Source organism: Melopsittacus undulatus, chromosome 2 (genome assembly GCF_012275295.1).
Source record: "Melopsittacus undulatus isolate bMelUnd1 chromosome 2, bMelUnd1.mat.Z, whole genome shotgun sequence".
Classification (NCBI taxonomy): Eukaryota; Metazoa; Chordata; class Aves; order Psittaciformes; family Psittaculidae; genus Melopsittacus; species Melopsittacus undulatus.
In genome coordinates, this window is record NC_047528.1 from 43101395 (window position 1) to 43173036 (window position 71642).

The following is a 71642-nucleotide window of genomic DNA, read 5'->3' on the forward strand; positions in this document are numbered from 1 at the left end:
GTCTACCAGCTCCATAGACAGACAAATCTAAAGTGTTTGAAATAGCATGCGGGGCTTATGCATGGACAACTGAATGAACCCTTGAGTAAAATATTCAACACCAGACTGAAGAAATGCACATTTAGGAGTCTGTATGTATGTGTATATCTGTAAGGTAGTTGTCTATGTGAATGCTGATGATGGATATGATCTCTCTTGGATCTGTGTCATATTCAAGAGCCCTCGCCTTAGACAAACTAAAGTGTTTGAGAATAGCACTTGGAGACAACAAGTCACCAGATGAGGTTCATCCTTCAAGTTGCAGCAGGTACTGAACCCAAATCTTGAACAATTATTCTCACGATAAGGCTTTCTTAGAGAAAACACCAGGGTCAACTCCAATTGTGTTTTAACAGGCACACTTGACACCTGTAAGCCAATGAGCCTCCCTGTTGAGATGGTATGGCATAAATACACTGTTGTCTTTGGAGCTGGAGAGCTATCAGTTTATGATCCTAAACCTTAATTTAGTTCGGTATTGGGTCTCAAAAGTAAAATTCAGCTCACCTAACTTTAGTTCTACAGCTTAAATGCCCATGACTAGGCCAATCACTATAGATTTATTTTGTCATTGACAAAGGCAACTTCAAATGTGCAAGTAATCAATGTCTAAAATAGATCAGTAAGGGACTCATTTTCCTAAATACAGTGTCTAGTACCATTCCAGATATCACAAGATATCATGCCTAATATCAGGTGTAATTTGGTAAGTCAAGTATACAGGTTCTGTTTTGTACCTGCCAGTCCAACACACAATATAGATATCTTGGTTGCCCTACCACCTCTCCAGCGTTGCTTGGGACCTCTAAGAAAAGTAACCAGGCTTTTTGAGTCTCCTAATCCAATGACAGGATCACCTGTCACTATTTTGTCTGAGACTTCCACATCACTGCTTGTGAGAGGTGTTTGAAGACCTGGAATAGAGAAATTTTTAGCAGTACCACTTAGAGTGACTGAAGAAGGATCATTCTTATAAAAAATATAAAGCCATCTGTATTTCATCACAAATTATTTTACAGCTAAACATTTAAAATCTAGTTCTTTAGTCATTTTAAAATACAACTATCCTAGAAAGTGTTTTAAAAAGGGAAATAAAATCATCTGTATATTCATTAAGTATTAATACTGAAATGTAAACAATAAAAACACATAGTTTCACCTTAAGCCAACAATGTTTTACTTTTTTTTTATCTTTATGTTAAATATACAGCATTATTATGGACAAACAACTACTATAAATATTTTACCACATACTGGTTATGAAATAATATCTTTCTGGGTATATTATTTCCTTATACTTTTCAAAAAAGGTAGAAATAAAAAATTATACATTAGAGTGATACATAAAGAATTTTAACAATAAATAGTTCAAAGTTAAGGTTTATATGTGGTACCTTTCTTGTTTTATATGAATGTAAATTATATGGGCAAAATAAGATAAAAGATATGCTTTATTACTCCTTTCCTTCTTTTTAAGAACATTATTTATAAATACTGTGATAAGTCAGATCATGTTCTTGTTCTGAAACCTTCAGAAGCTCCTTTTTAAAGTGCTTGCTTCTGAAGATTTTTTTATTGGTTTTGTTGTTAAAACTCTTAATGTCCTTTCTATCCACACATATTAAAGATTTTTTACAAATAGTACTATTCAACCAATAGTCATTGCAATTCTTGTTTACAACAGCAGTCTGTTGGGGATTAATAAATGTTTACCTATAACTTCCACCCTCTCCAATCTGTCTGCTACTAAAGTCTGAAGATGTAGGGTTCCTAGCTTCTAACAGGGATACTAAACTAGAAATCTTCGCCAACAGAGGAAGCAAACATTGCCTTTAAATTTTCTCTACTGAAGCTGTTTTGATATGGTTCCTCTCCCAGACAAACCTGCTCAAGACCCTCTACTGCTTCTGGCTCCTGGAGCCATATGAATGCACATCTATGTGTATATGTGTGTGCACATCATATGTCATATGTGTACAGTATGGTATGTGTTGTACAATATACTCCTGCCTGCATTTTTTATGGTCAGATGACTATGTAAATTACATTAATATTTTACATGAAGGAAAGGATAAAGCCTCCCTTGCTTTAACTCTCTAAAGAAGAAGAGAAATAGGTATCTCCAAGGACTGATTCATCTGTCCTACATGAGATACTTGTTCAGAGGTGGACTGAATTACCATGAGATGTTTATCTCTTTATACTGAGTCCAAAGACAACTTGAACAAGCAGATCAGGTTCAATGTCTACTTTTTTAATGTCTTAAGTCCGTTGAAGGGAATCCCACCCTACTTAATTGTTCCAACTCAAAGGAAGATATCAGAATAACTGTATCTACACAAAAATTAATTTATAACATCTATGTAGCTAATGTAGTATGATTTTGGAGAGTAATACTGCCTTCACATCCCCTGGCTGTTCTTGCTTCCTCAGTACCTTTCTGTGAGAGCTGCCTATTGCAGCTAGCTATCTCAGCTACTTTTACTTTTCTAAATACATCCATGCCAGGATATCACCTGTAACTCTCAGATCCAATGGTACAGCACAATGACGACCAGGATTGTGACTGTCCTCACATTGGCAATGTGCACACTGAATAACATTTGGCCCCTGACCTTACCAAGGCCTTCAGCTGGGGTTCATGGACCCTTAAGTCAAGTTCTGGAGTGAGAAAGGAGAGAGAAAGAGAAGTCAGACTTGTTTAAAAAAAAACAGATAACACAAGGGACTCTCACTGGAATAATTTTTAAGAGCAAATGTAAGTAACAAACATTAAAAACCAGCTAAGGATATAATCTTAAAAATACATTTTGCTATTGACTGTGGGGGAAACCATACTTCCTCTTTTTATCCAGCTTTTCTCTCTTCTCCTCTTTCACATCCCACTCAAGGCAAAGAAATCAAGCTGTAGCTAAGGAAACAAAAAACTCTAGTGCAGCAAGCCAAACCTGCCAATCTGCTGTTGTTCCTTTCACATGAATGACTATAAAGTCATTCTCATGTTCACACATCTGCAGTCAAAACAAATTCCTGAAAGAACACACTCCCTATACTCCTGAGCTCTTTTGGGATGTACCTGAAAGCCCAGTAGATCTTGTCCACAAAGGATGAGGTGAGGATATATAGCTTCTCAAGGCTGGTTACCAAGCTGAGTCTTTCTGTCTATGCTAAAGCCAGTGGAAAGGATAAGCACCTCCAGAGGGCTATTCAGCTTAGCTATCAGTCAACTGTCTTTAGATGAAATAAATCTACATTCAGAAATGCCTCCCTCTGTATTCATGAACAATAGCAGAAGTCTAACTGTTAGCTTAGACTAGGCAATTTGTCTTTTCATGGTTAAAGGTAGGTGAGATGAACATACAGCTCATAGACCATTTTCTTTGGGCACAAGTTTCACTCTATACTGACTGACAAGAAGCTGCCAATCAGCATGACAGATGTGCATATGAAATCAGTCAACACATGAATACCATCGGATTCACATTTGGGTCATTAATTACAGCATGTACCTTGGGTCTCCCTCTTGTAGGTGCTTTAGTAGTCATGGTGATCACATTTATTCTGACAGTAAGAAGCACTTACTGAGTCATATGCAAAGCACTGTGCAGGGTAGAGCCCAACCTAAGGGACACAGGATAAAGAAGAGCAGTACAAGATATAGACAAAAGGTTATATCGGATGACAGCAAATATAATATTTCCTCTATAAAGAAGTGAGAGGTGAGATAGGAAGAAAAATCTGAGATCAATGGAGTAAACTATGCAGAAATACAAAGCTAGGTGAAGGAACTGAAGGCGAGACAATGTGATGGGGATATTTTCTTTATATCACATCTAGACAGTATCACAGAAACCTTTTCCTTGGGATCAGTGGGCATTCCAAGTCTATGTGCTGCTTTTAAGCTGAATATGGAGGAAAACCAGCACTTCTGCTGGTGGTGTTGATTATTGCCCATTAGAGATTGTGTAGAGACCACCAAGCCCATTTCACTTCAGATTACAGAACAAACTAAAATTGAGTTCCTCAAGGTGAAAAGCTAGGATTTTTATCCACTACATAAAGAAGTAATTTCTTTTTTTCTATTAAGCGAGTGTGAAAGGAAAGATTGTGCAATGACTAGGACTGCACTGTAAATATCAGGGTTACCAAAAGTCACAGAGAAACCTTTCAAATAATCTGAAGTGGTGATAGAAAGAGTAATACTGTGAATTCATCTTGATGCAACAATCATTAACCTTATACCTTCACTTTCATCTGCATAAAAGAGAAAAAAGAAGCAGCTCACTGTATTTTTGTGATGCTCTTTGTTTTTACTCCACCTGAATTGTTTGGCAGGTGTGCAAGTTTACTGTCTACAAGTGTGCACCTACATTTGGGTGTTCATCTATGTGTTCAAGAATGTATGTGAGGAAACATTTAATACTTTGATTTCCTCATGTTACAAAGTAGTGTACATATATTATTCAAATATTTTAAATATGCATCATTAAAGACCAGTTAGCATTGCTCAATTACATGAATCCAGATTCTGTCACTTGAGCAGCTGTTACAAACTATTATTTTGGGCACTCCTACCAAAATCTGTAAAACTCTCAGGGAATGAGTTAAACATGCAGAATCTGACCCAAACAAATATTTCCACAGATTACTGTGACATACTATTTGTGTTCTGAACTACTATTTGTGTTCTTAGTCTTATGCAGAGGGTGTTGTCACGTAAACCAGCAACTATTCACATTTGTTTTTCAGTGACAATGGTTTGAAATCCTATACTGGGCAGGCAATTTTAACTGGAAAACTGGGGAAGTCTATTTAATACTGAAATCAGTAATCAGGAAGCCCATAACCATGAATCATTAAGATTGTTAAGAAAAAATAAACAGAAAACAAGTAACTGAAAAAGCAAGGTTGAAATTAAACAGTAATGATGGTTTATAGTAAGATATTCTGAGACATGACAGAAGTCTCAGTACACCAAAAGGAAAATCTTGTTTGCTCAAATTATTTGTTTCTTCTGTCTAATGAATGTAATTCTAATATACAAGTGATAACACTGGCATTTCTTTGAAATGTTGATTCAGTTTAATTATGAAAATCACCAAGGTATTTTCTGGCTGCTGCATCACTCCCTGTACTAAGATTAATCACATCAACATCATTCATTTAATCTTCAAAGAGGAAGCAGTTGTCCACAAAAGCCTTCAAATAGCTTCATTAGAGCAATTTTTCAGACTCAAACACTTAGCTGGCAGCATATGATTGAGAGTAAGGAAGGTCATTATATTCGTCTGTTTCCTAATCCAATTTATTTTTTTTAATGTTTCTACAATTTTTTCGTGGGTAAGTGTAAGCTCCACATTCTTATCCTTTGTTTTGGACAACCAAACCATACACCGTTCAATAGTTGACAGACAGAATAATTGGTAGCTATCATGATTTAATCAGTTTGCAATGAGATGAATGTGAACCAGAATATGATCCTCTTCTGAGCCTTGAACTAATTTAACATAAAGATTGTTTTTGTCATGAATCACAGGCACAAAAGGCCTCAAGATGTGTTTACTTAAACATGCAAACAGGGTTAAAAAGGTGAGAGGCAGAGCAATGTGCCTAATGTTTTCAGTACCAGACTGAGACTTATTAACAATGTTTTAGAGAATAGAAATAAGTCCAACCTCTACCCATTATTAATATTTAATTACATGCTAAGAGCATCATCTTTAGTCTCCCATGGATGCTGAAAAGTCCTTCCCTTGACTCATATTACTTTAAAACTTCTTGTCATGGTTTAAGTGTCCTGAAACCAGGACGCTTCTCTCCACAACTCTGTGCATTTTCAAAGAATCATGTTACCCCATGTCCAATTAGCTGATACTGTGGCATAGTCTTTGAGCAGTTTAAACTTAAAAAAAAGTACATCATTGCAACCCAACATATCCTCACTGAGCATGGCAGCTCACTACCAAGGTTATGGAGACAACTTGGGCAGACACAGTTATGCTACCTGCATTCCACTGTCGTGTTTTAAGCCCAGTCAGCCATGCAGCCCCTCGCTCGCTCCTCCCCCTTCCTTCCTCCCCACCCCGCTCCCAGAGGGATAGGAAGGAGAGTAGAAAGAATGTAACTCCTACGGGTTGAGATAGGAACAGTCCAGTAACTAAGTTATAACACAAATCACTACTGCTACCACCAATAATAATAATTATAATGGAAATAACAAGGGAAGAGAATATAACCACCCACTACCTGCCGACCAATTCCCAGCCCAACCCAAGCAGTGATCTAACCCTTCCAGGTAACTGCCCCCAGTTTATATACTAGGGATGATGTGCTGTGGTATGGAATACCTCTTTGGTTAGTTTGAGCCAGGTGTCCTGTCTCTGCTTTGTCCTGACTTCCCCTCCTCCCTGGCAGAGCATGAGACTCAGAAGGTCCATGGTCAGAGTAAACATTACTGAGCGACACCTAAAAACATTGGTGTTATCAGCACTGTTCCCAGGCTGAAAGTCAAAACCACAGCACTGCACCAGCTACTAAGAAGGAGAAAAAATGACTGCTACTGCTGAACCCAGGACACCACTAAAGTAGCCACAGATTAAAATGTGCTTAGTTCCATTACTGAAAACCAAAACTGCCAGCTTTGGTTTTTAAGCTTTAAAAACCAAGACTTGATTAAAGTTTCTGCTAACATATTTGCCTCCAGCTGCCAGTGGATTGTGCAAAAAATCAGTCAATCAGAAAAGGGGAAGCCTTGAGATGTTGGACAGCAAATGTAACTTTTTCTTTTTTAATAAAATATTTAAATGAATTAAAATTGTCCTTCCATTTAATTATAGGTGAGGAGAAAAATTAGTTTTATATGCATAAAAAAACTTGGGCAAAAATTTATAAAAATGGATCCTAAGGCTCTGGTGAATTGCTACTATTGCAAACATGCCTATCATTCAGAGGTTCCCTCAAAAGGATGGAAAGATGGGTTTGAATTACAATGCTGTTTGTTTTATTAACTACTGGGTTTAGTTTAGAGAGAGGAGTATGGGATAGTTCCATAGCTACAAAGCTATATGCTTCAGTTGTTACAGGGTCTCAAGTAACTCTATTCTTTCCTTTCTTTTCCTGGCACATATAAACAGCACTCATGTGAACCATCCTTGGTTCACAGTGCTATCTGAAATCAATTGCCATAAGAAAGAACAGCAGAAAACACAGACTCCATGTGGTTCTCAGTCTAACCGCTCAAACAGTGTATAGGTGAGGCTTTTATAACCAAGGATCCTCTGCACAAAGAAGGATTTTCTTTGTGCAGACCTAAAAAAAAGGGAAAATCAATATTCGCAAAAGCAGTTGCATTAGCTAATACCTCACTTGCTCCTGTTTGTGGATAAAACTTCCCGAGCTCCAGTGCAGGATGAAAAACTTAGACTGGTGAAACTTTTACTCATGGAAGAGAAAATTAATGTGTCACAAGATGGGTTTACATACAGGCTTCAGTCCTGGAGCCCATCTATGAGATCCAGTGGACTATTTTTCTCCCTGTAAGCTCTTTGGCTATGGAAAAGTCATGCTGGGGGACTCCTCACTCCTGATAAGAGCTTAAACAATAGTCATGGAAATCATTTCATTTAGGGCAGAGGTCAGGATGTGATAATGGACCAACATAGCAGGAAAGCCACAGCAGCTGGAAGCTGCCATAGCTGAAGTGACACAGGAGCCACAAGAGTGTGTCTCCACTGGAATTTGTAAGGCATTTGTCACCTGGATATTTTAAGCTGTGTTGATATCTCATCCTCAGTTCAAGATGTTGGTCTCCACATATATATTGCTATTCCAACATATCAGAACTTTTCTTGCAGGAACCTGGAGGGCTTCTGTGAAGGATTTCTTTTAAGAGAAACAACAAGTTTGAGGTTGGAGTAACTGCACTTTTTAGAACCTTTGCATGAGTTGCTTTCAGATCTTGTCACTAGATCTTGGCAGTATGAGGCCACATCATTTCAAGCTGTGAACAACAGAGGAAATGACCAGGCTCATCCTGCAATTTGTCCCACTTTACTGGGATACTTAGGGATTGTTATGCAAAGTAAGCTTATTTCTGCTTTTATCTCCCTTCTGCAGGACATGGTGGGGGAAAAATAGCTATTCTACTGATCACTGTTAAACAGGAACCCTTTTCTTTAAAAAAAAGAGCAGCTGTATATCCCTGGGATCATTCCTCCCACAGACACATCTACAGCCGTAGTTCAGTATTAAAATCTGCATGTTTCTAATAACTTAGCCTTAAAGGGCTATGCTCCTTACGTGACATTTAAGCTCTATCCTTCACTCTCCCTTTTTATTCAGACAATGTTATCCTCAGGAGTACCAAAGCTTCTAAGTCTCAATCAGGCCTTAAAAGAAGGAAAATTCTTCAAACAGGTCTTGCTGTGACAAATGTGGGTATTACATGCTGCTGTTCTTTACTGTTCTCCTTAAATCTCAGTTTCCCTAATTACACACTACTTCTCTGAGAACTGTGAATTATATAATGAGTCTAACCAAGATGTATGCTGCAAGCACTGCTTCAGTTATTAGGCAAAGATATGAAAATAAAGCTAATCACAGGCAAAGCCTTTTCAATTAATCTGCCTCACACCATCCATTTACAAGGCATTCGTTTATGTTGGCTGCTTTTAATTTTAACCATAAATGAGCTTTTGTTATTAAAGTAGGAACAGATCCCTGAGTAAGTGACAATGTGTAGGGCGAATGAAGAATCAAGAAAAGATGTATTTATGTATATAAATATATATATAAATGTATAAAAATATATATATAAATATATAAAGAGAAGAATAATCTGTAACCCTTAAAGGTGACAAGGAACACAAATATATTTAGATTGCCACTAAAATCAAATCGGGATTCACCTCTCCAAGGGTCATGCTCTGCCTTTTTTCATATTAACAATACAAAAGTTTTCAATCAAAATTGGTACTAAGTGAAAAATCTTCTTCACAGAGCATGAAGAAGTGGAGATTCACCTTTCTGACCACCTTCTTTCCTGTCTTCTATATATCCTCATAAAATATTTACTCTGCCTCTGAATGACCACTCTGATTACCCTTAGATTCCTTTTCAGATTCCTTGATGATGTCATGGAAATGTTAAGCCCATTATGCTAAGCTAGGACCTCCATCTACTGTGACCTCTTGGCACTAGCTTCTAAGGACAGCATGATACTTTTACATAAAAGTTAGTATTCCTTCTGGTCGTCAATAGATGGACTTGCAATACCTCAGCACTTCCATCAACACCAATAAAATTTAAACAAGGACACATAAAAAGTCCAAATCCATTTCGTGTTTACAATAAAGTGATTAAAATGTCTATGAAAATGCACAATTTTTTTAATTGGAGAATAAGCGTTCATATGATTTCATGGGTTCACCCCACAGGTAATACACAGCATTCCTTTTCATTAAGCTATTAGGGAAGTGATTAGTGACTAGCACCCTGCTCTAATTATCTTTAATGTAGTGTTTCAAACTGATCATGCATAATGCAATTAGAAATCATAATTAAATTAATTTATATTGATTTAAGCCTTTATAAGTTGTTAATAACTATAGCCCATTACATTAATTCCTACAAGCCAACATTAATATTTTCAATATGCTGAGATATTTTGCTTTTTCCCCCCCTTCTCTGCGCAGAGCACGTCCTTAGGGAGGTCACAGGGGATGGCTGCCAGGGGATGCTGCCGGGCAAGCTTCCTCGGAGCCGGCACTTTCCATCTCGGCCGACTGGTCCCGGTGTGAGTGGGTGCTCGGGGAACTTTAATGAGGGAATAATGACCGCCACCCTCGCTGACAGCGGCCTTTTGTATTTCCATGGAGACAGAAAGATCCCGGCAAGGGGAAATCTCTGGGGACAGGAGCCAAAAAATCGAGGGGGAGATGGAAGGAAGGTGCTGGGGAGGTACTGAAGGAAACAAGTCCTCAGAAAGCAGCTGACGCCGGAGCTCCCCCCTGGCCTGGGAGGATGAGGACATCTCCCCCACCCCCGGCCTCAAGCCCGGTGGAACCCACGCTTCTCTGGGAGGGGAGCAACAGGGAGAGGACCGGGATGCACAGCCGCGGCTGGGCGGGGGAAAGCCGCAGTTCCCCAGGGTCAATGTCGGGGGCTAAAGCAGCTGCCCCCCCCCCCACCTCTCCCCCGACGGAAGGCTCCCAGACCTGTCCTGACACTGATTTTATTCCTTCCCATTCCCTCGCTCCCCGCTCACACCCCCAATCCCCCCCAAAAAAAACCAAACAGCAACAGCCCAACAGCCTCGTGGAAGTGATTTCCCCCATTCCAATTAAACCTGTGCAGCGTGGGCCCCTTTGAGAAAGAATTATGCCTGAAAACAGAAGCAATAAATGCCCCGGCACACGGACGTACTTCCATCCGACCCGGGTCTGACACCTTTCAATCAGAATCGGATGGTCCAGGGTCAAAATAAGTTTTCCTGTGAGAAAGATGCCCAGCTATAATAAAATCTTACAGCGGGGGTTTAACAAGTCATTTAAGAAAACAATTTATGCTTAAATAATCTTTCTTTTAAAAGAAAACCTGGGTTTGCAAATCAGGATTTGATTTGAGAGGCATGAATTCTATTATATGTACAATTTAATCACAGGGTATTTAAAATAGACATTTCCATCTAAAATCCAATCAGAAATCAACACAGCACCTCGAGGCATTAAGATGATCATCTCCATTTTGCATTTGTAAACTGGTAGAAATAAATGTGGCTTGTGGATACCAAGAGGTCAAGTACGGCTGCTCAAATATTTTTCTTACAAAATGACGGATTTATTAGACAAATAAGTAGCCCGGCTGATGCAAAACCCCCAGTGATTGAATTTTGACGTTGAGTCAACAACAACTCGAACTACATCAGTGCTCCAAGATTTAGTTATGATGGTAGAGATTACTGAACAAATAGGAGGCAGAAATGAATACAGATTTCCTAGGATCTGCCCCTGGCACCCTCTTCTTGACATTCCCCTCCATATGCTATCCCTATTCACAGTGTATTCTAATTAAAGTACTGGGCTATGTCTTCTAATTTTACAAGAACTTTTAAATAATTAGTCTGGTGTGTGTTAAAAGGGAAAGCCTCAGACATAAGGGGATTTCAGTCCCTTTAGGATCTCTCCCTGGCTTTGCAGTTATCACAGTCCCTTATACAGTGAGGAAGACAGCAGGAAGAGGTGAACCTTCACCAAACCACACAGGCATCATCGATTCATTTTCAGGCCGTTCCAAGAGGGTGGTTTGGGAATTTTGTTAAAGATTTTGGGGTGACAAAAGATATGGATTGATATTTTTGGTTGGTAGGGTAGGGTTTCTGGGTTGTTTTTTTTTTTTTTTGGGGGGGGGGGGAGGGGTTGGGTTTTTTGGGGTGGTGTGTTTTGTTTGTTTGGGGTCTTTTTTTCCCAGTGAAAGAGACGATGAGGGTCCAGCATCCTCTGGAAAATGTGCTCACAGACCACAATAGCGTGTGAAGCCAAGTTGGACTGCAGCCTGCATAGTCTCGACAGCGAGTTTTTTTCACGCTGCCCTTGCCCCTTCCCTCTTTCTCCCCTCCCTCTCTGCTTCCCCCCTGCCCACCGTCCAGGTGCCTGCACACAAGAGAGCTCCCCGGCCTGGGCTCTGTTGGCCGGCAGGAGCTGGGTATGTGCTGGAAAGCCGACGTGAGCTGTGGGAAAGTGATGTTATTCTTGCTTCATTTCTTCAGTGCTTTTGGAGCGTTACTTTTACTTGCTAATCACGAAGGGGCGCTTAAATAATTGAGAGTACGTTTAAGCATAAAGCAGTCAGTTTCTAATCTTTTCAGGGGAAAAGGGACTAATCTGCACCTGCTGTGAGAGCCCTTTTTTTTATTTATTCTGTATATTACTTCCACTCCAAGCTGGACCTGATGGCTCCAATTACAGCTCAGCCTTGCAGAATCCATACCCTCCTTTTCACAGCCCTATTCTCTGCTCCCCTCTTCTCCGCAGGTATAAACTTTTCCTTGGCAGACAAGTGAGAGCGGGGGGTTCTTACCAGACACTATGTAGCTGAGATTTCTTAGATTTCTTTTCTTTTTTCCTTTCAGAGGAGCTCTTCAGAATTCCCTGGGTCTCTAAATTTGCCTTCTTCCTATTGCCTCCACTATATCACATGCATATTTGTAGAAAAGAGAAGCAGACACTGGCTTCCACAGTGATCTGGATTATTTTTTAATAGGGGATAGCTCGAGAACAGGGTTTTTAATGTAGATTTTGCCTCCTGTTTAGCATTTGGGAAGAAAATGTTTAATGAGCCTTTCTCTTACTACCTATTTTTACTGCAGAGTTTTTGTGTTGGGGAGAGGATTCTCAGAGTATTGACAAAGTTAATTCTAGATTTATATTTCTGTAACCTACTTAGGATGCAAAAAAGAAGAAGAAAAAAATCCTGTCAAATTAAAGTGAGTCCTCCTGTCTTGCCTGCTCCCAGCAAATAACTTGCAGCACCTAATAAATCCAGATGGAGTTCCTCATATAGCCCGATGCAGAAATAATTATTGTCCTGGCTTGTTTCATGTCAGAGGCCTCTTCGGCTCATCTGTCATGAAACCAATTTCACTTTATTTACATCCATTTGCTAGTTTAATTACTGTGCTGATGAATAGCCTGAAGGAATTAAGTTACGAGTCTTTGGAAACCTAAAACGACAGATATATGGGTTACCTTTTAAATAGAGGAAGAAAATGATGGGTGGTGTGTGCACCAAAATTTAAAGGTAATAAGAGCCTTTCCTTGGCTGGTGGAAAAGCAGAATCAACTGACACTCAGCCCATGCATTTACCTCTGCCTTGTTGTAAAGTAATGCCTAGAAAGGCTTTCTTTTTTTTCTTTCCTTTTCTTTTCTTTATTTTTTTTTTCCAGGTTAAATGCAATCTGTATTAAAGCAAAGGTTCTGGAAGCTTTGGATCTAAGGACGGAAGCACTCATGATTTTTCTAGCCACTGAAAGGGAAAAAGGGGTCAGAAACTAGGTCTGTCTTAAAGACTGACTTCAACATAAGCTATGCAATGTGCCATAGAGCAAAATCAATCAGGTTACTATTATCTTGTGTCTGCAATCGTAGAAATTGTCTCCAGCACTTCTTCCCTCTGATTCGCCTCTTTGTGATGCAGGGTACCAACAGAGGAAATTCCAGCCAGCTGGAGGATCTTAACCTTTTTTATGTAAGTCTGTGAAAAGCAGAATTAATTCTTGTGTTCCATGTCCCGGGTTTAACCCAAGTATTTTCCCTTTCTCCGGGTGTTTTCCAATCGTTTCTAGTGCTTGCAGCTCGTCCTGGAGATCAGGGGTAGGGGCTCTGTTCTATCCACCCTTCCTCTCCCCAAGAGGGGACCCTACTCAGTGTCCTGGCATACCAAGGTGGTCCTGTCTCCAGTCCTCCACTGCTCAATAACTTTCCTGAGCTGTTCTAGCGCTCTATAAAGATCTAGAATTCCAAAGCTTGATGTGGCATGTGCCTGAGCGAGAGGTCAGCCTCTGTAATTCTCTCCACCCCCCCAAACTACCCCCATTCATCATGAAAGAAAAGCAAAAGCAAAACAACAGCAGTCCCGGAACTGCTGGGAGTGCTGATTGCCCGGGCTGTGCCCCGCCGTGTCACCTACGGGTGACAGCAGGGTCCAGGAGAATCCCTTGTGAGCATGTTCATTCTACCCCTGGAGAGAAAGTCCCCCCAAAACACCTCATGTCCCAAGCTAAGAGCATAAACCGAACCCGGGAGCCTGAGCATTAGCTCTGGCGCTAAGCCTTGGCGTTAGGTACATCAGGACGTCTTTATCTGTCTGAACCGCAGAGGCTGAGGCGGGCCTGCTGGTCCGAGGTTCGAGGGCTGCATAAAAAAATGCACCTACAAGAGGGCTTTTACACCGCTTTCCTACGCAGGCCGCCTCTTCCACAGCTCCCTGCGATTTTGTGGAGCTCAAGGGTTTCGTTACCGTGGGACAAACCCCCCGTGAAGAAATGACGTGCTGCAGTAGGTAACGGGGCACATGTAAATGCGGGAAGGGCGGTCTGGCTGCCTGCAGGGGAGGTGATCCTTGGCTCGCTAGAAAAACCCTTCCCTTAGAGGCACTCTCCTCAAGGAGGAGGCTGAAGGGGCGGACAGACGTCCCCTTTGTCACAGGAGTTGAGCAGCACTCGAAAACCAAATCCTTTGCCGGGGGAAACGTGAAATACACACACCTCTCTCCCTCAAATCTCGCTATCGGCTGACCCGAACTGGTTACATTACAAGAGGGTATAAGAGTGCGGATCAAAAGAGAATTACGGCTCCGTGTTCGAGGTATTCTGGGTCTTTTTGTCTGAGGAAAATGAAAGGAGGAAGTACACAGAAAAATAGTGTGGGGTATTAAAAGCTCACATCCCCTCCTTCCCCCCTTCCCCCCCGCCCTTCCGTTTCTCTTCCCTCTCTCTCCCCCTTTGATTAATAGATCCATGTGGCTAACGGCCTGACATATGGTGTGCGAAGCAGCTTGAGATGGTACCTCGGGCATACCCCGCGGCCATTAACATATTACAGGCTTCTGTGCAGCCAGCCAGGCCGACAGAGAGACAGAGAGACAGGCAGGGAGGCAGGCAGGCAGGCAGGCCACCTCCCCGCACCGCCCCGCCGGAGCTCTCCGCGGTGCTGAAGCGCCGCCGTGGTGGGGGCCCTCCTCCCCCCGCCGCCCGCGGCCGCTCCGCCTGCGCGCAGCGAGCCTCTCTCTACCGCAGTGAGAGTTCAAAAGCAGACGCTCACACAGCCGCGGGTTTGGAAGTCCTGCGCTTCTTTCAAGAGAAGAGGTGGCAACATCCCCCGTGAAATCGGAGGTTCTCTCCCTCCTTCTTGTTTTGTTCCTTTTTGTGCCTTTTTTGGCTTTCATCTAGGAAAACAAGATGTTGCTCTCTATAAAATCTTCACTACAGAGAACACAAAGATTGTCCTGTGTGGAAACCGGTCTCGTTTTAAACACGATGCCAGACTGTAGAGCGGAAAAGACGGATTTCCACAAGTAACCCAAAAGTTAGGAAACTCTCACCTGGCAGCGGGAGGGATGAGGAGGGAGTTAGATGGTTATTCCCAGCCGTGTAGTTTGGAACGGTGAATTACAGTACGAAATATAGTGGCTGAGAATGCAGAAAAACCTAGAGTTTATTTAATCCATTTCAAGAGTTCTGACAGAAACATAAATCACTCCCTGCACTTTGCCTTTTAGACTCCTGTAGATAACTGCCCTATCTCTTTTGAACTTTGTTCTGGTTGTTTTGTTGGGAAATAAATGCTAACACCAGATTAAACGTTTCAGGTAGCTTTATCTTCTGATTTCAGGAAAATAGTGTTAATAAGGAGCTTTGATGTTTTACTTTCAGACTGTATGCCTTAAGGCAGAAAAACGCATAAAGGTAGCTGGGAAAGTAAATTGCCAGAAGCGAAGAGCACCCTCCCTTTCAAAATCCTGTAAGTACTCCTCGCTACTACATCAAACCGAGCCTATGCAGAGCAGCACTGGCTGGCTTGAGATTTTCCGGCTTTGCAAACATCTCCCGTTTCAGTGCTCACATGGCGGTATGTTGGTGTGTGTGCACTCCGGTACCATCAGCTGGTAATGAATCTGAAGGTGACAGAGGAAAATACGAAAACCTTACTGCAATAGCTGGAGTTTTAGATTTTATTTTCTTTTTCCTTAGTAAGAATATAAAATCCCGTGGGGAAAGCGGAAGGTGTCCCTGCCCGTGGCAGAGGGGTTGGAACTAGATGATGTTTAAGGTCCTTTCCAACCCAAACCATTCTAAGGTTCTGTGAACTGCAGTGAGGAGTAAAGTCGATGCGAGGTGAGCAGAGCACTGCAGACCTCCACCACGCTGAAGCAGCCCAGAACAAAAGTTTCACGTCCTGTGCATTTGGGGTCTTTCTAGCTATACCGCCAGCAGCCTCCTCTGTTCTTTCGGGAGCTCAGCACATCAGCATCGCAGATTCCTCTCACACAATCAATACATTTTGCATAACACGAGTCTCTCTCGCAACCCTCTTTCTTCTCTTGCTCTCTGGTTTTGTTCGCCTTGTAGGTGGACGGGCTTTCTTACACAGGGCTTTGCTTTTAAGGCATGAGCATCGGAGATGCCCTGTTTCCAAAAGCAAGCCTTGCACCAGGGGTAGCTGGTACCTGCTTCCTTAGGTCAGAAATTGTGCTGGAGCCCCCACCACAGTAACCCTTCAAGCATGCGGTTTGGTTTCAGACAGACACAGCTTGCCTCTCCCCAGTCTCCCCTCCACCCCCCGCTTTCCATTCCTCTTACAGCAGTGCTTTAATAAAGTCACATAAGTGATTGAAATTAACATAAATCATTATTAGTTATTAGGATTTGCTCTAAATTACTCTGTGAATATAACACCAAACCCCATCTGCCACTCCTGCTCTAGCAGCAATAGATTGCAGATAAAATAAATGTCCTTACCCCATTAGAATGTTCCTGTCTCTGTAGCCAAAAGCCAAACAAAAGCAATAAATACAGAGCTTTTTTCTCTCCACTATTCAGCTGTGACTGTTTTCATCAGCTCTTCCTCTAGAAAAGCTCGATAGCTGCCTGAAAATATTGCATTTTATATCACCAAAGGGCGATTAATATTGCATTAACTGTATTTAACATTTTTTAAGCGCGAGTAATCTGAAATGAGTAAGTTTCTGTTACTAAATACAGCGGATGTCAGAGCTGGTGAAAACAGCTTAAAATATCTGTATAAACAGATTATTTGTTTCATACTTTGTATTTTTATAATGTTATGGTATAGTGTGCTCTGTTTGAAGTAGAAGAAGCCATGCTAATGGTCTGTTTAAAGTATTCTGACACTGTCTGGAGACATCCAAGTCTCTGCCTTCATTAAATGTTTATTGTCAACACTTCAGTGAAAAAAAGTCTTGTGTAAGTGAATTTCCACTGCTGGATGCTGTCAACACTTTGTTTTATTCTGATCCGCGTGTACAAAAGTTTGTATACATTATGCTGAAGCGAAGAGAGGCAGAGGTTTAGTGAGCTGTAATTAGTCACCGAACAAACTTCTGGTAGCAATTCGGTTCACATAATGACCATCATGGAGGGCGAAGTTATGTGTATAGGCGCCTTGTCACGTAGCCTATGAAAAGGTTCATTCATGTTGACATGGCGTCCTCTTGTCAAAGAATACCTTTTTTAATAATTTTTTTTGTAAAAAAAAAAAAAAAGAAAAGAAAAAAATGGGAGGGAAAGAAAAAAAGAAAAAAATAAGAAAAAAAAACCAAAAAGCCAACAAAACAACCCACAAGCAAACCCAGACCCACAGCTTGTACAACCACAGTTTTTATACATTTTAGCTCGGGCTTACACATTTAAGTAGCTTTCCTTTACCTGAGAGAGGGATGCCCGCACTCCTTCTCCCACTCCGCCCCCCGGAGCACCCGCAGCGCCGAGTATAGGAGGGCTCCTGCTGCCTAACCGGGCTTGGGGCTGGTTTTGCGTTCGCACTGGCACCTAGCTGGATGCTTCATCCTCTGCAAGCCGGGGGGTGGTCGGCTGGTGTCCACACCGAGGGAAGCTATTTTGAGGCTTTTAGGACTCGCAATTGAACATCAAATAATTGATCTTCAACGTACTAACACACACAACGTGTGTGCATTTCTATTATTTATTTAATTTTTATATAAAGCCTGCTAAATACTTCAGTCTTTAGAGTGATTAATGTCTAATGACATCAATTTTTTAAGTCATTTTCCCTCCTCGCTTCCCCATACACATATATATTGTTTTTCTGTAATAGGTGTTTAATAACTCTTCCCCCCAGAGTTAGAGATGCTCTAGCATACTTAGATAAGCAGGCTGAAGGAGTAAAGATGCAGTTCAGACGAAGGCTCCTACTTTCCCACAGGGGCTGTGACCCTTCTCAAGTCCCTAGACCAGTATGGGGAGAAGGTTTTGCCTGCCCAGCTGCCCCTTGGCCATCAGGTTCAGGCTGGGTTTGGCTGGTGACACGGCCGTAAACCCACACCACTGCGGCACTGAAGAGACGGCTCCGGGGCCCCGTCTGCTAGCGGAAACACCGCGCTGAGTCCGCTTTAGAGTTTGCACCTTAAATTCACGGTGGGAGGCCAGAGGCCCCGCTGTGAGCACCCTGCTGCCGCTCCGCTCCCCGTGGAGGCAACCCCAGCACCGGCTGTCGCTGTTATCGGCTGTGCCAGAGCAAAAGCAGAAAAGGTGCACTTCTGCCCACGGGGCGCTGCCTTTTCCTGCCTGCCGCTGCCTGCCCCTAGTCGGCCCGGCAGCGGGGCTGGGCCGCCCTGGTGCCGACAGCCGCTTTTTGCTATGACAGCTTCTTCAAAGATTTCTATGTGACATTTTATTTTAAATTAACTTTTGATCCCTGGATTTCATCCATCCATCCATCCATCCATCCATCCATGCCGCCACCCACCGCTCACCGCTCTATCTTGCCATAATGAGAAGAGACTTGTCTTCAGGTCTAGTAGGTCCCATTTCTGGGACCTATCTATTCAGCTGACCTATATATCCACCCACTGCTTTTCTCCTAAATTGAGCCTGCTTCAGGTGCCAAGGGGTTACAAAAGAGGAAAAAATAAGTACCTTTCCAAAAGCTGAAGAGAAAGGAGGGGAAGAGGGAAGGAAGAGGAAGGGGAGGGTGTCTGTCTGTGCAGCACGCCTCCCATCAAGCTGCCTTGACAACAATTACTAAAGTTTTTAATTAGCCTCTTGTTATACTTCATTTTATTAATTTTCCAAATCTCAGCCCATGAATTATTAACGGCAGCTCCGTAATTGTGTTTGCAGCAGTGCACGGGATGGGGATGGTGGCGGCTGCTGCAGCCCTGCCCCACCACACCGCAGCTCGACCCCGCTCCTGGGGCCGGTGAAGGGTCCGGGTCCCAGGCAGCGGTGGCCTCCAAGCTCTTATCAACCTCTTATCAACTCTTAAATAACATAATTACCCATAATCAAACTCCCGTCTGGCAGGTGAAAACGGGTTCCCAAGCGAATTGGAAATTTTAAATCAATTAGGCTTTCTCCCCTCCTTTCCCCCACCTTCCTTCCCCCCCTACCCCCCCGAATCAGCAGGTAAATATAACAGAGCTTTTTTTAAATAAAAAATAACGCCGGCTGAAAAGCGAGACATAAATAACTGGAGGGATTTAAAATCGTTTGGGAAATTCCAGAATAACACAGAGCGGCAGCGGCGGAATCAAGCTTTATGTGCTCGAGTCCGTCAGAGTTAAAATAATTATCTGTCGACAAATCTATTTCTCTTCGGAGCGAAGGGGGGACAAGGGGAGGCGGGGAGGGAGGCACATAAACCATAAAACCTGTGCTGTAGGACACTTCATTTTCCTTCTGGGAAGCCTTTTTACTTGTTGAACCAGGACCGAATTAGTCTTAATATCACAGGAGAGTAAAAATCAATACGGCAGTGGCAGTGGGTGTCTGTTATTCACTTATGATGGCCTAATCTAAGTTGAAAGCAATAGGAGAGTAAGTGTTAAGCAGAAATTCCGGGAGCCAGTCCGGTCTGACTGACTGAGAACTGGAAAATCACATCGGGAAGGCGGCGAGATGCCTCAGGTGTGTAGGGAAGGCCGTTCGAGGGATGGCGGTACTGAGGGGACCTCGGCAGGGTCCGGGCCCTGCGGATCGGGACCCAGCAGCAACGGCCCCGGCCCATTTCACACATACTGGGACTGTGGATATCTATATGGTTTTTTTCACAAATTGCAAGTCTATATGGAGGAGTCTGCACACTGCTGGGGAATGAAAGTGAATCTGTGTGCTACGCCTTCGTCCTTACCGCATTTTTTTATTTTCCTCGAATGCAAAAGTTTTAATAGACCTTAGGTCAGAGCTTATAAACACAAATAGAAACATCTTCTTTCTCTCTTTCCCTTTCTTTCTTTCTTTTCTTTCTTTCTTTCTTTCTTTCTTTCTTTCTTTCTTTCTTTCTTTCTTTCTTTCTTTCTTTCTTTCTTTCTTTCTTTCTTTCTTTTTCTTTCTTTCTTTCTTTCTTTCTTTCTTTTTCCTTCTTTCTTTCTTTCTTTCTTTCTTTCTTTCTTTCTTTCTTTCTTTCTTTCTTTCTCTTTCTTTCTTTCTTTCTTTCTTTCTTTCTTTCTTTCTTTCTTTTTCTTTCTTTCTTTCTTTCTTTCTTTCTTTTTCCTTCTTTCTTTCTTTCTTTCTTTCTTTCTTTCTTTCTTTCTTTCTCTTTCTTTCTTTCTTTCTTTCTTTCTTTCTTTCTTTCTTTCTTTCTTTCTTTCTTTCTTTCTTTCTTTCTTTCTTTCTTTCCCTTTCTTCCTTCCTTCCTTCCTTCCTTCCTTCCTTCCTTCCTTCCTTCCTTCCTTCCTTTCTTCCTTCCTTTTCCTTCCTTTTCCTTCCTTTCTTCCTCTTTTCCTCTCTTCCTCCCTTCCTCTCTTTCTCCCTTCTTTCTCTCTCCCTTTTTCTCTTTCTCTCTTTCTCTATTTCCTCCTTTTCTTTTCCTTCTTACCCGTTTCGTTTTCTTTCTTTTATTTCTTTCCTTCCTTCTTTTCTAGCCTGTCTTTTCCTCTCTTTCTCTCCCTTTCTCCATTTCTTTCTCCCTTTCTCAATTTCCTCCCTTTCTTTTCCTTCTCACCTGTTTCGTTTTCTTTCTTTCATTTCTTTCTTTCCTTCCTTTTCTTGCCTGTCTTTTCCTCTCTTTCTCTCCCTTTCTCCATTTCTTTCTCCTTTGCTTACTTCCTTTCGATGTTTTTAGCGAGGCATTTCTTTAAAAGGGCTCTTGAGCATTTAGTGGGTTTATGAACTATTCTGATTCATCCGACGGAAAGCAGAACATTCCGGTTTTGCACAGTTTCCTACCATGAAAATAGGAAACTCTGCAAAGCTTTTCTTTTCACCATCTGTTTTATTAACATATTAATTTTGTTTTCTTTGTACTCGATAAGGATTGTATTTATTACAAAACAAGCTCCTTAACTTTTCAATACATACATCGGTCATTACCGTATAATACAAACGTGGTGTCGCTTGTAACATTCCAATCGTTTGGGGCAGATGAAAGGAAACCCAGCATTTGTAACTGTTTTTATTTGTTCATTCCTGACTCTCCAAAAATGATATCCGGTAATACTTTTCTATAAAATAATATTTTTACAAATGCATTTATTAAAAATTCTGATGACATTTCAAGTTAATAACAACAGAAACAAGTCGATTTCCGGTGGACGAGGCCTATGGTTTCTTTTAAAAATACCTTTAGTGCTTCTTTTCTAACATCAACAGTTGTTTAAAATCACAGCTTTTTAACGTATTATTCTTTTCTGAACATCACGTGTCTTGATTCACAGAGTTACCGGCGAAATTAAAAAGATTTGGCTAAAATATGTCTACAGAAGAAATAATCCCAGCTATTAAGTAACTTTTTACATTTGGCATCTGATCTAGTCACAGGTCATCAGAAAATAGGAAGAGGTTCTTTGATCACTTGAAGCAGTAGGTGGCATCCTATACGTTCCTATTGAACGATTGCCTTTACACCATAAGGAGAGATCAGTTTAGGATTTTCATATTTATTAACCCAAAATAAAAATACAGTATCTCGTTACATAATCAAGTGCAATTAGGCCAGTCAGAACAACATATAAACCTGAAACCACCCCAGCTTTTATTCTTTATACATATTTTGTAGGTGCATAATCCTTTCCAGCAAACTGAAAAGAAATACTTCAGAAGTCCTCTTAAAATTTTACTTTGATTTATATTCTGCAGTTATAGAATAAACTTCAAGAAACACACGCAGCTAATATATAGTTAATTTTATTCAGAGCACCGATTTTCACATAAGAGCTATCTCAAAGTAAGGATTTCTGGATTTAGCAGAAAAATACATCTCTCACTATCTTTTTTTTTTGGTAGAATTAGTCTTCTCGTCTAACGGCCATCCCTTGAATTTACCAGCCGTGTCTCGGAATATTTATTTTTATCTTATTTTTTTAAATGCACCCAATAATAATTACTATTCTGTTTTCACGTTTGTTTTATTTGTAAGTATGCTGGGACGCATCTCCCTGTTGTATTTTGGCTTACAGAAATATTTCTGGTAGAAATAAAAGTAATAAAGACACAACCAAGGAGAAAGCTCAGCAAACATACATGGACAGGTAGATTATTCGGTGAGACAGTTCAAGATCCACACGTGGTTGCAGTTTGTAACCTTTTTTTCCCTTGTGCATTAAAGAAAATATTTACAATCGTCTTTCTTCCTTTTTCTTTTTTTTTTTTTCTTCCCTCTTTTAAATCTAAATACAAGAACGTGACAAGAACGTTTGTGTTTTCGGTGAAAACAGGCAGTTAAACTGTGAAATTACACCATCCACAAAAGATTCTACCAGAAGCTAGTCTATTTAGTGCTCAGTTTCAAAATGCATAGAATGTTTGCGCTGCAAACAATGATACACAAAATAATAATATTAATAATAATAATAATAATAATAAAATAAATAGATAAATAAATAAATAGTATCGAGACTTTATCACGGATCTTTCTATGCCTTTTTTTTCCCCTTTTCTTTCTCTTTCTTTTTTTTTCTTTTTTCTTTTTTTTTTTTTTTGAGGTCATGCATACTTTTAGTCTATTGTTTGTTTTGATTTAAAAGGAACTGTATTTTCTTCTCAGACATTCCTTGTCAGCTAACAGCCTTAACAGTGGCTCGGTGTCAGCTGGAGCCAGCAACCGCTTCTGCAAGAAGCTGGCGGTTTTACCTAACGAGCTCTGATAATTTCATTTTAATTTCTTTTCTTTTTTTTTTTTTTTCCTTTTTCTTCAATCCGCAAGACATCTAATGCACCTTGATGATTATTAGTAGTACCAGCATCGTTACAACGGAACAACATCATCGCTTCCAATCCGGGAGACTGTGATAGTGCAAATTGAACCCTCCCCAATCCCCAAAACCCATCCTCTACCTAACGTTTATTATTTAGAATAAACGACTTTTAAGCCCAAATGGGATTTCTTCTTTTTCTTTTTTTCTTTTTTTTTTTTTTTTTGTGTGTGTTTGTTCCCAGCATGCAGACCCTTCAGAAACAAATGTCATTTCAAACCCTGCACTGGTGATTTCTGTTGCCTGCCGCGGGCAACAACCCCTGGCCCCCGGAGGAAACCAAGGCGGGACCTTTTCCCCACCGCAGTCCCTTGCTAACCTAAATCCAGCAGAATTTGATGGGGATGCCGGGGGCCATGGAGAGGGAAGGAAGGGAGGGGAAGGAAGGGGAGAGTACATAGTTAACCACAAGCCTTAATGAATCTGAACATCATCTTTTCGGAGAGCATCCCTACTCGGGCAGGTTTGGCAGCTGCCTCCAGACACATCTCTGCGGAGACAGGGACCTGTCTTCCGACACGGATGGAACCGCAAACCATGCAGGCGAGGGAAGGGAAACAAAGGGGCCGCGGAGTAACTTTTTTTGGAAGGGTGGGAGGGTGGGGGTGGGGGAGGGGTGGGGTGTTTTTATTTCCCTTGAGCTAGCTAGGATTAGGGAGGCAAGAGCAGAGAGGGAAGGGACCCGCTCCCAAGCATAGGGAGCTCCGGCTGCCCCGGCTCCGTTCGCACAGCTCCCAGGCACAGACAAGACCCGTCGCCAAAGCCTCGTAAAAAAAAAAAAACGCGTTCGGGGGAAAAGCAGGGGGATAAAAAGAGGAAAAGAAAGAGAGGAAAAAAAAAAAAGAAGAAAGATACAAAAGAAAAAGGGGAAAAAACCCCAGAAACAAACCACACCAAAACCAAAGAAAAAGACCTCCGCCCTCGCCCCCCTCCCCCCCCCCCCCCAAACCACCGCCATCCTCATTCATTACCAAGCCAGAGGAAAAGAAAGAAAACCAGAAAGCAATGAAAAGAGACCCAAACCAAACGTAGCATCATCACCGACAGTTTCGCCTTCCGGGTTTGTTGGTCGGATTTTTTTCCTTCGGAAAGTTGTGACTTAGGTTGCTCGTTTTGTGGTTGTTGCTGTCACGGTATTTATTGGTGTGTGTCTGTGTGTGTTTACGCTTTAAGTTGCTCTTTCTCCCGCTTTCTGTTGGGGTTGGGGGGGGAGCACAGAGGGGGATGGGGCCGCTGAAATGACCCCCACTGGTTTCTAGAGCGTTTTTACCTCCTCCTCTCTCCTCCTTCTTCTCGTTGATGTCCCGATGTCTTTTTGTTTTAATAATTGATAGCGCACTCCCTTCCTCCCCCCTCCCTCCCCGCAGGCCCCCCTTTCCCTTCTCAGCGAGTAGTTCGCGTTTAATTTCTACATCGTCCCTTGGTCCCCAGGAGCTTCCCACGGCATCTCGGGCGAGGGCAGCGGTGGGTGTGCGGCCCCCGGACCCAGACCCGGCCCGGACCCCCCTGGGGCCGCTCCTCCCGCCCGCCCCTAGTAGGTGGCGGAAAATTTCATCCGTTTCTGCTTCTGTCTCTGGTTGCAAAACCAAACCCGCACCACGTTCTTTTTGAGGTCCAATTTCTCGGCAATGGCGGCGATCTTCTCGGAGGAGGGCCGGGGCTGAACGGCGAAGTAAGCCTCGAGGGAGCGCTTCTCCGGAGCGGCGATGGAAGTCCGCTTGCGCTTCTTCTCCCCTCCGTTGAAGAGCTCGGGCTTGTTCATTTTTTCCCGCTGGGCGCCCTCGGCCTCCTCCAGCCAGGCCTGCAGGATGGGTTTGAGGGCGATCATGTTGTTGTGGGAGAGGGTGAGGGACTCGAAACGGCAGATGGTGCTCTGGCTGAGGGAGCCCACCCCCGGGATCTTCAGGTTGGCTAGCGCCGAGCCCACGTCGGCCTGTGTCACCCCCAGCTTGATGCGCCGCTGCTTGAAGCGTTCGGCGAAGGCCTCCAGCTCCCGCGGGTCCGTGTCCGAGTCGCAGATGGAGGCCAAGCCGGCCGCCCCTACCACCGCCGCAGCCGAGGCCACCTGCCCAGCGGCCCCGTGGTGCGCAGCCACCAGCCCCGGGTGCGGCAGCCCCGACGGCATGTTCATGGCGGCCGGGTGCGAGAGGTGGCCCAGGCCGTGCATGTGCGAGTGCGGGTGAGCAGAAGTGGAGATGAGGCCGCCGCCTCCCCCGCCGCCGCCACCGCCGGCCCCACCGCCGCCGGCCCCTCCGCCGCCGCCGCCTGCCCCGTCGTGGCCGCCGCCGCCACCGCCTCCGCCGCCGCCTCCGCCGGGCATAAGTGCCAGGGAGGGGGAGGTGATGTGGTCGAGGAGGTCGCCGGGTTCCAGCGCCTGGTGGTGGTGGTGGTGATGGTGGTGGTGGTGTGCCAGAGGCACGGTGGAGGTGGAGGTGCAGGGCACGCTGTTCATCGTGTGGTAGGTGGCGTCCGGTTTGAAGGGGTGGCTCTTGCCCTGCGAGACGGCAATGTCGACGGCGGCCAGTGCCTCGGCCCGCGCCAGCAGGGTCTCATCGAGGCTGGCGAAGATATTGCTCTGCAGCTGCAAGGGACACAAAACAGAGAGGGGTGCGGGGAAAGTAGGGCAGGGGGGCGTTGGGAAGCGGTCAAAGAGAAAAGAAAGATGGAGACAGAAGCGAGAGTGTGGGTTTGCGGGGGCGCCGTGGGAAGGAGCAGGGAAAGTCGAGAGAGGGAATCCCGTGAGGAGATAAAAAGTTGGGGGGAAGGAGGAGGGAAGCCGGCAACAGCGTGCCCGTGTGAAGGGGTACGGGGCAGGGGGAAGAGCCAAGTGAATGATAGAAACGAGGTATAGCCGGAGGCAGCAAGGGGAAGGGAGGAGAAATAGGGGATAGGGTAGAATAATAGGAAAGAGAGTGCAGAGGGGAGCAAAAGAGGAAAAGAAGAAGCAAAGAGTAGAAAAGGCAGAAAGCCGGGGAGAGGTATCAAAAAAAAAAGAGGGGACGAGGGAGTAAAGGGAACAAATATATTAAAATAAAATTAAATTTAAAAAATAAATTAAAAAAACAAACGAAAGGAGAAAGGAGGAGAAGAAATGGATCTGTAACTCTCATCTGGGGAATTGTGTCAAACACAAGAGCACATAAAGCGCATTCCTTTTCAGAGGCCGAGTCATAAAAATTAATACAGAAAGTGGATGAAGTCGGAGGCTCGTGTGAACACCGCTTTCAAAAAAGATCACAGGCGCTCAGATGATTGCAGAGGAAGACATGAAAAAAACATTAAGCGCCGCTTGTCAAAATGTGCCTCGCAGCGGTTTTTTTATTAATGCACATACACATACATGCAGTGTACAGAAAAGAGAAAGAGTGTGTGTCTGTGTGTAAGAGAGAGAGGGAAAGAAAGAAAGAAAGCACATAAAGAAATAAAGAGAGCTGTAGCTGCCTGTCCCTTACCGGTGGAGTTGGTAGACATGCTCTTCTTATTGCTTCCGAGCTGGAGTGTAGAGAGGGGTATTTGTGCTCAGGTAGGGTAGGATGCATGGCAAAATGCGGCTGCTTGCTGTTCATGGACATCATCTTGAAGGCTTGGCATGTAAATCCACAAACACTCCTGAAGTCGGGGGAAAGTGTTCTCCGGGCGCTCTCCTCCTCCTCCCGCCGTGGGAAGCCGCGGACGGCTGCGGATGGCGGTCGGGGCAGCCGGTGGCGCGGTGCCGCAGCGGACCCTGCCCCCGCCGCCGCCGCGGTGGCCGGGGCTGGGCTGGGCGGGTGAGCGGGCGGCGAGGCTCCCTCCGGCCCCCGCCGTCTCACTCCTCTGCCTGCCGCTGCCCGGCGCCGGGCGCGCTGCGCTGCGCTCTGCCCGCACCTGAGCCCCGCATCCCGTGGCTACCGCCGGGCGGGCTCTCGCGAGAGCGTGGCGGCTCCGGCTTTGACAGGCATCAGCTGTCTCCCCCCCTTCCTCCTCCTCCCCCTCTCTTTCCTCCTCCTTCTCCTCCTCCTTTTCCTCCCTCCGCCGCCGCCGCCTCCCCCGGTCCCTGCCTCCCCGCGCCTTGTTGCATCTCCCGCAGCCCTCGCCCGTCTCGCCGGGGCGGCGGCGGCGGGGCCTCTCTTATAGCCAGCGACGCTGAGCACCGGCCGGCTGCGGCACCTGTGGCTGCCACACGTGCGCGCTGCGCGGCCGCCAGCGCTGCCCAGGGGCGCCCCGATGGGGCGGGGATGGGCGGTGGGGCGCGGAGGCGGTGGGTGCCCCCGGGGCGGGGCCGGCGAGGTGCAGGTCGGCGCCCCTTCCCTGTGCCCCGAGCGGCGGTGGGAACCGGCCCGGCGCTCGGCACCCACGCACAAAGGTGTGTGGTCCCTGCCGCAGCCGAGGGCCCGCACGGTAGGAAGTGCCGCACCCCGCCGCTGTACGGGGGAGATCTGCGCTTCGGCTCTCAGGGAAGAACCGCGGCGGCAAGCGTTTGTTTGAAGCACTCCGAGGCTACCGATTTCCGTATAGTTTCATTCCCCCATCACCGCCGAGTGTAGTTTTGTTACAAAGACACCGCCGGTGACAGACGTTTCGTCCACGAGGAGCGTGGGCTTCCCATAAGGGGAAGTGCTGCGGAGGTGGAATTGGGCATCTCCTCTTGGCTTCCCGGGCAGCCCGCGCTCCTTATGCCTGGGAAAACCCAAGTTTCATTGGCGTAGTCAATGTAGTCTCACAAACAGAACATGTTTTCTCTTTCACTCTTTCTTCCCGTCTTTCTTTCCTTCTCTCTTTCACTCTCTCTCTTTCCTTCTCTCGCCACTCTCCTTTCCCCGCACTCTTCCTTTCTCCCTCCCCTCTCTTTCTTTCTTTCTTTCTTTCTTTCTTTCTTTCTTTCTTTCTTTCTTTCTTTCTTTCTTTCTTTCTTTCTTTCTTTCTTTCTTTCTTTCTTTCTTTCTTTCTTTCTTTCTTTCTTTCTTTCTCTCTTTCTCTCTTTCTCTCTTTCTCTCTTTCTCTCTCTCTTTCTCTCTCTCTTTCTCTTTTTCTCTCTTTCTTTCTCTCTTTCTCTCTCTCTCTTTCTCTCTCTCTCTTTCTCTCTCTTTCTTTCTTCTTTCTCTCTCTCACCCAGTCCTTCCTTTCTTCCCTTCTTCATCTCTTCACTTTTAGTTCTCTTTTTCTGTCATTTCTGTCTTTTCCCGCTCTTTCTGTTCTTACTCAGGTACTTTTTATACAAGAAACGAGTTGATTCTGTATCATATGAGCTAAAAAAAAATAAAGTAATATGGAATTGCTTTCCTTCCTTCCTCCCTTCCTTCCTTCCTTCCTTCCTTCCTTCCTTCCTTCCTTCCTTCCTTCCTTCCTTCCTTCCTTCCTTCCTTCCTTCCTTCCTTCCTTCCTTCCTTCCTTCCTTCCTTCCTCTTTCTCTCTTTCTTCTTGTCTTACTTTCCTCTATCTTTTCTGTCGTTTATTATTTGAACACTCTTGCATGTGAATGGAACAGTTAAGGAATGACAGTGACACTGGGATTAATGACGCACGGTTGTTTTTATGAGGGATTCGAGGTTACTGCTCCGTTTTAGAGCAGGGGTTTCTGTTGTTGGTTTAGTTTTTTGTTGTTGTGGGTTTGTTTGTTTTTTTTTTGTTTTTTTTTTTTTTTTGTTTAGCTACTTACGAATTTGGAGGCAAAACTGTCAAAGGAGTGAATCTGCTATTGCTGTGCCTGTGGGATTAATGTGAATCCCCAGGGAACAGCCCCTAGTGAATCCTGTCCCCTGGGGCACGCCGAAGCTGTCCCTCGGTGACCGACCAGATGCTGCCTTGTTTGCTTCAGCAGGGCTGCAGGCAGGCGGGCAGCAGTGGGGTGGTTGGATCAGGGATGTGACAGCCTCGGAGTGCATCGGAATTGCTCTGTTTCTCCTGAACGTCTCTTATTTATGCGCATAAACACAGCCGAAAGGGCACGCAGGCACACACACACAGAGCACACAAGCACACACCACAACCCCAGGTAAAGTCCACATTTGTCTTCATAAGCCCTTCCCCAGCTCCCCATCCAGCCGGGAGGAAGGAGGGAACGGCTGCCAATTACTTGTGCGAAAAGGAGCCAGGTCTCCATCCATTACCGCGTCCCCTGGGGTGGCGGAATGCAACTTCATCTCGGGAGGGAGGGGGGTGAACTTGAGACTGAAAGACACTGGTCTGAAGAGGGGTTGTTATCTCCTTATTTATCGAAATCATTGCAGCAGAATAGCTAAATCATACTTTATGTGGATTTCTTCCCCTTTTTAATTTTTTTTTCTTTTTTTAAGTCATATGATTTCTAGCTGTTTCTAAGCTCCCATAAAGCCTCCTGGGGAATGGATGGAGAGGATGAGGAGGAAAGTGGGAGTCAGCACCTCTTTTCACCAAGTTAGCTGCTGTGAAGTGCCCAGCTCTCGGAGGAAGGCCCGGGCATCCTTCCTTTCCTACCAGAGACGGAAAGCCAGGCAATGGCCCTTCCGGGGAGCTCCTGTTTGCTCCAGGCCGGGCGGCAGGCAGAAGGCCAGGCTCACTTCCTTTCCCAGCTGAGGAAGGCATGGGATGCCCGGGTAATCGCCCTCCAGGACGCTGTCAGGCCAAGTGCATGTGGTTTCCCTACGGAAAACGCTGGGAGCCAGAGAGAATCGTGCAAGCGGCGACCAGGGGTGAACGGATTTCCAGGCTGGGCTGTGACCTGCCTTCCTCCCCGCATGCCGTCGGGTTTGCTGTGCCTCTGAGGCTGGGGTCCCCCACCCGCTGGGCAGGCAGCCCGGCCCCGGCTGTTCCCGCAGCACCAACTGCACCGGGGACCGGCGGCTCGGGCGGGAGCTGGCGGGGGAGACCTTCCCCTTGGGCTGAGGAACATAGAACCCCTCCAGTACTTGTGAACGGCACCTTCTGCTCACGCCCTTCTTTTTGTTTTGTATTTTTTTAGGCCAGAAAGGCAGAAAATTCAGCCACACTCCCACTTCCAAGCCCAGTGCCAGCCGTAGGCTGAGGAGGTGAGGACCTCCAGAGGTTTTACAGGCCTTCTGTCCCACCTCTCCGGCGCCTTCTGGAGGTCTCGGCAGCTTGCGATATGCATCCTGCTGTATACTCCTCTGTTTCTCAAATAAGGGGTGAAGTAGTCCCGCTTGCTGGAGAGACACCCACTGCCAGGTGCTCCTTGCCCCTTCATTAAAATCCACCCGGGGCGCGATCACCCAACTTTTCCCTCTGTCTGATCTTCCAGACGTGCTGACAGAAGAGGGGAGGATGAAAGGATTTTGGTCTTATGCTTATCAAGCCAGAGAGAAACAACTTCCCCTCGCAGTCCTTGGGACACATCTATCTATCTATCTATCTATCTATCTATCTATCTATCTATCTATCGATCTATCTATCTATCTATCTATCATCTATCTATCTTATCTATCTATCTATCTATCTATCTATCTATCTATCTATCGTAAGAGGGGTAGCGCTAACTTTAGAGCAACGTTTAAAGTTACATCCCCTCCCCGATGCTGCCCTGACGCAGGTCTCGGCCCCGCGGCCCCCTCAGAGCACAGCCCGGGGCTCACTGCGGACCAGCTCCCCTTGTCGCCAGCTCCCTGCAGCCTCTTTCCCCCCCTCACACACAGCCGGCTCCCCGGGAAGACGGCTTGAGCCAAGCTCAGCACCGCACGGGCCTGATAATAGATTTTATCTTAATGTTCGCTGTTATTTCTATTCCTCGTGGGTACGTCCAGCCTCATGAATACTGATGGCAATAAACTCTCAGGCTTTGAGGAATGAGTTCATTGGCTGTACGACCACGCTGCAGCCCAACTCTTATGGCCAAAGATGCTCGATAAGGCGAGTGAAGCATATATATGCATATAACGCATTTACTTGTCTCCCGTAGTTTTCTTAAGCTCGAAATGCAAGAAAGAAATAAGCAGATTTCCTTAACTGACTGAACTGCCTATCTTGAGAAAGTAATAAAATAACCTCTTATTCCCATGTGAAACGGTTTATAAATTAATTACTGTAACCCATTGTATTTGATTTCTCTTTTAGGATTCCCCAAAGATGAATATACTAAAGCTTGGGATATAAAGAATTAACGTCTTATCATAGTTTGTTATATAGCCCGAGTTTAAATAAAAAGTTAATGTGGATCCTTTAGAACCACTCGCTCTAAACCATCTGGGTACTTTTATTTCACCAAACGTTAGCTTTGCATTTTTCAGTCGCGGTATTTGCCCTACCACAGAGTGTCAGAGGGAGCGCTGAGAGAAAACCTACAGTAAGTGCGTTATTTGGTGAAGTTCACAGGAAGTCAATATCCCATTTAGTGTAGAAGTTATTTGCCCTTTAGATGATAAAAGCAACCTTCAGAAGAAAAAAACCTCAGCACCCACAACACAACCCCCAACCTTCGGGTGAATGCACAAGAAAGTATTGCCATGTCCTAATGAGGACTTTCCTTACATCAGCAAAGACTTGCTAATTACTGATGTACAAGCCGCAATAATTGCTTTCGCAGCCAAAGTGTAGAATGTTGTCATATTAAAAATTGAAATGCTTGATGGTGATGGAGGTCCCATGGTAGCTCACAACGTCCCGTTTCGGGAAAGTGCGGAGACCGGCGGAGCCAGGCGTCCGGGAGAAAATACTGCAGATCTCTCGCTAGTCAGGTTCCTCGCTCTTTCCTTTCAGCGATGCGGAGGGATTAAGCCGCACAGCCAGAAGCCCAGCCGTCAAAACCCCTCCCGGACCGTGCTCGTTTTCCACACCGGCTTCGTGGGCAAACCCGCTGTGGTTTCCACTCGCGCCGCGGTCTCTCCCGCTCCCGGGACACCGCGTTTAGGGGGGAAGTGGCTGAAACACGGCTCCTTAATCCCCTCGGGGACATGGGGGGTCGGCAGCCGAGTTCCACAGCGCTCCAGGATCCGTTCGGCTGCCGAAACCGGGAGCTAAGCCCCCTCCCCCGCTCCGTGAATCAAAGCACCTTCCGAGAGGCTGGGAAGTAGTTGCCTTGTCATGTAACACATTGCCCTGATTTATTATAAAATTTTAACGAAATCATGCATATTTCAACAGCCTTTAATCACTGCATGAAAATTTAATTCATGAACTGTAGCGCGTTTAAATAAATGAAGTGTTAATTCATTAGGATTAATTAATTTGTTAAAGGATTGTGTGCAAGGTTAAGGTGGAAGAAAAACTCTTTGTTAGTTTCGCGTTTTAATCACCAGGTTTTGTTAACAGCGAAGGTGGGGGGGGAGGAAACCCGCCCGAGGGTCTGCTTGGGGAGGGGGCGCCAGAAGTGGGGGCAAAGCCGGCGGCTGGACCGTGTCTGCTCCCACGGGGGACCGTAACCTCGGCCTCCCACCGCCTGTACTTCCCTAGCTGGGATCGGGTCCCCGTGCCCGGGCCGGTTAATTAACTTAATCCCAGCCGAGCGGGTGGAGGCAGGTGCCGAGGAGCCTCAGGCAGAAGCATCCCCTCCACCACACTTCAAGCACTATGTACCGTCACCCTAGCTGGGAGCCAGCGCAAACACCTCCATCCCCTAAAAAAACCCAAACACCACCATAAACCCCCCCCCCCCCCCCCCCATCCCTCATATTATTTCCAGTGAGGTCTGGATCACCCGGCCAGTCCCCATGTTTCAAGGAAAGGATGGCCTGAGAGAAGGACAGGGACCTCTTTCATCCCTGCCCAGTCCCCATGCTTCTCCGGCACATTTCACCTGCTTGAAACTAGCACCCAATGGCGTAACGACATCAGGTCCAAGTAGCAACTGCATGATGGATTTTGGCATTGTCCACCTGTTTTCCTTGAAAGAGAGCAGACAGCACCCATGCAGCCTGTCAGAGCATTGGAGAGGAGACAACACTTCCTACAGAGAAAAGCTGAAAAAACAGTTAGAGATAATGGACATGGAGGCAATAGCTCAATGTTGGGCCATGAAGGCAGGACAGACAGGCCACCCCTTTAGGCCAGGCCTACAGCAGAAGACTGCTATAAGGGACCAAGGTGCAGGAAGGGCCAGACTGGGATAAGCAGACAAGAGGGGATTGTGTATCATCTCTAACTATGTGTGATCCTTGGAATAACCATGAATTCCCACATCAAGTTACCTTGGAGCTGCTTTTCCTCACATCAAAACCTGGGAGTGGAGAAGGGAGAAGCCTCAGTCTGTTTCTGTGGGATGGTCCTATGCCAAAAGCAGCAAGGAAGAAGTGTTAGCTTCACGGTTTGTGAGACATTCAGCATAACCACAGTACAGAAGAGGTGTGCAAAGACTGTTTTTTCAAGCCTGTTGGTGCTGGGAATCAAAGACAGGACTTCGATGCTGTAGAAGAATTAGGATCAGACTTGGTTGGTTTAATCCGCATTTGAATGACATTTGGTGGGGGAAACAGTTGTGAAATGAAGGGGGAAGGAAGTAAGATGTAAGTCAGCACATCTTATATTGCATACACAAGGTACGTATTGTTCCCTTTGTCCCCTTTTTGAAAATACTTTAAAAAGAGACAATAAAGCAAATTCAAAATCAAGCATAGCCCAAGTCAGCACCTGGTATTAGCAGGCAAAGCCATTCCAGCAGCCTTTCACCTGAGGAAGCAATAGTGATCAGACTCATTGGGCCTTCAGGGCACCACAGAGGAGAAGGTCACCTTCCCAAGTGTGTGTAGGATAAAGTGACAATAACAGCAAAAACCTCACCCTGGCCTTCTTGCTCTTGGGTATAACCCAACAGATTTCACATGCAACAAATGGTGGTCGGTAGCAATCTCCCTCTCTTGTGTCACCTACACTCCTGAAGAGCATTCTCCTGTGCTAAAACCTGAAGGTTGCCTTGTACTTAGTACAGTGTTATTAGATGAAGTAAAAATTTAATGAGCCATTAAATATCATTAGACATCATAGATCTGTACATCACTTTGAAACATCTATTGTCTTAATCAAAATTGTAACAGTTAAGTTTTAGATCTTGTGCATTCCTGTTCTACATTACTTCAGAACCAGGTAACTATCATGAAAAATTAACAGCAGTGAACTCTCTCTTAGGTGCTTTTATTCAGAGGGCTTGGTAAGCACAGTAATAGATTAAGCATGCACAGCATTGACAGAATTCAGCCTGGAGAATCAAAGCCCAACCTACAGCTAACAAACTTATAACTGAAGGAACCTTACTCGTTAAAAACAGCTTGAATTTTTTAAGTTGATATTGCACCAATCACTCTGTCAAACTCTCAGCTAAAAGGAATACAATGTACATTAATCAAGTAAAATGTGGAATTTAGACTGTGGTAGTTGTTTTAAAGACATTCAATTAAAAAAACCCGGAACAAACCCCAAAATAACCACCAAAACCAAACCCCAGCCAAACAAAACAAGACCAAGATACCAGAATTCCAATCTGCTTCAGCTTTACAACTTGTGAAACATAAAATGCTCCTACTTACAGCATTGGATGCGATCACAATCTGCTCACGGTATCTGCAGCTGGGATCTGAGGGTCTGAGTAAGCTTGGAAATCAAGTAATTATGGGTAACTATGATAATGCTCTTGCTACAGGGAAGTCACAATTGTGCTCCCGCAACCCTTCCAAGTGAAAAGCCTGTACTTGGCCTGAAACACCTCGCTCTCTGTCCCCATTTGAGGATAAGATAGGAAATTTATGACTTTCATCTTCAGTTTCTTTTAAACTTAAGCTCGGTTCTTCTATCCATTCAAGTCACATGATAGGTACGGTCAAAACACCCATATTGAGGAGCAAGCCCGTTCCAAAGGACTGGAATGTAGTATAGAAATAACCCCCAGTGTTCTCATTTATTCTGGTTTGATTTCAGGTACCAGTTGTATTCATGCTTCCATCACTGAAAATGACTTGTGCATCAGAAAAATGAAGCCCATAAATGCACCCCTAACCTCACAACGAAACAAAGCAACCTTAATGCTTAGTTACTGTGTATGTGTGACTGCTTTGCAATACAAGGGTGTTTTAAGAAAGTATTAGAGATACATTTTGAGAACCTTTTGCCTCTTCTCCCAAAGTGTTCAAATAAGGCATCATTTTTTGACTTGTGACATTTGACTTATTAGTAAAACTAATGAAGTAAATTAATCAAAATCAGTAGCAGCCCATGCCCAGATGGTTCTGCTATCTCCCTAATTTCTGAAAAATACATTAATAGGTAACAATTACATTTTTCTGTAAAGATTAAAATTCAGGTAGTATACTGAGGCAGTACATGAAGGCACAATGCCACCTTTCCTATCACCACGAAAAGGTCCTTGCATGTATGGCTTGAATGATGATTTTTTGGTAAAGCTTTCTCAAACAAGTCCCAGCTTAGAACGAACACTCCGATCACACAAATGTATGCACACAGCACAAGGTGAAATGTAGTTGTTCTTCAAACCGCTTACAGGACTTCACTTTACAAAAGATAAGCCAGTCTGCTGAGGTTTCCCAAGTGGCTATCACTCTTTTCCAAGGGACACAAAGCAGCATATGGATTTTTCATATCATAGGTATTGATGAAGCAAGGATGTCTGTTTCTAAGAAATGCCATCAGAGGCCTATATAGAAAGAAAAACCCACATCTTGCAATTAAATATGCCCTTAAAAAAACTTAAACACAATAATGCAAAGAAACCAATTTTGCTCTGCTGCTTAATTAGGTCTCCTGCCTGTAGTAGGCCATCACATTATGTTGACCTATGCAATACTTTATGGAAGAGTCACCTCCAAAGAGGCCGAAAGCCATTTCCATCAACTGTATCGATGCTGACACTGGAATGGTAATATGTCTAACAAGGAGGAGGAAGGGAGGTTTGATTTTTTTCTTGTGAATAAGCTTACATTTGTGTTTTACAAAACTTAAATATCTAGTTTCCAAATTACAAAAAAAATAAAGAAAGAAAAGGAAAAAAAAAAGTAAAAAGTTTCCCCATTCTTTTTCTCCTAATTCAATATTTGAGGCGACATCAAGGATTACAGTGCTTATATCATGTTTTATTCAATTCACATAGAAAAGCATGCAGTATTAATGTAAAATGGTACAGTATTAATGTAAAATGTTCAGTGCACATTAGGTAAACAAATCATTAGCATACAAACCCATTTTTATGGTCTATACAGGCATACTGAGCACATTTAGAATAACAATGCTTTTTGAGAACTAAATTAAAAATTGTGCTTAACTTCAAAAGACACAAGCTGTGTTTGCAGTGTTCATGAAGAGATGTTTTTTAACTTAAGTGCTGTAACCCTGAAAAGAAAGAGGTTGCTACCTTACACCCACATAAAGCAAAGTTTCAGTACAGCACAGTGCTATGAAACAGTCCAAGCAGCAACATTTCCTCTGGGAGGCGAGTTTTATGGCAAAAGTGATATTGTTTTATAGCAGTTCCATGAATCCATAGGATATATAGCCACTAGCTGCCTTACACGCAAAAGACAATCTTTAGGAATGGGAAACGTAACCTTTAAAATAAATTCTTACAGAAATGATTTGACAAGATCACTTGCAGCTGTCCTGCTCAAGGGAACCATAAGCTGTGTCCACAATTGGAAGATGATGTAACGTGAAAACTTAAAATCCAAAAACCCACCCCCAAACGAATAAAATGCCCAGCCAAAGAAAAGAATTTGAACTGGTTCTTGCCTAGGAAAAAGCTTGTAATGGGGAAGGGACTGTTCAGATTTCACATAGATTGGATTGCATGGAAGTCATTAAGTTCACCTGTAAATATTAAACATTTGCAGGTTGATGACTTTGAGTCAAGTTCACTTTCCAAGCAGAATCAGTTTTTGGTGGTTTTTGATGGACTAGCACTGGAAAGGCTGCTTTGAATTTTCCTCTTGGTTGACTGACTGACATTTTTATTTTTCCTTTCAGCTATAAACGAAGACACCCAAGGAGAATTAAGCTGATTGTGCAGGTCAGATGGCATCTTTAAAAAGCAGGAACCAAACTTTTGCTCCTCAAACAATCTTTGTGAGTTACTGAATAGTGAACTCTGAGAAAAGTCTCTTTGAAATGAACAGTCTGGAGGTTTGATATCACTAGCCACTGTGTTCTGGCCTGTAAACAGTGGAAAGTGGTCATTCATATCCAGCTCAGATGGGGAGAGCATGGAAAACACAGCAGGTTTCCAGCCAGCTCTGTCAACTGCTGGATTGCTTGTCTCTGGACACTTCATACTCTGTTCCTCATTCATCTCTTCCAGTTTCTTTTCAGATCCATTCAGAAGCTTAGAGAACTCTGTTGACTTTGAAGAATTATCAAGATCAGAGGACTTGAAATTATAGCATGGACTCTTGCTGTTGTCTGACTCGGACATCATTGAGTCCAACTCAGAAATTTTATCGAGGTAGGCAGCATCCATAGATGCCTCGCTAGAGGTTCTTGTGCGATTCATTTCAGAAGAGCAGAGTGTATGCAACCTCTTAGGTAAGCAAGAACTTGTTTTATCGCTGGACTTTGCTGATGTCTCATCTGACTGACCAGCTACTGAATTTTGCTCTGATTCATCAAAATCTAAGTTCTCGGCAAAATTTGTGGGGCAGGGCCCCCAAAACCCTGATTTTCCTGTAGTAAAACAGTTTAGCTTCTTTTCGTTATTACAGCTGCTTGTGCTGTGTTCAGGAGCATCTTTGCTGCAATCATCTGAAGTACCACAAAACTCTTCAAATTTCAATTTTCTCAGGAATGCTGATGGTTTCCTTGCGTTTTCTTTCCCGTCAGGAGTGTTCAACTGAAGGCGACTGAGAGACAGAAAAGGAGTGCACGGTGGTGGAAGATCATAAAGTTCTTCATCCTTATATGGGGTACATTCTTCAATTTTATTCCACTGCTCTTCTAAGCAGGCATCCATATTTGTAGTATTTTCATCCAGGAGAACCCCATGACATCTTGGAAACAGTTCTTTCTTTGAGGCACACTGGGTATCTGAGCCATTTGAACCCTCTTGACTAGAAGAGCTTAAACTAGTTTCACTACTTGTCAGCTGTTCAAGACTGTCAGGACTTTGATTCGTAGTCAAAGCTTTTTCTTCCTCAACTTGGGCTTTCAAACATGTTGCATCTTCACTGCTCTCAACTCCTTTAGCATCTGCGGAAAGTGCTCTCTCACTAACAGTGCTCACTGTCTGTGTTCCTTTGGCTGCATTTTGCAGCTGTAAAAGCTGACACTCAATTTCTTCTATGTATTTATCACTTCTTTCCAGTGCCTTTTTTAGACGGTTCATTTCACGTTCACTTTGCTCTACTTTGGACTGAAGTGCAGCTACTGTAAACCTACCATACCTGCAAGAAACAAAAAAAGAGAGAAAATATTAAGATAGAAAAAGGCATCCTCATGGTGCTCTGTGAGCTCATTTCAAGAAAGAACAAAAGCTATTAAACACTGTGTTAATTCAAAAACAAAAGTCAAAACTTTTCTCTGCTAGTTATGAAGAAAAAAATAACAAAATCATCACATATAATGTACAGGTGGAGGTGAATACTCAAAAAGCCAAAATTAAACTATTAGTGGTAGTAAGGCAATAACAAGCACATTACCCTTCAAGGGGCTGGTTCTATCAATTCAATTCAAATATGCATGAAGAATTATCCCCTAAAACAATGGCAAAGATTTATGATAACATTTGAACAGTGGTCCACATCTTGAAATATTTACATTCAATCATTTTCCTACAGTACAGCCATGTTTTACAATACATTTCTTACACAATGTCACCTTGTCAAATATAAAATGCCAATATGAAATTCAGAAACTGCAACAGTCCTTTGAGGTGGTTTAAATACTTATGCAGACCATTTCAATTATATTCCTGTTAGATATACAGCTTTTCCTCAGCCATCATGTGGATGGTACTTCCACCAGCTCCAGAGCTACTTGTTTTTTGAGCTTTACAACTGCAACAATCTAATTTCTTGACTCCAATACAAAAAAACCTGCCACTTGTGGTTTGTGAAACTTGTGAGTTCGCGATGCTTCCAGCTTCAGCACATTTTCAACTGCCAAGATATGGACTTGCCTTCCCCCCATCCTTCACCAGCTTTCAAGAGTGACCTTCCCCAGAGGGCAGGTGAAGGTTTCAGCTATATGCCCTGACTAATTCTAACCTGTCACTGACAGGCAGGCACCAGGGAATTTCCTGCTCCATCCGAGGCTTTCAATTTACTGAGAGAAAAAACAATTAAAGTTCTGGTATTATTAGGAAGGAGGGAAGAACCTGCAGCCACCCTACAACTCTGACACGTAAAGTTTTATATCACAAAGAAAAGAAGTGACAATTCTTTATGTGGGCTTATGCTAACCTCCACGTTACAGCATAAGTTTATATTCACTCTTCCAGCACAAACACTGCCTGGTATTTCCGCTCTGTTTCTTTGTCTGTCTGTCTACCCCTCCTTCAGAGTCACAGGGAACTCCCAATTCCATTTGCCCCATCCCATTCCCCTCACCTCTTTGCAAAATGCTCTCACTGCAACTCTTAAAACTGTGCTGCAGAGTGCGTGCACCTGTGGTGTACCTGTGGCCTATGACTATGCTGACAAAATACCCATGAATCTATGCAGGCATTTCCAGCAAGGAATCAAACTGTATTTTGTTTCTGTATTTTGTTTGCTTCTGAGCCCAAAGCAGTAGGAAACAACTCTATGCTGACAATTACAATACAATTAAGGAGGCAGTCCAGGAAAGTAGTAGAGGGTATCACAAGCCCCAGACAAACTGGGCACATATGACATATTTCACCATTCAACTGCTTCTGCATATTGAAAGGACTTTGGAGATTTTGGTGTAGATGGTTCAGTGGTGGGTAAAATTCACACAACAGCCTAAGTCAGTTCTTTCACAGCACTGCTATTAGACCACTTTTAAATCAGACCAGCATAAGCTTCACACAGTTTGGTGTGTGTCACTCACTGCTTTGGACACATGGAATATCAAGGTACAAGTTTTGTATTTAGAAGTGTTCACTTGGTAAGATTCTTTTTCCCCTAAAAGAAGCTGGCTCGATTTGAACTCTGTCAAGGCAAGGATCCCCCCACCTCTGCACTACTTCCACCCAATTACTTTTGTCTTCATAAAAATAAATACAAACCATATTTCATTTGCTCACTCTATGGGTAAGTTTTCTCCATTGATTATAGCAGTTTCTCCATTTCTGGTTGCATGCAAGAGGGAAATGGGAGAAAAAGTGCACAGGACTTCTCCCTCTCCTCCATGAGCATAGACAAAAGCAGAATCACAGACAGCTTGCAAATGCAATTATGTTTTCAGGGGAAGTGAGTTACAATGGAAGCATCCTCATATACAACACATTTTGGCTTATTCCCTCCTTCAGCAAAATGAACTCAGGTTTTGGTTTAAGATACTGAAGGAGCCTCTGTAGCATAGCAGGGCACAAGCAAAACAGTTCCTGCTTTCTAGGGTAATTTGTAAGTATTTCTCTAACAGATTTGTTCACACAACCTTACAGGAACGAACTTTATAATGCTTAATAAAGGATATAAAGATGATAAAAAATACAATTTAGCTTAATAACCAAGTGAGAGATGGAGACAAATGTTTATGTAAAATAAGCAAGATTTTCTGGAGTCTGCTCTATCAGACACTTTGACATAAAAATTAAACATGTTTACATTTATATGCATACCTGGCAATTCCTTTTTAATGGAAGAATGGTGTAATATGTTTATTTAATGCAAATAGCATTAGTGACAGACTGAGACTTGCTTATAAGGAAGAAGCACTGTCTTCTCAAGTGCAACTTTTATAACAAGTGTCCTCAGGTTATAAAAATACAGTATGTTGTTCAAAGCCAAATAGCATCACTAATATGTTAATTGTTGCAGAGGGATATGCTTAGGAATTCTGGTTTTCAGAAATGGAGCATATGACATACTGCCTACAAGCAGTAACCTCTGTAGTGAAGCACCAGAACAGTAGTGACTTCCTGTTTCTGCATTGAGACTTGCATGTATTTATTTCCCAAATTTTCAAGGACATGGATACTTAAGACAGCTGTATTACAATGCACATATTTAAACCAATTACTCCAGACCAGAGGATGACATAGGTGTTTTAGCGACTGATCTGGCAGGTCAGCAGAGAGCTTAAGAGACATATATATTTTGGTTAAAGAAGTCAGAATCTTCCCCATCTCCCCAAACCAAACCATTGTTCTAAGAGATCCCCTCTTCCCCTCAGGTGTACAGGGAGCCGTGTCATAGCCAAAAAAGTTATGCCCTGATGCTAGTAATACTAGAGTGCAGTACAGTTACATGAAAATAAATTAAAGTTTGACCTCACACTCTAGATAAACTACTTTTTCCCCAAAGGATATGTACCACTTCACAAATCGTAACAAATTGATACATTCTTAAGGAGAAGTTAAGATATTCAGTATACAGGTGGTAAAAAGCACATTTCATATCCTCATGCCTGACTAATGTCTTTTGAGTGTTAGGGGTCTTGTTCTTTAGTTGTGCCACTTAAACAATGAGTTTGTATCTCATTGCACTTGTTTCAAGTAGGGAACTGGAGCACCTCCCATATGAAGACAGGCTGAGAAAGTTGGGGCTGTTCAGCCTGGAGAAGAGAAGGCTGCGGGGAGACGTCATAGCAGCCTTCCAGTATCTGAAGGGGGCCTACAGGGATGCTGGGGAGGGACTATTAGTTAGGGACTGTAGTGATAGGACAAGGGGTAATGGGTTGAAACTTAAACAGCAGAGGTTTAGACTTGATATAAGGAAGAAATTCTTTACTGTTAGGGTGGTGAGGTACTGGAATGGGTTGCCCAGGGAGGTAGTGAATGCTCCATCCCTGGCAGTGTTCAAGACCAGGTTGGATGAAGCCTTGGGTGATATGGTTTAGTGTGAGGTGTCCTTGCCCATGGCAGGGGGGTGGAACTAGATGATCTTGAGGTCCTTTCCAATCCTAACTATTCTATGATTCTATGATTTTCCATAGAAAACCGAAAGCTTTTCCACAGAAAGTAGTGGTCAGTCATAAGTGAAAGACATTTCAGGTGGGATTTGGTTCTTCAACACAAACACCTAGTGACACTTTAGATAGCCTAAGGACCTTTACATGACTGCTGGCCTTCAGCTATCACTCTGTAATGGAATTTGGTTCCACTGAAAAAGTGCTTTCCATCCTGAACTGGCAGATTAAGTTGCCTGACAGAAGTGTACAATGGCTTCTTCTTGAAGAAAGTAATAAAAACACTTGCTATAACTATTTTTTTAAGCTTGTAAAAGAACAGATTATTTTCAATATAAGCAAATGCTGGCCAGTAAATCCCTTTTATCACACAGTTCAGAGAGTACAAACTAATCTGAAGATGCATGGCCTTCAGAGAAATCCACCTCCTTCAAATCACACGAATAAGACTGATTTTTACTGTTTGTTGGATTACTGAAGAGCAGCAGGATTTGAACAGAATAGCCAAGCCAGGTACATTCTTTGTGCAAGCATTTCCTTTCACTTAGAGAATTGGGTGAATTCAGACAAACATGCAAAGCTTCTCAAAAGTTTTTAATATCTCTCAGTGAAGCTGCACTGGTCTTCTACGTAAGAAAGACAGATTATATATATACAAGATTGGTCAATAGTATAGGACAGAAAGGGATTACTTCAGAATTACTAAGAAGAAAACCCACCAAAACAAATCAAACCACCAGAAAACCCACATGACCAGAAGTGTGACCTGAATGTTCTTACCCACCCACTTAAGATTTAGCTCTTCGTGTCTGGAACGGGAGCTTCCTCAGGATTTAACATTATGACTCAAGAACCTAAAGCTGTCTTGAAGGCTACTATACAGCATTTTCTCCTATTCACTTTTAAGGCCACACTGCAGCTGGTCTTTGAAAACGGTCAGTCCTCTGGGAGAGCAACCTTGTGAGGAGGTGAGAAAGTAGCCCAGGTTTCTATCAAGGAAGACAGCAGCATTCTTATCCCCTGCACTCAGGGCAGTGGTTACCAGAAGTATATTTTCAGACTCACTGAAATGCAGACTGAATCAAATAGTCTGGCATGAGTGGAAATATTCTAGTTAGATAAAAATTGAATATTGTACAGAATGACATGAAAAGTCAGCAGCCTTAGATTTCAGTGTGCAGGCACCTGAAGTCACAAAGATAAATAGTAAATCTGAGGAAGAGAAAAAAACCCAACACCACCCTAAAAACAACAACAACAAAACCACTCATAAAACCAGAGAAAAGAGATAACACAACTATTTTCTGCATGTTACAGATAGCTTTTCATACTGGGATTTTAACTGGCAGAAGAAATTAAATATTTAGGGAAATGACTCCTAGGAAGCCTAGAAGTCTGGTTGAAGCTAATTTGAATCTAACCATTCATAAAATACACTATACCCTGGAGTAGATGGACGTGCTAGTTATTTTCCTTCAGGTAAAAAGCAAACATCCCTTTGCCAAAAATGCTTTTAGATCCATGCTTTTAGATCCATTGTGCCTTGCCAATAGACCTAAGAGTTTTCTATTTTAAGTAGAGCTGGAAGTAATAGGGCTATATCATCCTCTAAAACTTAAGTTTTAGAAGTTTTCCTGTTCTGCATCAAGAAAACAGAAGTCACTAAAGATTTCTCAGGAGAAAAAGCAAACAAAGAACAACCAATACCTCCAAACAATCAGTCTATTTTCTGGAGAAATGGGAGACTAATGCTGGTCATTGGTAAGAATCAGAGCAAGAAACTTACACCTGTTTGCTTTTCAGACCTATGTCCCAACTATACAATGGTATGGTATTCTGGTGAAGATCTAGTCTTGAAAATGTTTCAGAAAGAAGAGAAAAAAAATACAAATCTAATCAATCAGCATCATCAATTAAAAATTTGTGTCAAAATCTCCGACATGGCTGCAATGTCAATTTTATTGACATACATGACATTTTTCAGCAGATTTTAATGGATGTGAACAAAGAAAAATAACTCAAGACTATGATAAAAGGAAAATTTTTATTGACCAGTGAAGAAAGGCAATTAAATTTTTTCCTATGAGGTCAGAAGTAGAGTCTGTGTTACAAAGGGATCATTCACCTGCCATCAGCATTTCCTTTGCTGTAAAGCAAAGCCTACTAAAATAATTTAGGTTGTGATACTTAGCTTCAGTGTCATTATGCACAAAATGAAGTATATTTGGGGTAAGAGAATTGAATACTGACAAAACCTTTCTAAAATAATCTGATACAAGTTTTAGTTACCCAACCAGTTAAGCATGAATCTATACCTGAAAACCTGAAGCTGAGAAACATATGACAAATGAAATAATGGTAATGACACAAAATTACAAAGATCCAATTCAATAGCTATTTAAAACTGCACTAGAGAGCAATTCAGAAACTCTTCCCCAAAATTACCTTCTGAGCAATTCTGAATAAAGTACGCTGAAACAACTGTACTGGCAAATCAGTGTACCTGCACAGAAAAGCTTAATTATAGTGACACTGTCACGTTCTGATGTTTATGCCTTCAATTTCAATTTCATAAGCAAGGTAAGAAAACGTTTACTGCAACCCATGTTCATTGTATGAAGCCTAGTTGAAGATCTTTTAGGTATTAACAAAGTTTGCCATCAGAACTGGAAGAACATTTAAAAAATGTCTCAATATTACATCTGGTCTAGATACTAGCTGGACTAATGGCTACAAGGATGAAAGTTAATTTATAAAATCTGCTAATAACACTAAGATGACAGAGACTTCCTACCACCTGATGGACGTGACTGAATTCAGAAGAACTGTTTCAAGTTTGACATGTGCATCAAAACTGTCCAATTTCTAACATTTCCTATATCTGTGCTTCTAAAGAATGAAGTGGCTGGCTAGTGTTTAGGCCACACTGGCAAAAGATGGCAAAATAATTAGCTTGCAACAAAGACTAGTTCTTCACACCCCCTCCCCTCTGATATCTAAGTTTTCTGAACAAAAGAATAGTAAATCTAGAAGAAACAGAATTCTCTCCACCGTGGAGTTTACCTGACATCAGTAAAATAAAAATCAAGTTAGATCACCTGGTCTCTTCTTTTCTAGAATGTATTTAGTTACATCTATTTACTTTTCAAGTTTGCCATCGTTGCCAACTCAATCTTGAATCTTATGGAGAAAGACATTCCATGCCATTAATGCTCCCTCCACTGCCAAGATCTTAAATAGGGCTCTATCTGCCTTATTAGAGTAGTTCAGGGCAGAATGTACTTTTATGCCTTCAACAGCAGAGCACAAAGATCATGCATCTTCTTCCCTGTGGTCTCAAATGACAAGCAGTACAGCAAGCAAGCTCTCTGTAAGTACGAATTTCATCTTCCAGCAAGTCAGTTGTAAACTAGAACAAAATCCAGAGAGCTCTCTTCTGACATTACACTGGTGTCCCCAACCCTCTTCCTCAAAAGCACCATGTAAACCTTTGGCCAGTGCTGCTCTTAACTTTCTAAGTTCTAAACCAATGAGAGAAAAAAAAGGTAGAAAACCAAAGAAAGAAAGAAACACAACTTAAAAACATGAACATGTTGCTTCACTTCCAAAACACAGCAAAGTGTTTGCTTTTTGAGGTTGCTGTCATGGATGTTTTAACTGTTTAAGAGTATTAAACACAGGTGTCCATTCTGAGAATGATGGTCTCATGCTGCAGAAGCTTGATTCTACGTATCCTGCCCAGACACAAAGCTACCAGGGAATTCCCTTGAACAGGGATCTTAAGTCCACATAACAAACCCTGAAGGCCACAAAAGGAAAAACAAACCAAAACCAAACACAAACAACCAGAACATGTGCAGTTAGTAACAGACCTACTTTGACCTTATACTATGCTTAGAAATAACCCAAACCCAAAAATAAGTTAATTATAGAATGCAACTAATGAATCCAGTCCTTCAATATTGGCCAGATAACACACGGATTAACACTTGTAGTCATGTCATACTCCTTCACTGTAGATTTGCTGCTACTCTGTAAGTTGCATTTGTCACCCATTTGGTGCTATTCTGTAAGTTACATTTGTCACCCAAGTCTATGAGGGTAAACATTTCAAAATCCACATATGTAACACCATGTACACCACCACAGATTTAGGTTAAAGATCTACAACAGTTGAACAGTCTATAAATAAAATACAGTAGCTTTTAAAATATTCACATACTTTTGGGGTGATCTATTATCAACTTCAGCTTTTAGTCGCAAATTCTCTCTTAAAAGGCTATTGTTTTCCATGCTCAGTTTCTTATTTGCCTAAGGAAAAGAAAAGGAAAGAAAATAAGTATAGAGTAAACCAGAAATTACTTCTAATATTTATAGGACAAGCTGTTTCTCCTTTTTAAAGAGACAGAACTAGAAATGTGAAGGCAGGAAACAGCCTTCAGACAGGGACACCACTTAAAAACCATCATGGGAAATGGCTTGCAAAACTGAATTGTGAACAGGCATTTTTTATTTATATTCCCAAAATACATCACAAGTGTCCTATCTAGGGAAATAAACACAGCTATGTTAGTTAGCACAGAAAGTCATTAAGGAGATGTACTAATGGCAATTCCATGTTGTTTTTTCCACGTGACTAAATACGTTAAGTACATTAACATTACAATATGCAGGTATCAGCAAAACTAATGTTGAACAGCTTCCCCCACTCCAAATTAGAGTAAGATTACTTTGTGTTTTTTGACTTGTTTTTAAAGCACAGTTATCCTGTGGATGTAAATCCATTACAACAAGCTATTTGCAGTCCTTCACTTTCTTCCAGAATGTTGTGATTAAGACTCCTGATACTCAACCCTTCTTACTCCTTGAATTGAGGTCAATTCCTTCTTAGTTCAGCAAACACCCTTAACAAGACACTTCATATAAAAACAAGTTTTCGTGCCTCTGTGTTTCAGAACAATCACTGTCACAACCCTAACAAGTAGAAAATACTCTGCAATTCATAGTCGGCTCAATCTCTGTATGCTGAAAACAGAATCACCAGTCCAGGACTTGTAATCCACAGCCTCAATTAGATGCAGTTTCCACTGCATAATGAAAGTATGATCTAGAATTAGCTACGAAGCAGGAACCATGCAACTGGGCTCAGGAGTGAAATGTACTTTTTCAGAAGGATCAAACAGTGCGAGAGGCAGAAAACCTTAAATGCTTATACAGACAACCCTATCAACTTCTCCAGGTGGGACAAAGAGAGTAGGGAGGGTAAAGAGAATGGAGCAGTAAAACCAAACCAAAACTAAACCACCACCACCCTCAACACCATAATATTCCTAGGGGCAGAAGGAGTAAATAGAGAGTTCTGATAAAGAAGGAATGGGAAGGGTGAGCCCAGGACTTGGGTGCCTGGGTGATGTGTCAATCATTTGGTATTTGAAAATAAAAGCACAAAAAAACTGTCCTGAGAGCAATGAGTAGGAATCCAGGATACCTCAGTACCAAAGGAGCATGAAACCATTTGAGAGCATGGACAAGACCTTTCTCTCTTTTTAGAGACACAGTTTCCCCAGACTCGTAATCTAATAGAAAATTGCACGACTTGCATAGAGTTGGTGGGTAGGGCATCCTCCACCTGGCAAATGGCAAGGCAGGACTGAACCTCTTTGGTGTCCTTCCTGAGGGTGCTCTACCCTCCAAACTTGTAACCTGCAAGGGATTACCACTTGCAGCACAACATCTAGATCAACGAGTTCTGTATTATTTATGAGTGTACTTTGCCTAGTATTTCTATTACAGGGCTCCTATCACCACTTCCATACTTGTTACAACTCCACTCAGTAATAATGCCTACTTTGTGAGTTTCTGCTCTGGGACATTAAATGACAAAGGTGACTGCTATTTCTTGACTCAGTCTGGTTTTAGACCCTATTTCACTGGGAACATATGGGTGGCTGAAGCTCCTGAGTCAGGTACTTTAGGATAAGGTTTCTGGTTCCAGGTTGAGTGTATAGGGGAAAGAGCTCTTGCTTTTCAAACAAACAAACTGAGACTTCCAACACATAATGCTTTGGTTTTGCAGGAGGCAAATCAGGATTGTTAACAGAAGAAATAAAGGCAGCATTATGAATAAATGCAAGTCCAGTTCTTTCCATCTTGCTTTTCAAATTAATCTTGAAATGTCACTCTTCTTCAATGTTTGAGGTGATCTTCTTGTGACTGCAGGTAGATTTTGCAAGATATTTTTGTTTAGACTTATTTTTACATGACTATCTCCTCCATCAGTCCTTCTGCAGTATCAAGTTTTCTCCTATATTAAATCCAAGATGTATAAAAAAGCCGCAGGTTTCCAGTAAAGGATCTTCTGGTCATAAAATGCTGAAGCTTGTCTATTTTCAGTCAAAGGGTCAAGTTACTCTGTCTCAGCAAATTGCACCAAAAATATTGGCTAGCAGGGAGGGCAATAGTGCAAAATCTACCTCAGTCAACTGCACTGTGTTTGGCCACTGAAAGTTGTAAAATAGATATATTATATAGATTATTGCAAGCCTGAAAAATCTGGTCATCAATACTGGTGACAAGTGCTACTATAATCCAATTACCCAGCCACAGAGTGACAGAGAAGTTGAAGAAGAGTCACATACAAGACTCACTAGAACAAGCAATAACATCTGACACTTGTGAAGGCTTTATGGAAATACTATGATACACCAGCAGTCACTGGAATTCAATTTTTAACTCTTTCTTCTGGATCTATGAAGTACCCAAAGGTCATGCTAGTTCGCACTCCCGTTTAACTAACATAAAACAGTTACAGTACAAGGTAGCTGAAGAGATGTATTTGTCACCTCCTTTAGCTTTCTCATGTTATCCATCACTTTTTCATACATATCATTGGCAGCTTTCAGCTTTTTGCTCCATTCCTCTGGGGTGTCTGGGCCACTGGTCCTTGCTTCATTTGCTGACTGGCTAGTTTCCTCATTTTGGCAAGACAAAGCTGATGCCATAGGATCCAGAAGAGATTTCAGCTGTGTCTGTAAACTGAGATTTTTACCTCTCAGATCTTCCACTTCTTTTTGCAGGGATTCTATTTCATCCTAAAGGTGTCAGAAATTCACAGGAATTAAAATAATGCATGAGATTAATTAAATAATACTGGCAAGTTCCCACAGCACTTCAGAAACACGGGTTCTGGCAAGCCCAGGTGTATGCCTTCACTTACACATATATCTAAGTATGTTTATGTATTGTGCTCTAGGCAGGATTTTAATCAACCTGCACACTCAAGCACAGTGAAGGTTTTAGTGAAGGGAATCCCTTTACTACATAAAGGACCCTGAACAAACCAGCGGGCAGACCAAAAGCTTCAAAGCATTCAAGCAACATGAATCTATTATTAGGGCACTCTGTGGGAGGATTTCCTGTATTAAGAGTGCTCTTAAGGTTGTCTTCTGCTGACTCATTTGCTGTTATTTGAGAATGTTTCTCATATCATTCTGAAATATCACATGTTCGGATACTGCAAGCCTCAAAATTCAAAATGGGCAGAACACTGTCTGGAAGAGGCTGTTCCAGCTATGCTAAAGTAGTAGCATCTTAGGAAAGACTCTCAAAATGCAAAGAACAAAGCTCTTAGCCATATCATTCTGAAACCACAGAGAAGCACAAACCTTCAAAAGCCTCTTATTAAAGGGATAAAAAAAAGAATTTATCCTGAAAACATGTCTTCTACACTGTTCACCAACTTAAATATGTGAGTTGTGCAAGGTCAGATTACTAAAGGAGGCCATATACAGCATTTACATAAATCCCAGGCATATTTGCACAAATAACCAGGCTTCCCCACCACCATTACCACCAACAGGAGAACAATAATTTTAAATTTAGGGTTTTTGAAGACATTTATGTTATCCTATGCCTATCTGAGTTGATTCAATAGAAAGACAGGAAAACTCTTTTTACTGACTCCTCCTTTTATAGAGGATGAAAGAAGTTGAGCTATAGGCAATCATCATAAAAGACAGCCCTTACTTCCCCAGTCTTAAGGATATATACAGTGTCTGTTTCTTTTCTCCCATTCTCCTCCCTGAGACAGGTTTCCTTACAAAATATGGGATGTCTTCACATTGCTGCTACTAAGGAAACAAGAGATGAGAAAACAAACTAAATATATTCCTTATTAACACCTTTTCACCTTGTTCCTAAGAGAATATTTTTTCCAGCAGGAAAGTGGAGATAAACTTCCAAGTACTTATTTTCAGGAAACAAAAAACCAACAATGATAAAAATTAACCTATGCCAGAAGGTTACAGTAGGCAATATTCTTTAAGAAGGAATTTAGTATCCCTGAGCAACATGGAATTAATTCAGGAAGTGTTTGCATTTGTATCGAAGACAAAACAAAAAGCCCCCAGTGCCCAATCTGCATAAAGAAAACCATCCCATACCACCTGGGGGTGGAATTCCCACAAAACTATATCATTGTCTGTGCCTGGCTACTTATAGCATATAAAGAATAACATCTTGTCTTTAGCAAGACCACTTCAAACACCAGCAAACGCTCCCTCATAACCTTAGCAAGAAACCAGGATTTTAAAGCAGCCGAGTTTCATGTAATTCTAGTATAAACTTTTACTCAAATTAAAAGCAACAGGACTCAATGCAAAAAGACCAGTTGTATGCAGTAATTCAACAGCTGCAGTTCACCTGGAAAGTCACAACACTCCCCATGTCCTTACCTCATATTCTTTGTGGAGCAATTCAAGCCTTGTTTTCCGTAGGTGTTTTCTGACTGTCGGGCTAAAGACAGGATCACTTTCACTTGTTCCTCCTAAAGCAGCATGGATGAAAGAAACACTAGTATTTTTTGTTTTTCAGTCAATTCAATACTAGGCATTCACTTTATATTGCTTTTCATATTAGCAACTACAAATACAGGTAATATTGGACCAATCATTGTGGTCAATGGCTCAATGTCCAGTTAGAGACCCGTAACAAGTGGTGTCCCTCAGGGATCAGTGTTGGGACCAGTCTGATTCAATATCTTTGTTGGTGACATGGACAGTGGGATTGAGTGTGCCCTCAGCAAGTTTGCCGATGACACCAAGCTGTGTGGTTCTGTTGATAATGCTAGAGGGAAGGAATGCCATTCAGAGGGACCTTGACATGCTTGTGAGGTGGGCTGATGTCAACCTCATGAAGTTTAACCATGCCAAGTGCAAGGTCCTACACCTGGGTCAGAGCAATCCCAGGCACAGCTACAGGTTGGGCAGAGAAGAGATTCAGAGCAGCCCTGAAGAGAAGGATTTGGGGGTGCTGGTCGATGAGAAAATAAACATGAGCTGGCTTCAGTGTGCATTCGCAGCCCAGAAGGCCAATTGTATCCTGGGCTGCATCAAAAGCAGTGTGACCAGCAGGTTGAAGGAGGTGATCCTGCCCCTCTACTCTGCTCTCCTGAGACCTCACTTGGAGTATTGTGTGCAGTTCTGGTGTCCTCAACATAAAAAGGACATGGAACTGTTGGAACAAGTCCAGAGGAGGGCCACGAGGATAATCAGGGGACTGGAGCACCTCCCGTATGAAGACAGGCTGAGAAAGCTGGGGCTGTTCAACCTGGAGAAGGTTGTGTGGAGTCCTCCTAGCAGCCTTCCAGTATCTGAAAGGGGCCTAAAAGGACGCTGGGGAGGGACTCTTCACTAGGGACTGTAGTAACAGGACAGAGGGTAATGGGTTAAAACAGGGGAAGTTCAGATTGGATATAAGGAGGAAATTCTTTACTGTTAGGGTGGTGAGGCACCGGAATGGGTAACCCAAGGAAGCTGTCAACTCTTCATCCCTGATGGTGTTCAAGGCCAGGTTGGACAGAGCCTTTGGTGACATGTTTTAGTGTGAGGTGTCCCTGCCCATGGCAGGGGGTTGGAACTAGATGATCTTAAGGTCCTTTCCAACCCTAACTATTCTATGATTCTATAATCTATGACCACAGAAGATTTAAAGTAATTTCATTTTCAGAACAGGTTAAATGGGAGTATCTACTAGTGATGTTTGGAAGTCAAAATCCTGCCCCACAGCAGAAAACTTTTGAATTTTTTAACTTTGTATTTTCCTTGACAAAATCCTGTCTTATTAAAGACCATCTATTAAAACAGAGCTAAGAGGGAGGAGTGGGTTGGGGAAATCAAGCATATATTTAATTAGTACAAGACAGGGTGAGTTTCTAAAGTGAGGCTGTTCATATATATTTTTCTCTCAGAACCAAATAAAAGAGCTGACATTTTATGCCAAATAAAGACCACAATATTTCCTAGCTCTGGGGAAGGTGGGGCCCTCACTCAGGTATTGCACCTTTGTCTTATTTCTGTGCTATAAAGACATCTTCTGAAAACTAAAGCACAAGGGAAGAAATGCCAAAAAAAAACCCAAACAACAAAAAAAAATTGAGGGAAGGAAAAAGACCACCTACTCAAGATTCTGGATTTAAATATGCTATTTCTCAGCTAAACACGACCCTCTTAGGTAGACAGGTTGCAAAGCATACTTATAATACTTCAAGCATGAGGCGTGGAGTATTTTTTTACTGTCCAACCAAGATTTAGAAAGCAATCATCAAAGCCATAGGGCACTTGCTGCCTTTGAATAATCTAGCCATTAATATACACGTCATCTTTGGAATTTTTACCTTGTAGCTATTATGTATGCTTCTGGAAAGATTTCAAGTCAGTAGATGCTGGTAAAAAACACACAGAGGAAAAAAATACCCAGATATCTTTGGACTCAAAAGAATTTCCTCCGGCAGTAAATACCAGAAAGTTATTTCAAAGCCTAGAGTTATCCTTACCTATAATTTCCTTGCAAGGATTTTCAGGCGTGATGGGAATCCTGCAAGCTGGGCACTGATTATTGTTCTTCAGCCACACTTCAATACAAATAGAACAGAATACATGGCTGTTGACACAGATGACAGGGTGACGTACCTTTTAGTATTAAGGGGGAAAAAATGAAAACAAACAGAAAGATACTATGAGTACTTTAAAACTCTTTCAGGTAACAGAATATGAAAATATACTACTCCATCAGTCAGTGAAAGTTCGGTCTTGTAGGAAAAAGACTCTTGTTTCACAGGGCTAGCTAGTTGTGACCTCCTGACTCACAACACCAAACCTCCCTACTATTGAAGGCACCAATGGTATCACAGTTTTTGCAAAACTAAGGTCTTGATTCCAAGAGCTCATTAATACACAGTATATATGCACCCTCACTTCCCTCCACAATCTCCAGGAAATGCAGCTCTAGTGAAATGCATTTGCCTCCCTTGTTGAAGGGGACCAAAAGACATCCATTAACCAATTTCCAAAAGCGAGGCAAAGAGGGATTGCTCCTGGCAACAGCCAGCACTTTGCCTTGGAAGAGGTGTCACTGAAACAGATATTGTTACAGATTGGCCTGCACATAATCAGCCTCATGGAAATCAGCTTTAAAGAGGGTAAGGGCCAAAACCACAGAGCAGAAACATGAACCAGCAATCACTAATTCAAGCCTCCTGCTAGATATGCATTGCTACTAAATAAGTCATTACCCGAGAACAGGGCAGCTAACTGAAGGATTAAATATTCCAATCAGACACAGATCCTTTCAAGAAGCTTTCCCTCCCCTTCCCTTCCAAAACAGAAGGGTAAACAAACTTTTAGAAAATATTAATGACAATGAATTATTCTCTCTTGTCATTTAACTATAAGCTCTGTTTGAAAGTAAGCATGCATACAGGGACTAAATATGATACAGAGATAAAACGACTTTGCTCTCTATCTATGCTTTGCTGCAGCTTCTGTTACATCTTACTGTAATACGCACTCTCAAATCTCTTAAGACTTAACATTAGTATCTATGTTCAGGGTCTTAGAAATAATTATTTGGTTTTCCTCCACCCCTAAGAAACGTGTCTAAGAAATGTGTTTTGAGACACAGAAGTATCAGTATTTAGTACTTTAGATTCTACCATGTTGCACTTAAAGCCCAAGTTGAAGAGAATCCTTTCAACTTTAAAAGAAGTCCTCATCCTATCCAAGATCTTCCTCTTCCATTCTATTAGTAATGCAGTCAAACTAAAAAGGAAAAATAAAATATTGGCAGGAATAAGCAAGCAACTGGAAAGGACAGCCAATAACCACTTGGGAAAACAGGTTAGATGCGTCCTGTAGTAATCATACCTATATCATCAGTGTTGCACATGTTAAAACCCAACCATTTTACCAGTGAAATACACATGTATCTGAGCCAAGGCCCAGATCTACCAACCTGTTCTCCAATTTACTATTTATGCCTCTGTCTCATAACACAATTCACAGTGTTTTTAAAACCTCCCATACAACAGTCCTGGGAGCCAAAGGATTTATCTATACACAAACAGAAACTCAAGTTACCAAAGGTGTGAATAGAGAGAGATTAAACAATTTCTCCAAGTGCCTGCACAATTTCACCTCTAATTAAGGCGGCTTTTTTTTTTGGTGATTAATGCAAGCATTAGCACACCAATGTTTTGGGAAAGTTTAAGTATTACAATTTCAATTACATATATAAAACCTTGCTCTTTACTGCTTTTCTTTGCCAGAAAAGAGCATTCTCTAACTTTCCCACTAGCAGCTAGAGGAAAAAAAGCCCCAACTTTTTCTCTAGCTAAACTTCTTTCTGACTCAGAGGCAGCCCCAGAATAGTTATATGGATGACGATGACAAGACACAGAGCAGAATAATGTGAAATAATCCAAACAGGAAAAGACATTTCAGGAGCGCAGGAGGAGCAAGAGACTCTCAGTTACCCCAAAATTGACACGGAAGCACACTCCTTGCAAGTGAATGATTATTCCTTATCTCTAGCAAAACAGTAAGTCACATTTATTACTCTCCAGAGTATAGTGCTTCTGATTTACACACCTTTACAAGTTTAATTTCAGGGCTGAGGTTTATACTTTTGATATCTCAGGGCCCACACAAAGCAAATCGCGCAACAGCAGAAGCTGGTATTGAAAGGTCACACAATGGCTGGGGACACTGCTGCCCTTCACTCAGTCCCTGAGCCACTGACTGTGACAAGCCCCAGAGGTGGAGGGTCGGGACATACTCATTACTAAAAAAGCATTTCACTTGAATTACAGCACAGTTTGAGCTCCTTTATCAACCATAATGTCTGGAAACACTATGGCTTACTTGAGAAGGCTTGATTAGCTAGGTGGTTCTAAGCTATTTCCTAATTCCCCCCCCCCACAAGTCAATTGCTATGCAGATCAAAATCAAATCCTATACACATCTATGCTGCTTTGAAGGCACTTCTGGACCTTCAAGCAGCGTTAATGGAGGAGCAGGTGCATGTTCAAGCTGGTACACTAGTATTAGTGAATGCATCCACAGACATCCTAAGTGTGTGTGCTGAAGCCTAAACAAACTGTCAACACCAAAACCTACAGGAGAGACCTTCAGCCATCCTAGGACGAGTGAACCTAACAAGCCTGATGCAGGTGGCTTCTGATCTGATTGCTAATTATGAATACAGACATTACAAACAGACTGTGTTAAAAGAATATTCAGGTAAGAAACATGAAATTTATCCAGGCAATGAACTCTGCTTATAAATGGTTATTTGTATGTCTTGGCAACACTGTTCACACTAACAAAATGGGCTAATACTCCTCCTCTCTTTCCCCCCCAAGATTTCTGCTTCATTAAAAACAGTGAGTGGTTGGCATTATTGAATCAGTTTCTCTTCAATCTCTCTTTTTATTCCTTTACCACTAAGAACAGTGAATAGTTCCCATTTTGTAGTCAGTTCTTTGCAAATTTTGCAAAGATAGCAAGAAGTACATTTTGACTCTTCATCAAAGACTGTAGCAATAGGACAAGGGAGAATGGGTTTTAAACTTAAACAGGGAAAGTTCAGGTTAGATATTAGGAAGAGAAGTTTTTACTGTGAGGGTGGTGAGGCACTGGAACAGGCTGCCCAAGAAAATGGTAAATGCTCCAACCCTGGCAGTGTTCAAGGCCAAGTTGGCTGGAGTCTTGGGCAACACAGTCTAGTGTGAGGTATCCCTGCCCAACCTTTCCAACCCTAAATATTCTATAATTCTATGACTCTAGGGTGGGCCTCCTACTCAGTTTGAAGCCTCTGCTATAAACCACACAAATATTAGAACCTGTCAACCCTCCACAACACTTTCTGCTACCCCCTACAAGACAGGGCAAAACCAGCAAGATTTTTCCCTTAATTTTTTAAATAAAAAATATTTTTTCCCTCTAACCTTACTCTTGAGAAGAGCTTTCTCTGATAAAGTTTTTCAGTGAAGTACCAAACTAGAGACAAAGATACATATTAAAAAACCCCGACAGACAGAGCTGTCACATTTGCGAAATTTAAACAACATAATCCATCTAAAAAGGAAAGTAGTCAAATACTTTATCACAGATATCACCAGCAGATTCACTTACATAATGTTAACATATTACCTTAGTACAAGATGCCAAGTGAGTAGAGCATGGAAATCTCTTCCAGTACAAAGTCAGGAACATCTATTCCTGGCCAACTCCAGAAGATAAGTGGAAGTGTGAAACAGTGGCTTGAAATAACCCAGTGGCTTTATAGCCAAATATGAGTGAATACCTAACAAAACTATCAAGTGTTTAGATTAGAAAGCAACTAGGATCAGATTCAAATAGCAAATGAGGTGTCAGTATGATTTTGCTCTCCTCTTTTTCAAGAGTATCCACTCTTGATACAGTAAATTTGTGTTCTCCCCCTTTTCTCATTAAACAGATAAATAGAAGAGATAACAGGACCATAGCCCAGAAGTCTTGCTCAGCTTCCACAGAAAACCCACAAAATGACTAATTATGGTAACTCTTTCTCAGAGCTAAGATAGTTGAGAAAAAGGAGACGTCCAATGACTTTCACTACCAGCACTACACATACTTTCTGTAGCAAATGTGTCCATTCTTTTGTTATCTAAAGCAGAAAAGGTGTGGGAGTAAAGGCAACATGAGGTAGAAACTAACTGGACAGTAAATGTCAGAGTACAAACATAAAAGGCTATTTCTTCTATTGTAATAATTGTGGTTTAAGAGGTTTATTTTGTTCTGGAGAGCAAGGGGGAAAAAAAAAGAACAAAACCCACAAGTACTGGGGAATGAGCAAAGAATTTGAGAAGCAATTAGTGACAGCTATGAAATTAGCTCTGGGGCTTTTAGAGACTAACAGGCTAATAAGAGCCCTCTGCTTCCCAAGGGAGGAGAGAAAGGGGCCGAGAAAGGGTCAGAAATAGGAAACGGAAACTTTTCTCCAGATTCTTGCAGTTTTGTTCAATACTTTTTAAATCCCCTTGGTCACACATCTCTTTGTTCCACTTGTCCTCTACCACACGGCCCCATGCTTAAATACAAACCCACCTAGCATTTCAAGAGATTATCCTGCTGATACCGGAACCGAAAAAAAAGCCCAAAACCTCCACCCTGGAGCCACGCACCCGCATGTCAGCGCGGACAGGACTTCGGGCCCCCAGCCCCTTCTAACAGCAGCTAGGAAACGGGGGACACGCTTCCAACTATCCCAGTGCTGGCAATAAATCTCGCCCGCAGCCAGGAACTGTCCCCCCGGGAGGCGGGATTCCCTCCTTCCCGAGGCTGGGACCCTCACCACCCGAGGAGACCCCTCCTCGGAGAAGGGACTCCACACCTCAACTCATCCCAACACGGAACCGCAGGCTCTCAGAAGAGATAAACCCAGTGGGGTCAGGGCTGCGTGCCCCACAAAGGGGCGCCCCGAGCAGCCGCCGGCCCTACGCCCCCCCTCCCTTACCCACGACCGGGCCGCCCGGAGGCGGGGGCTGAGAGGGAAGGGCAGCGGCGCCGCCGTTACCTTGCCCAGGCAGATGTGGCAGGTGATGGGCAGCGTGAGGGACAGTGTGACACTCGGCCCGTGCTGTGCCATCGCGGCGGCCCGGCCCCGCCAGCACGGAAGTACCGCAGGCGGCGGCGGCGGCAGCCCCCCACCAGCCCCGCTACGGCAAGCCGACGAGGCCAAGCCGCCGCCCGGCACAGGGGAGGCGGTGCGCGCTTTTGCAGCGCTCCCCTGGAGGGCGGGCGGGAGCCGCGGCCCCTTCACGGCTCTGCCGGCGGCGGCTACCAAAGACCCGGCCATGGGTAAGGCCGGGGGGCCTGGGGGTGCCGAGGAAGTTTTGGTTTCCGCGCTGCCTTTCTGAGGGGAAACGCGGTGCCCTTGCAGGAGAGGGCTGAGTTCAAGGGCTCTTGTTTCCTCTTATAAACCTATCTTGTTCAGGTTTCGCTGTGCTGAATTAAATAAAGCAGCCGGTTTAATCTTGTTAATCCTTTTGAGCCTTCCTCTGTGCTGTTCCCCATGTCCCTTTTTGTGTTGTACTCCAGAATACGATACAACAAATGGGAACGTGTTCCAGAGAAAACTCCTGCCCCCCGCTTGCCCACTGCCTCGAGTCCATCAGGCTGCAGCAGCAGGTACCTAGTAGCGGTCTGGTGCCTGGCATTGCCCCTTGGCTCCCTTGCTGTCCTCCTGATGTGCAGGTGCCTCACTTCTGGCCCAAAGTATTGCCTATTGGATCAGGTGGGATGTTCATAGCCCATGTGACTGTAGCTTTGAGGGTGACAAAGGAAAAAGGACTGTGATAAGCCCCCAAGCCCCTTGAGTGCTATGTGTGGGGGCACTTGCTTAATGATGCCTGATGGGAGAACTTGTCCTGATGCATGGAACGGAGGGGTCAAATCCACAGATGAAAGCGTGTGCCTGGTGCCCGGCTTGCACCAGCAACTCTCCAAATCGTGGAGCTTTGGTGCTGTGCTTTACAGGGCTGCAAAAGAACAGCTGGGAAGCGGTGCTGGTGGGACGGGAGGCTCCCAGGAATCTGCTCGCTTGACCTCAGTCCCAGGATTCCTGTAGTTTCTGGTAAACATGCCACAGCATGCTGAAAATTACAGACCTGAGTGATTTAACATTGCGCTGCATGATAAATGCTCAGAATGCTGAGCAGCTAATTCAAACAAGCGTAAAGTTGTGGATGCAATGATTAACAAGGAAAGTGTCTTAGGCCGACACAGCAGAGTTGCACGGGTGCATTTAAATTTGATATAGGTAAGTCTCTGCAAATAAAGCAGGCAAACTAATCCATGGTGACATTCCAGCATAGACAAGGCCTGGTGTCTTCAATGGTCACATATCCTTAGGTGGGAAAGGACAGGTTTTAATAAGGTGCACTTGATAAAGATGGAGTATTCACATGTAAAAACACGACACTTTTTAGTAAGCTTCAGAAAAAATATTTAACGTCATATAAAATAAAGAAACAATTATCAATATAATGGATATACTGTTAATTATCATAAGCTGGAGTGAGTGGACATCCACTGCCAGGAGGTGCTTTTAGCCCTGGCACAATCAACCTGCTTCTTAGGTAGGAGGATGTTTAGAGAATTTTCACATGAGCGATATAAGATTATTGGGTTTTGAGCTTTAAAGAGAACCGCTGGAGCCTGAAATTCATTGAGTGAGTTTATCGTGCAGCCAGCGAACTGCACAGGAATGTGGCGAATCCCTGTTATTTATCTTTCTTAGCTTTAGATTGATTTTTATTGAGAAAATGTGAATAGACAATACAAAGAGCATAAAGGGTAAACACATGAAAGAGAAATCAAAAGCAAGAAAATGCATCTAACAGTTGACATGTGAAACTTTTTTAAATGAATCCAGGATAAAGCCAGAACCCTTTCAAAGGCATGACTTCCACTGCTTCAAAAAGTGTATGTAACTGGAAAGTGACCTGTTAGAGAACAAGCTCTGTTGGGATGAATATATTTTCTCTCAACCAAAAATAGCTTATAAGGGAGCTTATTTGTCTGAATAAGCTGCTAAAAGGAATATGTTTTCTGTGTAAGAAGGTTAAACTTATTTGTTTAGCAGATTTCTGTTGAAGTTGGATACCTAAGTCAGTGAACAAATACTTCAAAAATTATTTGTGATCTAGTAATGCCTGAGGTTTAGTTGAAATTTATGGGATGATGTTGCGAACTCTTCAGGCATGGAAAATGTTTAATTCCATAGTACTGAGAAGGGGAAGAGAGAGTGAGACTGCAGAGAGTTAGAAGAAAGGGTCTGGAGGGGTAACAGTCCGCTGCAGCTAAGGGGAGCTGAGAAGTAAAATGTGACTGCAGGAGGTAACAGATGTTTAAAAGGTCCAAGCTATAACACAGTAGCCTGTGTAGGATGGAGGCTGCTTTTGCAGAAAGGCTGGAGCCAGGATGAAACAGATAAAAACTTTCCTGGAATGCCTGGCATGCCTCTGCAGAGGCATTGGGACATAAGGATCAAACAGCAGGCAGGAGATGGTGTCTGGCCACTGCTGTTAGTAAGTGTACAGAGAAAGGTTGGTCAAAAGGATGGGTTAGAAGTCAAGAAGCTAACCATCAATGAAATCCTAGGATTAGGGGTTTATTTGTGAAATGCTTCAGCTACTTCACTACCTGTTCTTGAAATCCTAGAAACCTTGAGATGATTAATAGTGAAAATATAAAATACTGTTAATCATAAAAATAAACATTTATTTGATGAAATCTTGACAGGAACAACATAAGCTGGTAGGAGTACTAAACTGAGCTAATTAAGTTTTTCAACATGAGATTCACATTGTTTGATTCATAGAGCTGCATAACATTACTGTATTTTTGGCTTAAAATGCGTAAGTTGCCTTTGTTTTGGATCTGTGTGCATTTCACAGCAGCAACTTGTGCAGAAAAAGCAAGGAGCAGGTGAGGGTGTAAACAGTGAAATCTATGTCTTCTTGGCTGATTAGCCCAGTTGATGAGCAATAAGCGGCTAACACAGTTGTATTGTTTCTAACAGTTTGGGTACCCTTGGGTGTGTGGGTTTGTGCCATTAAAATCTGACTTGAAAGTCATTGTTTACACCTAAACAAATAGATATAAATCACTGTTTTGTTTTGGGTTTCTTTTTCTTATTCTGCCGAGGTAGAAATGAGTGGAAGCTGCTAGGCTGCCAGGCCAGACTATTCACTCTCAGCATCCACTTCTGCAACAGTGGAATCTGTTCTGGTTTGCCTTGAAGAGTTTTCACTTTAAGAAACAAGGCTGGATCTTTACTTTAAGAAGGATTTCCCAGGTGATTTTACATGGTTCAATACAGAGAGAATACAGAGTGAAAGGTGCTTAAAACTGAGAGTAAAGAAATGTGGGATTTTGGGTGACTAACTTCAAACCCCTGGTCTTAAAACATGCTACTTTCAGGAAGGGTGAAAACAGGTCTCCCCTGCTCAGGATTTTACTGTTGATGAGCCCTGCAGAGTGATGGCCTTGCTGGCTCCTGTTGTGAACTGCTGGTTCAGGGATTCACTGACTGCTTAATCCCTTCTTCTTGATGCCCTTCAGGGGCCATTCAGTGAAAATACACAGCTCTCAGGTAGTACCCCCTGTCTATACTGCCTGAGCATCTTGTAGGCTACTATTGCTACTTGCTCTTTGGGATTTCCCATGTGGCTTTCATTTTAAAACAAAGGTGAATTTCATCTCTCTCTTTAAAACAGTGATTTGGCTTTTGGCAGTGGAATAAATATTGTACTACTACAAAAGAGATAAAATGAATGCTGGAGGGCAGAAGGTAAATCTCTGGCTGAAGGACAGGTGAACTGGGGGCCAGGAAGAACATGGCCTTGGCTATTAAATGTTTGAAACTGACAGTCTTGTGTAAGCTTGGTGCAGTTAGTCTTCACACAAAATAGTAAACTATGACAAGTCGCTTTTAGAGGCACAATTTCCCATTTGAGTTAAATTGCTATAACTTTATCTCCTTCTAAAGTAGAATATACCTGCTCTCATGCTCTGTGATCCACAAAGGAATTCAAAGTGACTGCCTCAGACCTAGATGTCTTTTAGGTGTCCAAAGTTCAGTGAGAAAAACCCCAATTTTTTATGGCCTTTTAAATTTTATTTTGATCTTGCCCTTCTGATACTTTCGATTTTTCTTGCTATGTGTTAGGAAAGAGCCAGACAAGTAAGTAGAAATGCTGGGTTACATCTGAAATCAGTGCAGCTTGCATACCTAAGATGTTAGGCTACACCCCTTTTTTGTTTTGAGGGACATGCAAGAGGTTGATTTCCTACCAAGCCCTTTTTCAGATGAATATTTTATCCAAACAAATGGAATTATACTAGAACAACATCTGCGGGCAGGAGGAAGCTCCAGAAGTATTATGCTGTGCAGGCACATTCTAACCCACTTGTATTGTTATTGTCTCAGCTTAAGCATCTCTCCATGAGCTTTGAAGAGACTGTCTGAGGAAAGACTGGTTGCAGTGAGTCACAGATGTACCAGGTGGTGTCCTGACCATCAAGAGGTATGGATAAACAGGCTGGGCTTTGTATTCTGTGTTTATTTGCTAGTATATAGAGAGCCTTTGTGAAACAGGCAATATAACAGAAAGGGTGTGGTCTATTTTAGCTAGTTTTCATGCATAGATGATCTCTCTCTAAACCCTCCATCTCCTGAAATTTAACTGACTTCAGGAGAATGGTGATTCTGTGTAGCCTTGCAGACAACATCTTTCACTCTGGATCATTATTCTGCAGGTTTTGGGTGCTGTTTATCCTCTAATGTTCTTCATTACACCAGAGTTTGAACCGTGGAGGGTGTTATTGACAAAATATACACATGGGTGCAACAGGCCTTCATTTAAGCTGTAATTATGACACCCTTTCAGTACACCTTATGGTGCTTGCCACCAGCTGAGGATCTGATCCCTGAGATGTAGCAAGGAACAAGCCAAAGTGCTGCTACACACCAGAAAAGTGTGAAAAAGTCACAGAGATTACAGATATCATGGAATTTTTTTTTCCCTTCCTTTTTTTTTTTTGTTGGAACCGAGGGGAGGCTGGGATGAACAGTGTAAAATCTTAATGAGTAAATTGTGCTGAGCAGTGCAGTTCACCTCCATTATTCTCCCAGCCTCAAATGTTTACCAGCCAATCAGGGTGTACCTTAAAACCAGAGATTTATAATGAAAAGTCAGCCCTAATTGAATTTCGTCATTAAGAACACCATCAAACAGATACAGAACACCTTATACCACCTTGTTTAAATTAGATTCATTTTTCTGATTAATTATTAAAAGGAAAGTTTAAAAAATCATAAAATCTTAAGTGCTATTAAAAATTGATTAGGAATGCATTTTTTCATTGACCCAGTTTGTATTTTTTTTTAATTTTTTTTTTGTCAAAGCTAATACGTTTGAGTAGCTGCCTCAGACAGAAGTTTGTAATCATTTGGTCATCAGTCAATTAATCACAGCTTCATAAATATTGATCTCAGATTACATTTATTCTTCATTCTTGAAAGATAGTTTTTTATTAATTTAGGCTCCCTCACATACATTGTGGTTTACATTGAAATTATTTTCAAGAGTTCTATGAAAATTTAATTGGAGCAGCCAGCCAACAGTGCAGCCATTGCACATTGTGCCACCTTTCGGCAGGTTTATCACCGCCCCCTGAAAGGTCCTGGGCTCCCACAGCTCACAACGCAGGGCTTGCTGATCGGCATCTGTCACCTATAAAACCTGTTTAGCTGGAAGCTGCAGGCCCCTGTCATCTCAGGCAGAAGGAGTAATTTAGGAATAAGGGTGGATTTTCTGAGGGGAGTAAAGAGGGCTCTGGTGTTTCCCATCTGACCTTCTGCAGCTGTCTCTTGATTCCTGGTAGTTCATCACAGATAAATGTGCCTTCCTGATTGTTGTATAGTGCTCTGGCTGTTCTTCGGCCTCTTCCAACCATAAGATAAGCCATGTGAAGGGGTGTGTTTGTAGGTACATATGTAGAATGTCGCCAGCCCTGCTGTAATCCCTGTCATGGAGGTCATACAGGAGGTGATGACCCATCTCAGGACTGTCAGGGCACTGGGGAGTGCTCGTGCAGGGCCTGCTACTGCATCTCTCATGGCTGGGAGTAAACCCAGTACTTGCTTTCTCAGGAGTTGGATTTGTAAACAGAAACTCTAAGGATTTTTAGAGAGAGATGCTGTAGGGAAAGGCCTGAGCTCTTTGGTCTAAAGCATCTGGGGTGGACACAGTCCTGATAGCATGTTCACCATATCTGAAGCAGTACTGAAGTAACACAAGCATTGTTTATTAACATTCATGGTCCAGTTCCAGATAAGAAACTCCATCTTGACCATTACGTCTCTTCTGGGGGGTTTTATGCATGCTGTTGCAGTTTAAGAAACACACACACAGACATATCAGGGGTAAGAGCACGCAGCTGAAGAGTGACCTGAAGCATTTACCAAGAGGGATGAATTCTTTCTCACCCTGTACTTTCTGTTTTACTTTGAATGCTCTGTTTCACACTGAGAATGGTGAATTTCTTCAGGCCAGGAAGATTGAAATGTCAGACTTGCTACAGCTTCTGCAGTATGTTTGGGTTCTTTGTCCAATTCTCCGGTAAAAAAGCATGTTAAGATAAGTCACTGTTCCCTAAAATCATACTGGCACCATTTAGAAGCCATTATCTTTTATGTATCTAAAAAATCCCATGTCTCATCTTTAATGTTTGAAATCAAACCTGTTTTCCCACTGTTGTAATCCCAAAATCATGTGTATTCTGTCCCAGCTTTTCTGAGAGACTTTGAAATACAGTTTCAAATCACGGGCAGCAGGGCATCCTGGTGTGCTCCTCAGTATCACTATGGAGTCATGCAAACCCCTGTCAGCATTCCTTATTTTTGCTGACTTTTGGATGTGTATAATATGGAGAATGGATTGTTTTTATGAACAAAAAGTTTTAATTTTCAGAGTCCTATTCCCCAATCAATGTATACTACTCATTTAGCATATATTTTGCTGAAATGTAACATGGTCACATACATTTGGCACTATTTTTTCCTGTAAAAGTGAAATCACACTACAGCAAGTTCTCAGACCCCTTCCTTTAAATCTCAGCCGCACACAGTGCTTTTCTGCCCTTTCAGAAAAATCATCTTTTAAGGATCATGTCAGAGGCAACCTGTGCAGAGGGCACCCAAATAACCCATTTGTTTTACAAATAGCTGTGGTGGTTCAAGATCTTACTGCCTCTGAGCTGTTTGCTACTCCTTATCTGTTTGCTACAAAGTGAAACTCTTTTTTCTGCTTTCATTGTCCATGGGCTATCAAGGTGCTGGACATAATTTGTTTGTTTTGTGCTGTGATGAATCAAGAAGGGTATTGCCTGCTACAGGGGCAATCATTTCCAGCAGAGAAGTGCTAGCATGTGAACTAAATGGGGGATGTGTTAAGTTACTCCAGTTATATCCTTAAAAAGATGGCTGTCTGCTGGCTGTATGTGATGTAATTAGAAGTGGATTCTGAGTTCAGTTGCAGCTGACATCTTCAAGTGGGAGGGGTGCTAAGGAGAATGGTAAATATATCTGAGCATTTCCTTGCAATGATGTGGCAGTAGGAACCAGCTGTCTGTTTACCCAGTGATTTGACAGATGCTAGTGTGAATGTGAGCAGTGTGTTAAGTTTTGCACTGAGCTTGGTAATCCTGAACGGTCTTTCCTGGCAGAAAAGAAGAAAAGCAAAAGCTGCAAAGCAATAGAGAGAGATGTCTGTAACAGTGCCCCATCTCTTCCTGGCTTTTTGCTGCAGACACCTGCAAAATGGCCCAATTGGAGTTTTTCTGCTGAAGTATTGTGCCACTAACTCACTGCTCAACAACTTCAGCATGTCTGAGAATGGATCCGATAGCTGAATATGAGCTGCTAGTTTATGGAAATGCATCTTTCTTTTTTAAAAAATAAATTCAATCTCTCCCTAAACACACAGGGTTCTTTTACTTCAGAATATGCAAAGCTGAGTATTGTAATAAAATTGTCTTAACTTCGTAATAATGTAAGAGAAAAATAATGTCTTTCCCGTGAGTTTATACGGTAGATACTTTCTCTCTCTCAATTTTGCATTAATTGGACTGAGTTGATTTAATAAGATCAGCTGATCTTTGAAAGGCTTTCTAATGGATTTCTTGTTTAAAATGTAGTAAAGCATTTTTGCATTGTATTAATGCGTATGTTTATCCTTGGCTCAAAATCAGAGACCTCTGGAGTACAGTGGTAACCAGGGTATTACACACAGCTCCTTGCAAGACCAGGCATTCACCAGCAAGATACATAAGATGTTGAAGATCCATGTTGGTCCCAGGTCTTTTGTTCTTGATTTTCCTCTGAAATCTGTAGTTCTGGTTTCTCTGTCTTGTCATTACAATAGCATTTAGCAAAGGTTACTGTAATCAGTATTTAAATAATTTTTCTTGTTTTGTGTTGCCGAATTAAAACAGAAACACCCTGCCTGATTTTTAATAGCTGATGATAGCTTGTCAGACATGACTTCAGAGACTTCGGAGTGCTCCTGGGACACCACAGCTCAGGTAAATGTAGACATAGCCTCTGAGGCTAGTTTCGGAAAAAAAACCCAACCATTTAAGAAATCGACTGCTGTACAGAGTTCTTAAATCGACAAGAGAGGGAGGGAGGGAAGGATGTAATAAATATCCAGGAACTGCTGTTTATAAGCTTTGTGTTATTGTTTTTTAAATCTATCCAGAGGGGGTTATGTTAGGAGGGAAACGGGGAAATGGGAAAGCACAGATAGAAGCAATTGGAGCAAACAGTCAATAAGTGGAAAGAGGGGCCGGTGTGAAAACTGCAGGGATATTCTGATGATGTTATCAATGTCCATCAATTCTGGCTTGAACGGTGGCTGCAGCTTTGCTCCTCGGTGAGCTTGTCTTTGCAGCTCTCCCCACGCCTCTACACTCAAGGGGGGGAAGAAGAAGGAGGCCATGCATGAGTTCTTGTGGCCAGGAAAAGGGACTCTCCCAGTGTGCATGGACTCTTCAAGAAACCCATAGAGAGCCCTTTGAGAGGCATGCAGGGTATGCAGCTTTCATCTTGGGTGTCTGAAAAAACAGTGAGATTTTTTTTTGCTGATTCCTCCTCACCCAACCAAAAGATGTAGTATCTATATATGAGCAAATCTCACCAAACACATCTGGGAGTCACTGTAGACAAGCAGAGCTTTCTAGGATATGATGCATCATATCTTCAGATGAACATCCTAAATAAGTTTGATGCATTGTTTCTAGAAGTGCCTAGTTTTTCTCCAATGCCTATAAAGGGACTTCAGTGTGAGTAGAACAGGCATTGCAGATGTGCTTTAAAATTGCTGGGGTCAATCCCATATTTTGTATGGGAAAGCTGGGATGAAGAAACATTGGTGTTTCAATTCAATGTGGTCAGCAAAAAAAGGAACTCTGACAAGTAACTAAAGACCTTGATTTTAGTCACATTTCTGCAACCATATTGTAAGGGCAGTGGGTTTTAGATCCAGCTGTTTATCACCTGGGGGGACACTTAACCAGATTGCTTATAGTTCTGTTTTCCCTGAAAACAGCAAGAGTCTTGCTTACTGATAAATCTATAAATGAACCATTCTGCCAGATATATTGCACCAATAGCTTTCCGTGTGAGTCTCACTTGCTACAAAACATCCTTTGAAAAAGATTGCACTCTAGCAATGAAATTTGTCATTTGGAACTTTTTTCTACACAATTTATTTACCTTTTTTTTTTTTAATCTTCTCAAGTATTTTCTGTTAATCAGAAAAAGAGTTTTGGTAACTAAAGAGGATAATAAAGTCACTTGATGAATACATATATTTGTTGAGAGCACTTGTAGGAAAGCTGGACTTCTGTTATCATCTGTGCTGAAATATATGGGTAATTCATACCAGGAAAATCAATATATGTCTGGCCTTGGCTTTGATTTACTTGTTAAAGGTCCCTGTAGAAAGTCAAGTAAAAATTTCTTTTTTACTATATTCTCCCCCAAAACCCCCAAATTTCACTGAAATTGAAGACTGAGGAGGCAGCCTGCAGTGTCTGTGCCTGAAGGTCTCTGTGCCCAGAGCTGCTTCTGACTTCACTGGCCATTTTGCCTGAGTAGAAAAAGATGAACTAGAGTAGGAGCAGAGGCCATGTTGCAGCTTCACCTGAAGATGTTTTGTTTTGGTTGGGTTTTTTTTTGGGGGGGTATTTTTGTTTGTTTTGGGTTTTTTTGTGTGTTGTGTGGGTTTTTTTTTTCCTCCTCCTGTAATAGGCTACAGGTATTTTAGATTCAAATTGGGAACCCTTAAACTGGAAGGAGATCTGTATTCACACTGATAACTTAATAGCACATCTAAATGTCTTTTAAAAGACTTCAGTTTACATATTAGACCAAATAGACTGTCTGTTAATTTGACAGAATATCCATGTTCCCTGAACTTAGGGCTATAAAAATTGCTCATCTGCTCAGTCACAGACCATTTAATTTTGGATGCATCATTGCCAGTTGGTTACAGTAATTAGCATTCTCTGTATTGTAGCAGCTTCCCTGAAGCTATGCTAAGTAGGGTTACACTTCTGTATGGAAACATAAGCAGCCTTGTGCAAATGAGCCTGGCCACCCATCTTAGAGACAGAAGCCCTAGCTACAGCTTCTTGGCTCAGGGTGCCCTATATGCCCACCTGCAGATCTTATTTACTGGTTATTAATGACATGAAGTGTAGGCAGCTGTGAAACGCACAGCATGGCAGCTTAGAAGCTCCTCTCCAAACTAGTCTGTCAGCCTTGTCATTCCTTTGAGTGACACCTGATTTCCTTTTTTTTCCTTTTTTTTTTTTTTAATTTTCCCCATTACACTCTCTTTTAATGAGGGTATTGGATAGAGATGACTAATCGGGATGTAAATTGTGTGTGTATGTATATAAAAACCTGTGAACTGGGGCACAGCCTTTACTAATGCAGTTACTTGCTACTTAAAATACAGGGATTGTCAAATAAAACTGTTTTGATAAATCTTTCCTTATTATGAACATACATGCAGATATTTTGGTTGGTTATGTTTTTCCAGATCTCCTAATGCCTGAAGTAGTGTTTTTATTGTATTTTTAATAGAAACACCAACTGCCAGTATCAGAATATGAGTAGTTCTGAAATTGTTCTTTTGTAAAGACTAGAATAAACGGCACAGTAGCTAAAAACATAAATAAATTAAAGAGAGGCCAAGATTTTTTTGCCAGTTGTTCTGCAGCTGATGCACATTTTCTTTCTGTGTTGAGTGTCTGTGCTTCCTTTTTGTTTCCTGGGAAACAAGTGAGGGCTTGTATGCATGGCAAGACGTACACTAAGAATAATTCTTCCCATTTAATCCACTCTGATTTTTACTTCTTAATATACTGGAAGGTAACTAATATTTAATACCATTAAATGTATCTGTGCATGTTTAATGATTCAATTAATCAGAGAGAAACCTTCTTTATAATTAAATATGGATAGGCTATAGCCTTTTCTTCTCATTGACTGATGCTACTGAGAATAAGGGATAAGAATAATTTTAAGCTATTATTCTGTGTGCCTTTTATTAGAAATCTGAACTACTTGGGAAAGTAAAATCGACAATGAAAGTACATTTTTTCTTGGAGTTACGCGCTTTGCACTCTCTGTATTCTATAAAAGTCTAACCATATGAATTTAGGTGCTAATCCTACAAAGACTTACACATGTGTTTAAGCACAAGCGGAGTTCAACTGATGCTAATGTGATTACTCACATTAGTTTGAAGCCTGTGCTTGAGCTTTAGTAGGACTGGCTTTTTCCATTTCTGGAAGAGTCCTGATATGGTCTTTGAAGAGATCACTGTGATCGGCTCTCTAAGTCCCAACTTGATTGTGATTTGCAGCCATAGCTCATTTCTTTATGAGTAGCAATTTTATTAATCAGACTGTGGACCTCTCTTGACTTCAGTACTTAAAGAAAGGTTACGAACCATCAGTACAACTTATTTTTCTACATCTCCATAAAAATATCTATAAGTATGGGTTACAAAAAAGCCAGCTGTCTTCAATACAATATGCAGACGGGGTGCATACATTGGCAAGTTAATAAAATGGTGATATACATGCAGGCAGATTTAAATATGGAAATGGAGATTTCCTGCTTCTTGACTTCGTATAAATTGTTGAATACATTTGTTTAATGATTTATACAGAGCCTCAAGCCGTAGTAACTAGGTGCTGTTTACAAAAGTTAAAACGTAAGTTACATGCACAGCCTACAATAGGCTTCATTAAATGACCACTTCTGCTGCCAAGGTTACCATATATTAATAGTCATGTTATAAGACCATACCTATTTGTTGAAATGCCCTTCCATATCTGCTTACCTGTCTACCATCAGATAGAGGTACCATGATATGCCATAGGACGTACAATACTGTTACGTTGTAAATTAAAAGTTCTTTCTAAGTTTGAAAATCATAGTTTTCCAAACTGCACATAGTTTGATTTTTTTGTGGAAGGTTGTTTTTATGTTAAATGCATTTCTTAATATTTGGAGTTACTCTACTATTCTGAAAGACTAATTTATTTAATTGCACGCCTGTTAGATCCTGGGTTGTATGTGTACCTTAAAGTGCTTTTCAATAGATGAGGCTTTAATTGTGTTTCAGAGATAGCAATCAAAGTAACAAATCTTGTCTTTATATCCATATTGGAACCTAATATAGATTGATTATGTTTAGAAACTGCTGTAAAATTATTTTGTCTTATTTATGTCTCTTGGATGTGAAATACATGCAGTGCTCATCAAAAATAAATATTAGTGTGAACCTAAATAGAAATATGTTAATTGTAGCTGCCCCATCCCTGGCAGTGTTCAAGGCCAGGCTGGTTGGAGCCTTGAGCAACCCGGTCAAGTGGAAGGTGTCCCTGCCCATGGCAGAGGTGCTGGAGCTACATGATCTTTATGTTCCCTTCCAACCCAAACCATTCTATGATTCTATGTATCTATGTGTTATTTCTAATTTAAATATTTTAAAATTAACATGCTTTTAAGATTGTGAGTGCACAGCTGAATATACCCAAGTACTTTGAAATGTTTAGAATTGGCTGTGCTTCCCCAGAGTCATTTGGATATGACAATCTGTATGGGTTGGTGAGCTGAGACAGCAATCCCAAGTTTGTCTGACTGACTGTTCCATTGAAAGCACAAAACTTCAGTTTTCAAGTTTTTCACAGCTTATATTTCATATAGTCATATTTTTCAACATATGTACCTTTTTAATTAGAGGATTTTTTTCATTATCATTGTAACAGGGAAATAATTTGAAAAAAATCATCAAGTGCCAAAATTTCCCCTTATAAATAGGTTACACTTACAATGAATTATATGGGGGCAAGAGATGCTTAATCTGAAGAATAAAGACATGATTATACTATTTCTATAGCACTTCAGTCAGCAAAGGCCCATTAACTTGTTTTTAGGATGATCTTAAGGCAGAAAAGTGTTTAGCTTGGGGCCCAGGTCTCTGATGCAGATGTCATGTATATTACTTGAAACATTTCTGTTGAGACCTTAGAAACTATCGACAAAAGCCTGAAATCCACTGGGTATCACTGAGACTAGTTTGGGTTTTTGTTTTTTTTTTTTAGGTGCAAGTATCATGCTACACTCAGGTGTTTTTTAGAAGATGATGTTCAGTAAAAAGAAAACCAATAACCTTCTCTGGATAGATAATCCAGTCAGTATTTAAGTAGGAACTGATGCCATTCATGTAGGCTGGCTATCATGTTTAGAACTTTTTAGTGCCTCAATA

General features: G+C 42.2%; 2 protein-coding genes across 3 annotated transcripts; both read right to left on the bottom strand.

The window, feature by feature from the left end:
* Nucleotides 1–24444: 24444 nt before the first annotated feature.
* On the bottom strand, nucleotides 24445–26583 carry POU4F1 (POU class 4 homeobox 1). Of its 2 annotated transcripts, XM_034074625.1 has the most exons (3): nucleotides 26437–26583; nucleotides 25277–25565; nucleotides 24445–25192 (listed from the first exon to the last, which is right to left on the bottom strand). In XM_034074625.1, the coding sequence occupies exons 1-3, from the start codon at nucleotides 26557–26559 to the stop codon at nucleotides 24516–24518; spliced, it is 1089 nt and encodes a 362-aa protein (XP_033930516.1). In that variant the 5' UTR covers nucleotides 26560–26583; the 3' UTR covers nucleotides 24445–24515. The 2 variants fall into 2 exon arrangements, with proteins under 2 accessions (XP_033930516.1, XP_033930515.1); XM_034074624.1 differs by having other exon boundaries at nucleotides 24445–25565.
* Nucleotides 26584–35943: 9360 nt separating this feature from the next.
* Nucleotides 35944–57927, bottom strand: OBI1 (ORC ubiquitin ligase 1). The gene is made up of 6 exons (XM_034060200.1): nucleotides 57800–57927; nucleotides 52740–52875; nucleotides 50641–50732; nucleotides 48751–48999; nucleotides 46131–46219; nucleotides 35944–38259 (listed from the first exon to the last, which is right to left on the bottom strand). Exons 1-6 carry the CDS (start codon nucleotides 57869–57871, stop codon nucleotides 36756–36758), a joined length of 2142 nt encoding a protein of 713 aa, XP_033916091.1. The 5' UTR covers nucleotides 57872–57927; the 3' UTR covers nucleotides 35944–36755.
* Nucleotides 57928–71642: the final 13715 nt, after the last annotated feature.

What these genes read in the sequence shown, in the direction of transcription:
- POU4F1 (XM_034074624.1), bottom strand. Translation starts at nt 26,559, where the DNA reads ATGATGTCCATGAACAGCAAGCAGCCGCATTTTGCCATGCATCCTACC. An exon ending in CATGTCTACCAACTCCACCG is followed by an intron (nt 25,566 to 26,436) that starts GTAAGGGACAGG and finishes TGTCCCTTGCAG; the next exon opens with CTGCAGAGCAATATCTTCGC.
- OBI1 (XM_034060200.1), bottom strand. Translation starts at nt 57,871, where the DNA reads ATGGCACAGCACGGGCCGAGTGTCACACTGTCCCTCACGCTGCCCATC. An exon ending in TGCTCCACAAAGAATATGAG is followed by an intron (nt 49,000 to 50,640) that starts GTAAGGACATGG and finishes TGACACCTTTAG; the next exon opens with GATGAAATAGAATCCCTGCA. An exon ending in GATAATAGATCACCCCAAAA is followed by an intron (nt 38,260 to 46,130) that starts GTATGTGAATAT and finishes TGTTTCTTGCAG; the next exon opens with GTATGGTAGGTTTACAGTAG.